Raw genomic sequence first — 72,089 nt, forward strand, 5'->3', positions numbered from 1 at the left:
TCCTAGAAACATAGCCAACAGCAAGGGAAGCAAGGGCAAAAATGAACTATTGGGACTTCATCAAGATAAAAAGCTTTTGCACAGAAAAAGAAACAGTCCACAAAACCAAAAGACAACCGACAGAATGGGAGAAGATATTTGCAAATGACATATCAGATAAAGGGCTAGTATCCAAAATCTATAAAGAACTTATCAAACTCAACACCCAAAGAACAAATGATCCAATCAAGAAATGGGCAGAAGACAGGAGCAGACATTTTTCCAAAGAAGACATCCAAATGGCCAACAGACACATGAAAAAGTGCTCAACATCGCTCGGCATCAGGGAAATCCAAATCAAAACCTCATGAGATACCACCTCACACCAGTCAGAATGGCTAAAATTAACAAGTCAGGAAACGACAGATGTTGGCGGGGATGTTCAGAAAGGCGGACCCTCCTACACTGTTGGTGGGAATGCAAGCTGTTGTAGCCACTCTGGAAAACCGTATGGAGGTTCTTCACAAAGTTGAAAATAGAGCTACCATACGATCCAGCATTTGCACTACTGGGTATTTACCCCAAGGATACAAATGTAGGGATCCAAAGGGGTACGTGCACCCCAATGTGTATAGCAGCAATGTCCACAATAGCCAAACTGTGGAAAGAGCCAAGATGTCCATCGACAGATGAATGGATAAAGAAGAAGTGGTATATATATATATACAATGGAATATTATGTAACCATCAGAAGGAATGGGATCTTGCGATTTGCAACGACGTGGATGGAACTGGAGGGTGTTATGCTGAGCGAAATAAGTCAATTAGAGAAAGACATGTATCATATGATCTCACTGATAGGAGGAATTCTTAATCTCAGGAAACAAACTGAGGGTTGCTGGAGTGGTGGGGGGTGGGAGGGACGGGGTGGCTGGGTGATAGACATTGGGGAGGGTATGTGCTATGGTGAGCGCTGTGAATTGTGCAAGACTGTTGAATCACAGACCTGTACCTCTGAAACAAATAATACATTATATGTTTATAAAAAAGAAGAAGAAAAGAAGATAGCAGGAAGGGAAAAATGAAGGGTAGTAAATCGGAGGGGGAGATGAACCATGAGAGACTATGGACTCTGAGAAACAAACTGAGGGTTCTAGAAGGGAGAGGGGTGGGGGGATGTGTTAGCCTGGTGATGGGTACTAAAGAGGGCACGTACTGCATGGAGCACTGGGTGTTATACACAAACAATGAATCATGGAACACTACATCAAAAACTAATGATATAATGTATGGTGATTAATAAAACAATAAAAAAAGAATCAACTTTTACAGATTTAATTTGCTAAAATATGCTTTAGTGTTTTTTGCATCTAGATTCATGAAAGATTGCTTTCTCTCTGTTTCTTCTCTTGTAATATCTTTGCCAGGTTTTTTGGTAGCTAACTGAGTTGGAAAGCATTCTTTTTAAAATCTTTTCTCTGAAAACATTTATTTCTAATTGGTATTATTTCCTCACTAAATGTGTGGGAGAACCAACCGGGGAAACCATTTAATGTCTGGCTTCCTCAGTGAGAAGTACCAAATGACGGATGCCAACTCTAACACATATACTGCTCCTCAGGCTTCCATTTCTTTTGCCAAACTTGGGGTATTTCCAGAAAATTTATTTTACTTAAGTTACCAAAATGTATTGATATAAAATTGTCCCTGACAGGCCTTTACTTTCTATGTGATGACTGTAAAGTCTGCAGTGATAACCAACACATCTTCTGTTCCTGACCTTCTGTCTTGCATTTTCATCCTGTCTTTCCTTTTCCATTCTTCATAAATCTTGGTAAGAGTTTATCATGCTACTAATTTTTTAAACATCCAAATTTTGGCGTGCTGGATTTAACTCCACTTTTGCTTTGTATTTTATTGAATTTTTCTCATAGTTTATTTTATTCTTTCTCTTTGGGCTAAATTTTATTTTTCTGCCTTCTTGAGATAATGCCTCGGAACTGATTCACAGTATTTCCCTCCTGACAGATGTGTCTGAAGCCTGCTGTGCATCCGCTGGGTCTGGCACCGTCTACATTCTCTGTAGGTCCTAATGTCTCCTGTGCTTTCATCTCTAATGTGTGGACTACACAGAAGTATTTGCATAACTTTCAAAATTGGGGGATTTCATAGTGGTTTTCTATTATTGGTGGCTATTTTAATTTCACTTTTTTTGAGAAAATGCATGATTTCACACTTTTATATTTTGTTGGGACGTGCTTTTTGAATCATAGGATAGCTTCTTTTGAGAAATGTTCCATGTACATCTGAAAATATAAGTCTGATTTTTTTAATTTATCTGTGTTAAAAAAAATCCCCAAACTAAGTGACTTAAAACAGCTGTTTATTCAGGGTGGCATTCTGTAGGCTGGCTGGTCTGGGTGCTTCTCCAGGAACTCTGGGCCTCTGGTCAGCTGCAGGACCATTCTGTGTTTATACATTGATTCATCATTTACTTGTTATACTGGAAATTCAATATGTACCCTTGGCTTATTAATGTCTGCCTTACATAAGTAGCTTACCATTTCCAGAAAAATGCAAGAATCTTAAAGTGGTTTGATTTCTTTTACCTTCTGTATGTTTATTTTGTTTTCCTTTCCTCTGAGGAAAGAGCCTAGAGCATAAGGAGCCTCAGGGGATAAACCTATGTTTTATGGAGACAGGTTGTCAGGAAAAGGGGCTGCCCAGGCCTGGGGGTGCCTCAGACCAGTTTTCCATTCTGGATGAGGACAGCCCTGGATGTGGACCAGCCTAGGGTCTGGCGGCTCTGTGGTCTGTGCTGTTTTCACGCCCAAAGGCCATCGCTGTGTGCTCTGAGGATAGAGAGCAGCTACTTACACACTTCCTTTCTCTGATACTGAGAGATTTGTTATCCATGCCCTGGATAACATAGCATCATCACTCGGGGAGAACTCCCAGGGCTCAAACACAACTGAGTGTTGCTGTTCAGTTGGAAACGAGCTTTGAGTCAGTTCCTTATGGGCCTGAAGTTCTGGCTGCATCTGGATGCCCTGGATGATTATTTCATGAACGGGGCGGGGCAGAGAGGGTTCACAGATCACACTCTAGAGATAGCAGGACATCCCTTGCATCACGAAAAACCAACACCTAAATACACATTTCAGTTTCACCAATGACAAGGAGACTCCATCTTGGAAATGGAGAGAAAGTTCCATTTACTGCAGAAACTGTTCGGAAATACTAGGTGACAATTATTTGATTACCAGGCAGTTTCCAGGAAAAGATGTGGCTGAGAAGCTCTGTCCCCAAACACAGGCCCCTTTCACCTTCCAGGAAGTGCAGGGAGAGCACCCTTGCTTGACAACAAACAAAACTTACAAAAAGGAAAACAATAGAGCACTCAGTTCAGAATGTACAAATAACAAGGAGAAATAAGAAGGGCATGGACCAGGAATCATCTGCTAGTCTGGAGGGTGCGCTCAACAAAGAGCTGTTTTTGTGTCCCCGTGTGAAACAGCTGGATGTCACCAAACAATGGACTGTTATTTCTCACAGTGGAGAGTCAGCAAGATGCTCTGCTGCCCCTTGGGCTCCCAGGAGATTCTCAGGGACTGGGCGGAGCTCAGCTGAGGTTGCTTTGGGGGTCAACCCACCACAACCGGGCCCAGCTCATTGTTTGGGGACCTTGGGCAGGGCTCGGCCACACACACCTCTGGCTGGACCTGGCACAGTGTCACTTCTGGAACAGTCCACAGACCCTGACTCCAGGGGAGGAAGAAGAGCCCACAGAGCAGGGTGCCTGGCAGGTGGGGAGCCCAGGACTCCCCTGCAGCATTCCAACTCAGGAGACCGAGGCCAGCCCTGCATGAGCTTTAGGGTCTCTGCTCACTACAAATATCAACAAATGGGAAATGTCCCCAAAGCTTTAAACCCCCATGTTGTTAGTGCTTCCACAGTGTTTGATCCCTTTGGGATTTATCTCACAGTGGTAATGGGAAAGTACAAAGGACCAGCCTTAATCTCCAAGGGGGCTGACCACTCAGGAAATCACTGCTGGGGGGGGGGGGCAGCCACCCCCTCCCAATGGGTCCTGAGCACATTTACACCCAAGTGCAGCAGCATGGTCCCCAGACAACCCCACGTGTGTTTTTCCTGTGATGTGTGGGCTTTCTGAGCCACTCCAAAGACTTGTGATGTGGGGGCTTTCTGAGCGACTCCAAGGAGCTCTTGTGGTGTTTCCTTCGGGATTTACTGATTCTACAAAGATTGACATCAAATGAGATTAAAAACAGAAAAATAAATTAAAATTTACTTTTACTTTTTTTTCTGTCTTTTAATAACTCTCAGAGGATTTTTGAAACCTTAGGTAGAAGAACAGAAAACTGAGCTAGTTCATGCAAAATGCATGTTATCAAAAATAGTTATGAATCTGAAAGAAGTAACTCAAAATAAATTAAGATAGTAAAAATAAGGGCCCTTGTGCTTTCTTTCCACCTTAGATGTTTCTAGTGTCTAGGCTAGGTTTTGGCATTATTTTTGTACACAGTGTTTTTCCATCAGACTAATATATGCATGTGTAAAATCTTCAATAGTATGGAAAATCCTGTAAGAAAACTCCCCCACCTTCCACAGTCCTGCTCCCTAAAGGCAATTAAGTCCATAATGTTACACAATATATTTACACAGATGTTTATGTTAACCAACCGCCTCTCAGTTTGATAGATGATTTTACCTTCTTATTATCAGATACCTTTCTCCCCTCCTTCTTCCTCTCATTTCTGAAGTTTTTATTTTTTAATTTTTTAAATTTTTCATCTTTCCTTCCATTTTCTTTGTTAAGAAATGTTAAATGTTAAGACTTTATTTCTTTTTCCATCAACTTTAGACCAGATCTTTCATTTCCTCACTGCTGCCTCTGTGGCTTCTTTGGAGGCCCCGCCCCAGGGGTACCTTGGGTTTCCCCACTTGTCCCCAGACAGAGCATTTGCACTTGGCTCAGTAACCACTGTGGAAACCCCAGTGTGTTGTTTGCAGGTGCATCAGAGACAAATGCTCCAAATGAGATCTCTCACCACACCTGGAAGCTGCGCCCGGGGTCTCGCTCCGGAATGGTGCAATGTGCGCAATGTGCACGTGATAACATCTGTCCTTTAATGTCCTCCCAGAGTTTCAGGTTTTCATGGCCCCCTCTTCCCCTTGTTTCTTAAAGAAAATACCAGAGTCACCAAGTACCGTAACATGTAAAAGTTGGAGACCAAACCAAGGCGAGAATCACACACAGAAGTGGAACAGACAACGGGTCTTTCCTGTGATTTCACTGCCCTCATGACAGGAATATCCAGGCTCCTCCTGTCACTGGTCTTGGACCATTTCCCACCGGACATTATCTTTCATCGATGGAGCTTGCCCAGATACGACACCAGGAGGTTTCCCTCCTGCTTTGCAATACTTTCCTGTTAACCTCGCTGTTTTCATCGGCTTTGGGGCCCATAGAGTGCTCTTCTGTTGAGCCTTCTCCCTCAGAGCTGCTGGGTCCCCACGCCTCTGTGCTGCCCGCCTGTCGGCCCCAATGAAAGGGACGGTTGAAACTGACTGCGGACTCTTGGCTGAGGCCTGTTTGGACTCCCCAGGGCACGGGGCGGGCTCAGCCTGGAGCAGAGTCGATTCAGACGACAAAGGGCAGATTAGAGAAAGCAGTTGGTGGGAACCTCAATTTGCTTTCTTGTTCTGTGTGATAACCCATTTATTTTGATTTGGCTCTCTTGTTATGTAATTGTGTCAGTTCAGAAATACATTTAACTATAAATTGCAAACAGTGCGAACCACATATTCTGAACATATCAGGTCAGAGGTAAGGTAACTGTGGAAAATGGGAAGAATGAACCAGGACCAATGGCAGACCTTCCCCAGCAGGGCTACCTCAGACAAATTCTCCTGTTTCCCCCAGCTTTGTTGAGGTATAACTAACTACCCTATACTGTGGTGTTGGTGTAAGATGCACAACATGAAGACTTGATACATGTATCTGTGGCAAAACGATCCCACAGTAGGGTTAGTTATAGTTACTATTTTATATTTTCATTTGTGGTGAGGACATTTAAGATTTACTCTCTTAACAACACTCAGTATATAACACAGTATTATACATAGTACACTATGTTGTACATTAGCTCCCAGAAATTATTAATTTTATAGCTGGAGGTTTGTACCCTTTGACCAACATCTCCCCACTCCCCTGACCCCCCAGCCTTGGGCAACCACCATTCTACTCTCTGTTTCTGTAATTTCAGCTTTTTTAGGTTTCACATATAAGTGGAATCATACGGAATTTGTCTTTCTTGGTCTGACTTATTTTACTTAGTGTGATGCCCTCAAAATACATTCATGCTGTCACAAATGGTAGGGTTTCCTTCTTTCTCGTGGCTGAGCAATGCTCCATTGTGTGCATACGCTACCTCTTTATCTATTCACCTGCCAATGGACACTGGGCTGCTTCCATAGTTTGGCAATTGTAAATAAGGTGCAATAAATGTAGAGGTGCATATATTTCTTCCAGTTGACATTTGTATTTTCTTTAGATAAATACCCAGAAGTGGGATTGCTGGATTATGATAGTTCCATTTTTTTTTTCATTTTTTGAGGAACTTCTATACTGTTTTCCACAGTGGCTTATCAATTTATATTCCCATCAACAGCACACGAAGGTTCCCCTTTCTCCACATCCTTGCCAGCAATGTTTTTCTTTTTGTCTTTTGGATTACAGCCAGTCTGACAGATGTAAGGTGATATCTCAGTATGGGAAGAACTTCCATCTTGTTTTCTTTAGTGACTGTACCACTTTACATTCCCATCAACAGTGCACAAGACTTCCATTTTCTCCCCAAGCTCCCCAACACTTGGTATTTCTTGTCTTAGATTTATTTGTGCAAAAATTTATTTGTGGTCTCCTTATTCTGCTCTATTGGTTTATGTGTCCATTTTTGTACCTGCACCATGATGTTTTTATTACTATAGCCCTGTAATATTGTTTGAAATCAGGAAGAGTGATGCCTCCAGTGTTGTTCTTCTATCTCAGGATTGCTTTGGCTATTTGGGATCTTTTGTGGTTCCATACAACTGCTTTGTCTGTTTGAGTTTGGGGATGTCCCCTTCTCTTTATTTTTTGAAAGAGTTTGAGGCAGAACGGTATTAACTATTCTTTAAGTGTTTGGTAGAATTTATCAGTGAAACCACCCAATCCTAGCTTTTCTTTTTTGGGGAGGATTTGATTACTAATTCAATACTTTACTCATTATTGGTCTGTTTGATTATCTAATTATTCATGATTCATTCTTAGTTGTATGTTTCTAGATTTTTTTTCCCATTTTTCTAAGCTATCCAATTTTTCATTTATAATTGTTCATGGAGTCTCTTATGATCCTTGTACTTCTGTATTATGATCTTAGTATTTGTATCAACTGTGATGTCTCCTCTTTCATTTCTGATTTTATTTGTGTGCTTTCTCTCTTTTTGTTTTCTTAGTCTAGCTAAATGTTTGTCACTTTTTTTCTTCTTAAAAAAAAAACAGCACTGAGCTGCATTGGTCTTTTCTATTGCTTTTTGGCCTCATTTATTTTGGATCTAATCTTTGTTTTTTTCCATCCTTCAGCTAATTTTGGGCTTAGTATGCTCTTATTTTTCTAGCTCCTCTAGATGTAAGTTTTTTTGAGAGCTTTCTTTTTTCTTAATGTAGGAATTTATCACTATAAACTTCTCTCTTAGAACTGTTTGCTGCATCATAAAAGTTTGTGTGTGTTGTGTATTCATTTTTGTTTCTTTCAAGGTTTATTTGAATTATCCTTTTGGTTTGATTTATTAAATTTGGTTTACTTGGTTTATTTGATTTATCCTTTGTTATTCAGGAGTGCATTGTTTAATTTCTATAACCTATGAATTTTCCAGTTTTCCTTCTGTTACTGAGTTCTAGTTTCATACTATTGTGGTGAAATACTCGAAATAATCTCAATCATCTTAAATTTCTTGACTTGTTTTGTGACTAGTTATATAATTTATACTAGAGAATGTTCTGTATGCACTTGAGAAGAATGTGTGTTCTGCTACTGTTGGATGAAATGTTCTGTGGGTGTCTATTAGATCCATTTGGTCTAAATTATGGCTCAAGTCCAAAGATTCCTTGTTGATTTTCTTTCTGGATGATCTATTCATTATTGGAAATGGCATATTGAAGTCCCCCACTGTTATTGTATTACTGTCTATTTATTCCTTTGTATCTGTTAGTATTTGCTTAATATATATGGGTGTCCTGATGTTGGCTGCACATATATTTATGATTATTATATACTCCTCAGGATTTGATCTCTTTATCATTATATATTTCTTTGTCTCATTACAGCCTTTGAGTTAAAGCCTGTTGGTCTGATATAAGTATAGCTACCTCTGCTCTCTCTTGGTTTCCTCTTGCATGAAATGTCTTTTTTCATCTCTTTGATTTGAGCCTGTGTGTGCCCTTGAATCAGAAGTGAGTCTCTTGTAGATAGTATATAATTGGGTCTTGTTTTGTTTGTTGGCTTTTTAATTCATTCAGCCACTCTATACTTTTTGATTGGAGAATTTTATACACTTACACTTAGAATAGTTATTGATTGGTAAGAACCTAATAAAGCCATCTTATTGGTTGTTTTTTGGTTGTTTTATAGTTCCCATGTTCTTTTCTTCCTCTCTCACTGTCTTTTGTGAATTGATAATTTTCCCTAGTGGTATGCTTTGATTCCTTTCTCTTTCTCTTTTGTGTATCTACTATAGGTTTTTACTCTGTGGTTAAAACATCTTGTAGATATAACAGTCTATTTCAAGCTGATAATAACTTAAATTTGATCACAAAGAAAAACTGTATCCATTTACTCCTTCCCAATATTTTTGATATCACAATTTACTCTTTGTATATTGTGTATTCATTAACAAATCATTGTAGCCATAATTATTTTTAATGCATTTGTCTTCCAAACCTTCCTACTAGAGTTAGGTGATTAACACACCACCATATTATAATACTAGAGTGCTCTGAATTTCACTCTATACCTACCAGTGTGTTATATATTTCCAAATATTTTCCTGTTACCTGGTGTCTTTTCATTTCAGCTTCAAGAACTCCTTTTAAGCATTTCTTGTAAGGCAGGACTAGCAGTGTTGAACTCCTTCAGATTTTCTTTGTTTAGCAAAGTCTTCATCTTTCTTTTATTTGTAAAAGACAACTTTGCTGCATTAACTATTCCTGTTTAACAATTTTTTTCAGCACTTTGAATGTATCATCCCACTCCCTCCTGACCTGTAAGGTTTCTACTGAAAAATCCTCTCTGATAGTCTTATGGGGATTCCCTTGTAAGGTGCAGATTTCTTTTCTCTTGCTGTTTTTAAGATTCTCTTTGTTTTTGGTTTTTGACAGTTTCATTATAATGTATCTTGGAGAAGATCTCTTGAGTTTGCTTGGGGACCTAATGTGCTCCAGGAAATTCGACATCCAAATTTCTCCCAGATTTTGGAAGTTTTCAGCCATTATTTCTTAAAATAAGCTTACTGTTCCCTTCTCCCTTCTTTTCTTCTTAGACTCCAATAATTCACAAATTGTTTCCATTGATGGTATCTATTGATTATGTAGTCTTCATTGTTTTTAGTTCTTTTTCCTTTGCTCTCCACTGACTGGATAATTTCAAATTCCCTGTCTTCTATCTCACAGATTCTTTCTTCTGTTTAATTCATTCTGCTATTAATGCTCTCATGGCATTTTTTCCCCACATCATTGTATTCTTCAGCTGCAGAGTTTCAGTGTGATCTTTTTGATAATTTCTATGTTTTTATTAAATTATAATTTTTTATTCATGTACTGTTTTCCTAACTTTGTTGACTTGTCTCCTTGTATTTTCTTGTAGTTCACTGATCTTCATTAAAACAGTTATTTTGAATTCTTTATTGGGTAAATCACAGATCTTCATGTCTTTGGATTGATTACTAGACTATTACTGTGATCCTTTGATGGTGTCAATTTTCCTTGACTTTTTTATGTTTACTGAAGACTTGTGCTGCTGTCTGCACATTTGAAAATGCAATTATCTGCTCTAATCTTTATTATCTTCTCCTGCTGGGTTTAGGCTTTATTTGCTCCTTTAGATATACAGTTAGGTTGTGTATTTGAGGCTTTTCTTGTTTCTTGAGAAAGGCCTTTTGCTATGTACTTCCCTCTTAGGACTGCCTTTGCTGCATCGCAGGGTTTGCTGTCCTGGCTGCCTTCTCCTGAGCATGCCTATAGGACACTTGAATGGAGAGCTCAATGGGAGTGGGGGTCCATGAAGACCCTCCACTCATGGTGCAGAAAAGGGAGTCTTGCAAACTGTGTCCATCTCCACATCACTCATGAGAGAAGTCTCCTCTGCATCCAGGCAAGTCACTCTGATAACATCCTCCACACTTTATTATCAAACCTTATCTGCTCATCATTTGGAATGTTAAGCATGTACATAACTGAATTAAAAAAAAAATTCCTGCAGAAATCCAAAGAGTTGCCAATCATAACCCCAGGGACCCAGATGGTTGAAGGGCCCCAGCCTGGCCTGGCTCCTTCCCCAGGGCCCCCACTCCCACCCTGACTGGGGCCACGAGGGGGAGACCCCTCCACCAAGCCTGGAGGTGGTCTTCCCGACACGCACTTTCATCTGAACCCTGATAAGGTGGGTAGAAAGTCACCACCCATACTGGTTTCTAATATAGCAATCTCCTATCACTCAAAGTCAATGAAAAATAAATAGCCTAAAACCTCTCAGAGACAAAAAGCACCTTCCCAAGGTTTAGCACTTGGACAGAAATGAACTTTGAAAGACACATGATCCTATGACACGGTGGACTTGGAGCCACCCTCTGGTTGGGCATCTCTTTGTACTTTTCTTCTGAGTTTACATGTCCCACCTCCCTCTTGGCTGGGGCTGCCTCCTGTTGGACCTGAGGTTGGGCATGGTGTGCAGCCTCGGCTGGTGATGACTCTGAGGCCACATACCTGACAGCACTCACATCTAAATTGCTTTTCCTGGAGAATGAGTTCATGCACGGGGTCAGAAAACAGCCACCCAAAATACCTCTCACCCTGTGTCTGGAGGACAGAGGCAGTCCCTGCTGGCCTCTGCACTGTGTGTATCCATCTGGCATCACTTCCTGCCAAGCTGGTCTGCTTTGCAGCTTTCTGTCTGGGGGTGCAGGGCAAATCAAGGAGTCAATTCTCAGGTTTTCCTGGGACTCACATTGAGCCAACAGCCCATTTTGCTGGCTTTTCTGTGGAGACACATTTTGGAGATGTTTTATTTTTCTTTAGAGCATAATTAGCTGAGGTGAGGTTCCCTCTGTACAGTTCTTCTCAGGGCCAGGCCCTGGTCTGCTCTATGATGGAGATGCTGGGTGACTGTTGGTCACAGGAGTCCCTGCAGCCACACGTGGCAGGACCACACTGCTCTTCCAGTTGAACTGTTAAAGAAAACGGACTTAGGACAGCACCAAAGCGAAAAAAAGGACTCCTCCCAAACATGGGCTGACTGGTCATCAGGAACATTTGGCCTTAAAATCCCAAATTAGAGAAAACAGTTTTAAAGGTTTATCTTTTGAATCAGTATTCAAAGGGGTACCTGCCCCCCAATGTTTATAGCAGCACTATCAACTATAGTCAAATTATGGAAAGAGCCCAAATGTCCATTGACAGGTGAATGGATAAAGAAGATGTGGCATATATACACACACACACACACACACACACACACACACACACACACACACAACGGAATATTACTCAGCCATCAAAAAGAATGAAATCTTGCCATTTGCAACAATGTGGATGGAACTGGAGGGTATTATGCTGAATGAAATAAGTCAGTCAGAGAAAGACAAATATCATATGATTTCACTCATATGTGAAATTTAAGAAACAAAACAGAGGAGCATAGAGGAAGGGAGGGAAAAATAAAACAAGATGAAATCAGAGAGGGAGACAAACTATAAGAGACTCTTAACCATAGGAAACAAACCCTATGGGTTGCTGGAGGGGAGGTGGGTGGGGGGATGGAGTAACTGGGTGATGGGCATTAAGGAGGGCATGTGATGGAATGAGCACTGGGTGTTACATAAGACTGATGAATCACTGAACTCTACCTCTGAAACTAATAATATATTATATGTTAATTAATTGAATTTAAATAAAATTAAATTAAATTAAGAAAATGCAGTTATCCCTGCTATCTTTAGTGACTGAATATGGGAAAGAAATACCTTCTATTGGCCATACTAGGGGTTCTACAATTTCTCAGACCTTCTATGGATATGCTTGCTCCACCCTTCTTGCTCCCTTTTATGGGAGAGTTCTTAAGCTTGTTTGCCTTCTCTAGGTCCTGCAACATACCAGGCTGGGTGCTGGCAGCCTCTCTTTGGCTTTCCCAAGTGTGATTTCTCATTAGCCCACAGATTTGGGCTAGCTTTCTGCACATACTCACTGGCCATCTGTGAAATCTCACTCTTGCCACTGTTGGGAGCACTTGTAAGGGGTCAGTCAGGGAGTGTGAATGTGGGTGAGCAGACGGAATGTTGATGGTATCCCTTGGTCAGCTAGGGATAGCTGCAGGTCAGGCATCGCCATTGGCTCCCAAGGGCCTCTTGATGGATTCCACAATGCAATTAGGAGGATCTGCTTCCCTTTAATGCCTTTTCCAAGTGTCCTATCTGCAGGTCTCCCACACTTTTCCTGCCTCCGGTTCTGCAGCTCACAACTCAATGCCCTCAGTGGGGTCAAGGAGAAATGGATGTCTTTGGCAGTGTCCTGCATAGCTACAGAAGCTGAACACTGTCACATGCTTTCATTTTTCCCTTGGGGACTCACAAGGGCTCAGTTGGCACTTTGTAGGACTACCTCGGGAGAGGGAAGATTCAGGCACAAACTTCCTCTTATCCTCTCCAATGTGTTTAACCATGATTGTTTGTTTATTTGCTCCAACAATGTGCTAGAACTTCTCCCCTGGACTCCTGGACTTCTACAAAAGATTTCTCATCCACTGGTGATTGTTTAAGTTAGAATTTTCAGTGAGGTCTTGGACTGTGGCCAAGAAGGGTTAGAGCTGGTTCATGGGTCACATTAAGGTCCATAGCTGGGATCAAGTTCTATATGTTTATTACCTGATGCATGGGTGGTAAGACTCCTCCCGGATCCGTTGGCATATAGTGCTGGTGACAGAACTAAAGCCAAATGCACCTGTAGCATTTGTAGCCCTGTCTTCAGGGCTATGGAGCTGTTTCTAGGTCTATAGCTGGGACCATAGTCAATAAGTCAGCCACCTGGGTGTGAGCTCACCTTCTCAAAATTGTTCTCCTTAGTCTTGAGCTGTACCAGTTTTATAGTCTCCTTCTTGGATCCCAGAGCTGAAGGCAGTTTTGTCTTTGGATGGATGCCAAACAGTTATTGTGAAAAGAAAGATATGACAAGGAACATCTTACTTGGTCATCTTGCTGAAACCACTCTCTTTCGAATCCTTTGTGTTTCAACGAGCAGTTCTGGGGGCCCTTTAGATTGATGTTTTTGGTTATATGAATATATGGCCTTCCAGCAGAGATGCAATTGGAAAAAAATGATACCTCTTCTAATAGGTGGGTCATGTAGAGAGACTACTGACCAATTTAACTGAGAACTGCTGTTAGAAGACCTTCCATGGGTGGGAATGGGGCTGTGGACATTGATGAGGGGATGGGATGGCTTCCTCCACTGTGGGGTGACAAGTCTCAAATGGGAGGTGGGGTCTCTGGGACTTACCACTTTTCTTGCCAGTCTGATACCAGACTCCCCCACCTTGGGCAGGTGCAGAGATCCCTCTGAGATGCTAGTATGTGGTGAATTATTTATACGGCCAAGAACAGCACAGCCAAAAAAAATAATAATAGTAGTAGTAATACATATCTTAAAAAAAATAAACCATCAGGGGTTTATCCCAGTTTTCACTGGTGGCAGTTAAATTAGAAAGAGGTGTGATGGGCTTTATAAGTGTGCATATACCAACTGATTCACCTTAGCATTTCTTCCTTAGTAGATTTCTGTAAGGTTCAGCCTCTCCATTAGTAACTTCAATTTTTGATATTTAAACCTTGATTGAAATTTTTAAATTTTGTAATTCAGCTTTGTTTTTCATTTTTCTCTTGTCCCTTATCACTTATAACCTCTATATTAAGGTCTATACTAGATTTTGTTGACTCTCTGTGATGAGGGGTAGGTCACACATAAATAAACCTCACTGGCAATAAATTTCAAGGCTCACAATGTGTTGAACGATTCAAGAGGTTAAAATGAAAAAGCAAAAGGAGTCCTGTCTTCCACAAACTTATAGGCCATTTAGGTCAATAAGACCACACCCCAAAAGATAATTGGAGAGTGACATGACACAGCAGTTGAAGGCCTGGGGAATAATACAGGCTGGAGTAGTCAGAACAGCTCCTGGAAGTTGTGGGCCTCATAGGTAGGTGATTTGGGTAGGTGAGAAAGAGGTGAAGAACCAGTCTAAGCAGGGGAATGGCAGCCATGAAGGCAGAGTAAAAAGGATCAGAGCTTGAAAATAAAAGTGTTAAGATATTGAGATGGATACATCAGACATGGAGAGTCTCAATAGCCTGACAAAAGTGTTCACAGTTGATGCAGCAAGAGATTGGAATTTCTCACTGATGGATCTGCACGGGAGAGTCACTGAGCATGAGGCAGATTCACATAGAATCTGTTTGGGGGACTGAAATTCTTGGTGGGGAGAGTTCCCTACTTGTCACCTGTTGGGATACATTTTTGATCCTGTGGTCAGTATTCAAGGAGAATAAACATGGGATAAGAAGTAGCCTTGGTGCAGGCCAGCCATGGTCACACTGGGGAATGGGCTATCTGAAAGGGAGATGTCACAGATGGTGTTAAGGGTAATATTTTCCAGATCCCAAATCTATGTATGCACTTTCCAGAGGTGGTCAGTCTATGTCAGGGCACCTTGATGGTCCCCTTTCCCTCTCTTCCTATAGTCCCCCTCCTCCCCCTCTACAAAGAAACTGCTCTACCTTCCCCTACACATATGGAGCTCTTCTTGGGATGTCAAAATTTTTGAGTACCAACAAAGGCACCACGCAACCGTGGAAGGACTTTGTTAATTTCCCTGGGTTATGCACATTTCTGTTAAAGGACTAGATGAAGTATGATATTGGAAGTGGGGTATTTGGTGTATGTTGGGTGGTCAGGATTCATTTATATTATAGAAGGGTCATCAAAGGGATGGCATATCTGAATTAGTGAGCATTCCTTTTCCATCCCCAGTTATGATAAAGGAATGCAGCAATGCATGCATTCTGGTGCATGAATAAAGCATAGAAGATAAGAAGGGATTAATAGGGGATATTACTAGGGATGCTTTATGTCACAGATACTGTGCCCTATTAACTCTATCACCTATCTATCTATCTATCTATCTACCTATCATCTATCTATCTATCTATCTATCTATCTATCTATCTATCTATCTATCATCTAGCATGAATTATCCACTTCCTACTAACTATATCTATCATCTATCTACCTGTTTAACATCTATCTATCTACCTGTCTATCATCTAGCATGAGTTATCAACTTATCATCTACCTGTCTTTATTTCCAATCTGTTATGTATCTATTCATTATATATATCTATCTTTATCTACCATTTACTGAATAAGTATTAACTATCAATCATCTACTTATTGATTACCTATTGTCTACCATCTATATATCTACCTACATCTGTTACCTATTAATCTAAGAATTAAGATTCAGAAGGGAAAAATGAGTATCACAGAGATACATATTAACAAGCTTATTTAAATTGAAAACTGAAATGCAATGTTTTATGACAAAAATCAAGTCTGATTTAGCTTATTGGTTTGGCAAAGAGAATTAGATTTTATGACAGACATTCTCCTTAAATCACATGTGCTAACTCTACATCATAAAGTCTTTGACAAAATTATATTTGAAGCATGTTGTTTTATCAAAACATGTTGAATTTTCAAGTGTATATTGAAATTAACTACATTAAAATTAATATTTCTCCAATACTTTGTGAATATATTGTATTAAATGTATGAGAAAAATGTACTATTTAAGGTCATTTTGATAAATTCCTCAGGTATTGAGAAATTGGATTATTCAAATGTTAAGCACTAAGTGAGTCCTTTTTCAAGTCAGGTGGTTTTCTATTCTTTTCTTTGAACAAGTTCAAACGAGGACCTAATTAGGTTGTCAGTTGAGAGATCACTGAAAATATTTTAATGATAAATATCTCTGAAGTGTTGGTAGGTAATTCAAGAGGATTTTAAATAATTTAATGTTATTGCTATATAACTCTATCCATTGCTGTCAAATTATTTTTTTGAGCAAAACTTCTTACCACATATAACTATTATTTTGCAAAACAGGGATAAAACTGACACTAAGGTTCATTTCATTCTACTCATTCATATACATATTAGTATAAAAGCCCATCCTCATAAAGGGATGCTGATGGGTATCTAATTTTTTCAGCACCATTTGTTGAAAAGATTACCCTTTCTCCATTAAATTGCCTAACACCTTTGTCAAAATTCTGTTATGATATATTTGTGGATCTATTTTCTAGACTCTGTTCTGTTCCATTGACCTATTTGCCTTTTTTACCCCAATGTCACACTGTCTTCATTATTGTAGCTTTATAATAAGTCTTGAAATCAGGTAATGTTATTCTTACAATTTATTTTTTCAAAGTTGTTTTTCTTCTTCTAGGTTCTTTGAAATTCCATATGATTCTTAGAATCAGTTTTCAGTATCTCTCCTCAGAAAGTCTGTTTGTATGTTGACTAGGATTGCCTTGGATTGATAGCTTAGTTTGAGGAGAACTAATTTCCCAGCAAGGTCGTCTTCCCATCCATGAATATGGAATATCTCTCCATTTACTTAGGTCTCTGATCTTTTCATCAGCATTTGTAGTCTTCAGTGTACAAAGTTTGTGCACTTTGTTCCTGTTGTAGTGCTATTATAAATGGTACTCAAAAATAATTTCCAATCGTTCATTGCTAACATAGAAAAATGATAAGGCTTGTATATTTGCCTTCTGTCTTGTGAAATGGATAAGCTCACTTACGAATGCAAGTAGCTTTGAGATTTCTACAGAGTCAAACAAGTCACCTATAAACACAGACAGTTTTACTTTTTTTTTCAATCCATATACTTTTATTTTATGTCCATGCTTTATTTCTTTGGTTCAGAACTCCAGCATTATGTTTTGTTTTGTTCTGTTTTGTTTTTAAAGATTTTATTCATTTATTTGTCAGCGAGCGAGAGAGAGAGCAAGAGGGCACACAAACAGGGGGAGTGGCAGGCAGAGGAAGAAGCAGGCTCCCTGCTAAGCAAGGAGCCAGACCCTAACATGGGACTCAATGCCTGGACCCTGGGACCATGACCTGAGCAGAAGGCAGAGGCTTAACCAACTGAGCCATCCAGGCATCCCTCCAGCATTATGTTGTATAGATGTGGTGAGAATGGATAATCTTGCCTTGTTCCTTATTTTAGGGGGAAAGCATTCAGTCTCTCACCATTACGTATGATGTTTTCTGCATGTTTTACGGTTGTTTGTTTTTGTTTGTTTGTTCTGCAGATGCCCTTTGGCAAGTTGAGAAATTTTTATTTTGTTTCTAATTATCTGAGTGTTCCTGTTAAATTTTGTCAGAAGTTTTTTTCTGCATCTAATGAGATAATCATGTAGCTTTCTTCTTCTTGTCAGATGGTATGGCGAATATATTGTTTGAATTTTGAAGGTTGAATCACGTGTATTCCCAAGAAAAAAACCCATTTTATTATGACATATGATCCCTTTCTAATATTGCTGGATTCAATTTGCTGGTATCTGTAGGGGATGATTGCATCTATGCCCATGGGGCACATTGGTCTGGTTTCTGTTGTTTTGTTGTCGTTTGTCTTGCAATTTCTTTGCTGGCATTTGGTGTAAGGTAAAGCTGACTCATGAAGTAGGCTGAGAGTGCCCCCATTCTTTCCTCTTTTGCAGAGAGTTTGTGCTGTTTTCTCTCCCTGAGGATGTTGAGATAACACTTGCACATGCAGTAACCACTGCAGGGATAGAAGGTGGAGCAGAGACCTGACAAGAAGGACCAGATCACAGGGGAGGAGCTTAAGGACTAAGAAGCATAGCAGTGGTTGTGTTGGCGGCCCACAGAAGAGGAGAAACATAAAGTTAAAAGGCACAGGCATGGGACTGGAGTTGGTATATGAGGTTACAAAAATCTTTGCATTCATGCAATTCATGCACAACCTATCTCACTGGATAGACCATTTGCTTTTATTATAAACATAAAAGATAAAACATGGGGGAAAAGAGGGATTGAGTAATACAGATGTAGCTATTCCAAGAGCAACAAGAACTGTTAAGTGAAATATGGGTGAAAAAAGGTACAAAAAAATCTTATAAATATCTAAACGGGTAATTCAGAAGCAAGCTTGCTTGGCCCCCTAGAATGTCAGTATCATTGTCATACACGAAGGCTTTGATTTTCAGTATAATCATTATAAATTAATGCTCATGGTGATTCTCACATGCCAAGAGAAGAATGGATTGTATTCATTATACTTCACTTGGGGGCTCAAAGAGTGTACATCACAGCATAAAATATAGAGCTGTTGGATCACTATGTGCGTCAACTGTTCTTCAATAAAAAATTAAAAAGACCCAGATTTATAAGTTCATAAATAAGTATCTCAGAAATTTTAAAAAAAGAGTGTACACCCATTTTTAAGAAAGATTTCTATACAAAATATTTAAAAATTTTTTTATGGATTTCAAAAGACAAGCTTCAGTTGGTAAAAGACAAAATCAAAAACAAACAAGCAGACTTGTGTAGTAGATGGCCTCGGTGCCAGGCACACCCAGCTGTTGAGATTACACTCCCACAGGCACACCTAGTGGCTGTGAGTGGTGGCTGCTAAGGGCTCTGAGCTTCACCCTGCTGAGAACATCAAGGGGACAGGCCCTAGACGAATACACCTGCAGGGCGGTGCCTCTCAGGGGTGGCTGGCACCAAGGACAGGCTGGGTGCTCCCAAGCTCCTTCAGGCAAGGCTATGGCTGGGCTTTGGCTGGGCTTGCACCTCACGCAGCTTCTCCTGCCCTGCCCTGCTTCCCTCCCCCGTCTCACCCAAGCTCCGCACCAGGGACACCACGCACATTACCACAGAAGGTGACGTGACGTGACTGTGTGTGACAGAGAAGCAGACTAGGAAAGAAAGAGAATGCGACAGGAGTAAGCAGCGAAATTATGAGCATTGTTTTCAAAGGTACCAATTACTGGTGATTACTCAGCAATGGAGTTGGATTGTTTTTTTGTTTGTTTTGTTTTGTTTGTTTCTTTGCTAATGCTTCTATCTAAAAGCCTATTTTCTAAGTCAGGGAATGCTTATTTTTAAAAGCTAAATAATGGTGTGGATGGAATTAGGGCCACTTCACTAAAATTCAAGGGGCATGTCAGGCAGAAAATACTAAAGTTGCTATGTTCTCAAGTTGGCTTCATAATTCAATCTAATTCAATTCAATTCTGTTTAGGTTTTGTTTTGTTTTGTTTTTGTTTTTAAGTCAAAGCCTAATCTCTGCACTGAAAATGAAATTGCTTCAATGAATTAATAATAATAAAAAATCCTTTTAAAAATTGTGTTAATGTATGTATCTTTAGGTTATTTTCTACCTGTGGAGAAAAAGTAGTTATTTAAGATGGAAGTTATGCTATATTCATATTTTTAAAGTAGCAGAGAAATCACCAATTTGGTAAGGAAATGTGTATGTATCGAAAGCAGACTCCCAGGTGAGAAAAGGTAACCCCCTGCCCTGGTAGACTCTCAGGTCTCTCTGCCGGACCAGGCCCCCTGCCCTGATAGACTCTTAGGTCAACCTCTGCCTCTGGCCCTGCTCTGAGTCAGTGAGTGGGATCTGTCTGCTTATGGCTTAGAGGAGCCTGCCCTCACATCACCTCAACCAGGGTCACCTGCCCATCCCTGCCCTTGGGCCTGAGGACAGGTCATGTCACTGTGACCTGGGCTACCCAGCCCTGCCTAAGAATGCTGAGTCCTCTAGCAGTACTCCCCTAAAGACCAGCAACCAAATGCTTTTGAAAGATATTTCTGGGTGAAGAACCACAGGAGAAACAGGATATAATGTTTTTATGTCCACAGAAATGACTGATACCATCTTCGGTTAATTTTTACACTTGTCTGCTTTCATATTAGGGGGTTGGTTTTTCTTCCATTGTTCTGGGTCTGTCACATTCCCAAATTGAGCCCTATGGTAATGCTTTTGTTTCCTGGGGCTTCTGTAACAAATCATTACAAACTTGGTAACTTGAAACAACAGAAAACTTGTCCCTCACATTGTAGAGGCCTGAAGCCTAAAATTGGCATCTGCAAGGCCACACTAGCTCAGGCTCTAAGGGTGAGTGTGTCCCTGACCTCCAGCTTCTGGCAACTCTGGCATCTCTGAGCTGTGGCCACATGCCCCTGGTCTCTGTCTCTATCTTTAGATGGTCTTCTCTGTGTTTTTATATTTTATAAGAACACTTGCTGTTCGTTTCAGGGCTTACCTGGATAATTCAGAATGATCTCATTTCAAGACCCTTAACTTATTACATCCGTAAAGACTTTTTTTCCATATACAGTAACATTCAAGGGGCCCTAGGTTTAGGATGTGGACATATCTTTTTGGGTACCACCATTCATGATGGTGGTACTATCAGGGAGTGTGTATGGGGAGGGCATAGGATTAAAAGAACATCAGAACCCAGAGAGAACACAAGAAATACGTGCCTGATGCCTGTTTATAAAAATTGAAAGAAGTATTTTAAAAAATTTTAGTATTTTAAAAAAATTTAGAAGAGACAATCTTTTCCATCTTTGCCTAAGTAACTATTTCTTAGAGTTTCTGAGTCTTCTCTGCAATTTTCTTCCTAATTAATGGAGTCTTGCTTATTGAGATACTATGTCTTCAGCATCAGCATCACTAATGTCTTTTCCTCTTCTGTTTTATGGCACTCCTTGTCCCTTCCCACTGAAAACTCTAATTGTCTTTCAACTCTATCCCCTCAAATGCTTACCCTGTATGCAAATGTTTTTCAAAACTCTAGCCCAACTCCTAAATTCAGTCAACCACCTCCCTCACATTCTCCCAGCTGACCCACACTGGTCTGGTTTGTTCTTGCTTCCTGTTCCCGCAGTGCCCATCTTCCTGTCTTCCTCAGGCCTGCTGTGTGCATGCTGTATGCATCCTATTAAGTCATAATGTGAAAGGAGACACTTGTTTTAGAAGCTCCCAATATTCTCCTTATACATATTATTGTTTAATAGATATATTAAATCAAAAGACAAAATTTAAATCTAAAAATTTAAATCTCCCAAAGGAGAAAATTTAATGGCCTATTTGGAAATTAAGCAATGTAGGGAAAACAATATTAATGGCTTTAATTTCAAGTCTAGTTAGGAAATAAAGGTTAAACTCACATAACTTTGCAAAATTAAATAGAGGTCAATTCTATTCAACTAACATTTCCTTTGTGACTATGAAATTAAAGAAAGTGTTAGAAAGTATTAGATAAACAATGGTGAACAACACAATTCCTATCCTCAAGCAATTAACCTTCTAGTAGAGAAAAGAAACATGGTAAATGGTAATAGTCATGCAAGGCAGTATGTGGAGAGAGTTATGAAAATAGGCAGACATTATGAGCCCTGGGGATCCTCCCTCATGGCAGTTCTCTTGTGTTTGCAATATTGGGAATTGTGTACTGAGGGATTCCCCTAGAGGCCCAGCATCGCCACGTGGGCATGAGCATAGCATCATGGCTAATACAACCTCAACCTTCTAGAGTCTCTCTTCGTTCTTCTTTGATACAGCTGTGTCAATCAGAGTTTTCCAGAGAAACAGAACCAACAGGGTGTGCATATATAAAGATATTCATTTTAAGGAATTGCCTTATGTAATTCTGAAGGCTGAGGGTTCCAAGATCTGCCACTGGCAAGCTGGAGACCAAGGAGAGACAATGGTGTAGTTCCAGTCCAAGTTCCAGTTTGAAGGCAGGAGAAAACTAATGTTTCAGCCTAAAGTCAGGCAGATAGAGAGCAAATTCTCCCTTCCTCAGCCTTTTTATTCTATTCAGGCCTCCAAAAGCCTGGATGAGGCCCACAGACATTGGGAAGGGCAATCTGCTCTCTTTAGTCTGACAACTCAAATGTTAATCTCATTCAGAAGCACCCTCATAGACACACCCAGACATAATGTTTAACCAAATATCTGGACACCCCATGACCCAGTCAAGCTGACACATGAAATTAGTCATCACAACTAGAATGGTCCTCAAGCACAGTTCCCTTGTCTGATATGTAGTCCACACCTTCCAAAGAGACTTTAGGACCTTGTTTTTCCACCCTGAACCTTGGCCAACACTTGACAAAAATTGTCTCTACATTTGGGGGGTTTCTAATTATAGAAGGTCTGCAAAGTAAGACACAACTGGGACCTGCCTACCTCATGCCTTTGGCCATGTGTCTGATTTGTAAATGTAGAGCATTAGAACATTGGATTCGAATATCAGAAATTCTTCTCTTACCATTTTTCACTCTGATTTTGTGCATTTCTTTCTTTTGAGACACACAGTGTCCAAGGGGGGGTGGGGGGGGGGGGGGGGGGGGGGGTGGGGGGGCCCACCCATGGCTACCCCAGCTCTGGCTCTTCGTGAAGTAACCACACACCTCAGACTGATGGGAGGTTTGGAACGGGTGTCCATGCTGGACTCCAGCATGAGCAATGTGTCGTCCATGAGTCTTCCCAAGAATATCGGTCACCTGACCCAACACCTGACACTTGGAAGTTGAGGTGAAGAAAGTTGTCAAAGTCTTTAAAGCTTTTTGAAAGATATTTAAATAAATTTGCATTAAAAAATAGAATCCCAGTCATATAGCATTATGGCTGGTTTATGAAAAAGAGTTCTCTGTAAATATTCATCATTAGTTTAATGCCAGAATTTTAGAAACCTTCATGAATAACCAACTTAGCAAAAATGTATATATATATATGCACTTAAGAATGTATAAATATATCCACATATTTGTATGCTTTAAATAGAACAGATATACATGAATTGATGAGGTGATTTTAAATTGTTTGCTTTCCTTCTAATTTTCAACTGAGAGCAATCAAGTGATTTTGTTATGAAAAGGAATCCAAGCAAAGAAATATCTGGCTTTTCAGATATCCATGTACGGCTGCATGGATGTCTTCACTCTACTTAGCTGTCCCCCTACCCCTCAGTTATCTTCCAAAGTGGCAGGATCACCCCTACAGTCTGGAGCATTTCAGCACATTCTTCATGTTTTAAAATCAGTTTTCGTGATTTTATAGACTTTGGGTGTGGGCCTGGAAATGACAATTAAGGAATAACTGCTATGAGAAGAATTTCCTGGAACTTTGGATTTTTCCAGCACATCCTAACCAGTTCATGTCATTCTGTGACAGTCCCAGGCTGAGCAGACTGGTCCCATAAGTCCCCAGACTGACCACATCTGTCTAATCTATTGGACACAGAAGCACCTCCAATACAAGTGGGGTCTTCAGCCAAGTCAGCTACCTTGGATTCCACAGGGGGTTGGGGCAACCCTGAGCTTATGATCTAATTGTTCTGGGGTGGAAGGAGGCAGGCCTCAGGTGATTCCAGAATGGGCACCCTAGATCCTGTGACTCAGAGGGCAGCCCAAGGACCAGTGGCAACTGCATAATCCTGAGGTCCTTATACTTGCAGATCAGCATCTGTATTTTATCAAGATCCCAAGGAAATTCCTTTGCAGATCATAGCTGAGAAGCTTCTGCTATGTGAGCTTTTCATTTGTTGACTTCATTTTGTGTTTTCATTTCCAATCCTTTGCAGGTCAGATTTTTGGTAAAAGGGAGTAAAAATGATTTCCTAGAAAATTTTTAAAATGACGTACAACATAAAACCTCAATTTTTAAATTAGTATCAGATTCAACAGACCCAAAAATACTCTGACAAATAGCTGTAACAATTTCTAAAGGCTTTTTGAATGTCTGTACCTGTCACCCTGTGAGCAGGGGCAGAGAGGAGTGAAGATCATGGACCAGCCTGGATCTGCAGACGCATTTGGACGCACAGCCCCAGCCCATGTGTGGACCTGCTGTCCTGCATGTTTGAAGTTACAGTAATGGTTTGTGGTGGGCTTGCACACAAGGGTGGAGATCTGCAGGTGCCTGTTTATTCCCACGTGTACAATGCTTCCCTTGCATAAAGTCTACCCATGATAAGGATGAGATCCTTAAACAAATAAAACACAAACAGTAGGCTGTATGACTTTATCCCCATGCACTTTATAAACATTTGATGTGGCATCCACTCCAGGATGAGAGTGGGCCCAGTGCTGGACATCTTCCTCATGAATCTGAGGTCTGTCCAGCTCTTCCTGAACGTAAGTCCTGAACTATTTTTTGTCCCCACTAAAGACCTAAAAAGATAGTTTTGGGGGAGTGGTGGCGGATATAACAAAGGACAGGTCCTGCCTGTCTTGTACCATAAACACCACACCTCATTCCTGGCCAAGGCATTCGGATGAATTTCTGAGCTTAGTGACAGTGCATCCTTACCGGGTCAGTAATCCTCCTGGGAGTTAGGTTCCCCAGCTGAACGCAGGTCCAGAGGATGTGATGGTTTGGTGCCTGCAGAGGTCCCCAGTCTGCCTCAATGCTGGAAATGGGGTTATGTCCTAGATGAGACCTCAGCCAGGGTGCACGGTGGTAGCTATTGATTCTTTCTCCCAGCATGCTATACAAACACAGTGAGGAGCCTATCCTGTGAATGAGGTTCTCGGTGGCCTCCATTACCCTTCCTTATAGTGAGATCCAACCTTCATTCTGTTCAAAGAAATAGAGAATGCCCAGGTGAGAGCAAGAAGGGTCAGCCACCGTCACTGCACTTGGCAGACACAAAGGCAGAGTTAAAGATCTTTGCTGTGAAGAAAACACAGATGTCAGCATCACTAGATTTTCTCTTTAGCTCAATTCTACAATAATAAAAAAAAATAGTGTCAGCATTGCTTAAAGAATAATCATTTAAAATAAGCCCCACCCACAAAGCTATTAATAGATCTCCGAATTATTTTGCAGTTCTTTGTACTGAGGAAAATAACAGTATAGTGTTCAGAAGTTATTTGGGTCATGTTTTCTCCCCTACTTCAGTGTTTCTGTGTTATTTGAAAAACACTATTTTGATTAAACTCTATTTGTAGTCTATCTTAGACCCCCTGTTGAAATAAACTGAGTGTATAAAATATTAAAATGGTTCAAAAACCAAAATTATAGAAAGAAGTGTATCTAGAGAGATGCTAATTCCTCCCCTCTGCCTTCTTCATATATTCCTATCCACCCTTTCTAGGTAAACCTCGTTAGTTCTGTTGATCCTGTGTGTGTGTGTGTGTGTGTGTGCGTGCGCGCATGTGCATGCATTTGCAAACATAAACAAATTTTCCTCTATTTCCAATGTTTTCTTATAGAAAAGATTTCATAACAAAGTTTTGCTAGTACACTTTGATTTTTTAACTTAAATATATATTCTGAAAATGTTTCTTTTAATGCTTTTAATTCTTGCCAATCTGATAGGTAAGAAATTGTATCACAGATTAATTTAAATTTGTATTTTGTTACAAATAAAACTTATTATATAAAAGATTTAAGAGTAATTTAAGTATATATGTTTTATTAAAGGTCTGCACATGTTATTTTGGGTATCTTTTTCCATTCAGTTTTTACCTTTTTTTCTCAATTTTTAAAAGTGCTTTTTATTTTAGGAATTTAGCCTTTTATCTGTGACATATGTTGCAAATATTGTATCTCTGTTTCCCATTTTAGAAAATAGTTGAACTGAACGATATTGAAGATAAAGAAAGCATAAAAGTCCATAGGATGCAACTAACACAGTGATTAGAGAATGTATAACTGAAAAGGATGTATTAGGGAAAAGAGATGATACTTTTCCACCTAAACAAGAAGGTGAAAGATGGAAAATGAAAGAAGTGAAGGGAGAGCATGAAAATAAATATCAGAGCAGAAATCTAGGACATGGAAAACATACATAAAATGGAGTCAGCATTACACACATTCTTTGAAAAGATTAATAATATCAGTGAAACTCCTAACAATTCAAATTTAGGGAAGCAGAAATAAAACATAAATCTCCACCAGAAATGAAAAAGAGGATGTCACTACAGACCCTAGAGACATTAAAAAGTTACAAGTGATTCCAAAGGGGGCGCCTGGGTGGCTCAGTTGGTTAAGCAACTGCCTTTGGCTCAGGTCATGATCCTGGAGTCCTGGGATCGAGTCCCACATTGGGCTCCCTGCTCAGCAGAGAGTCTGCTTCTCCCTCTGACCCTCCTCCCTCTCATGCTCTCTCTCTCTCTCTAATAAATAAAAAATTAAATTAAGTTAAAAAAATTAAAAAAACCAAAAAACGCTAAAAAAAGTTACAAGTGGACACTATGGGTACATTTCATCAGCAAATTTGACAATTTAAACTAAATGTACAAGTATCTTGAAAAACAACTTATATAAGTTACATAAGAAGAAAAAGAAAGTCTGTGTATATTGATGGAATTGAATCAGTTATTAAAATGCCTCTCACAAGGAGAAATACTTACCTAGATGATTTTATTGATCAATTATTCTAAACATATGTGAAGGAATGCCCGTCTTACACGAATTCTTCCAGAGCACAGATAAAGTTGGGACACTTCCCATATATAAGACCTATTTAACATTGATACTAAAATATGTCCAGGGCATTAGAAGAAAGAAAAACTACAGACATCTCTGTAGTGAATGTAGATGCAGAAATACTATATAAAATATTAGCAAATTTAATCCAATCACATATAAACTGTTATATATTATGACCAAATGGTGTGTATTCCAAGAATTCATAATTGACTTAACATTCAACAGCAATCTATTTAATTTAACTTTCAAATATAAATGCAACAAATTAGGTGATTATCTTAAAAAATGCACAAAGTGCATTTGATGAAATACAATGTCCACCACTGTGGACACAAACCTCTTAACAAAGTAGAAATCAAAGTAAATATTAAATCTGATAAAGATTATCTAATCAACCATCATACTTAATTTCTTTTAAAAAAAAGAGGTTTGCCTTAAGATTGGAAACAAGTTAAGGTTGTAGCTGCTGGAGTTACTAACCATTACATTAGGAAAGAAAATGAAATAACATACAAATTTTGGAAAGTTTGAAACAAAAGTCATTATTTGCAAAGAGCATGATTATGTATTTAGAAAATCCAATAGAATCTTCACACTAGTAGAAATGAATAAATTTGAGAACTTGTTCAAGGTCCATCTGCAAAATTCATTTTTTAATTAATGAAATTAATGAATTTTTGTTAATTAATGAAGTTACAGATTCATAGCAAAACTGAGCAGAAAGTATAGAGAACTCCCATATACCTCCATCCCCCAACATAAACAATCTCCACTACTGTGGACAGTGGTACACTTGTTACAGTTGATGAATATACATTGGCGATTCATTGTCACCCAAAGCCCATAGTTTACATTAGGGTTCCTTTTGGGTGTTGTACATTCTATGGTTTGACAAATGTATAAGGACTTGTATCCATCATTATAGTATCATACAAAATAGTTTCACTTTCCTAAAAATCTGCTTCACCAATGCATCCTGCTTCCCCCTCAACCCTGGTAACCACTGATCTTTTTACTGTCTCCATAGTTTTGCCTTATTCAGAAAATTATATAGTTGGAAACACACCGATTGACTTTGCAGATTGACTTTCTTTTTCAGTAATACATATTGAACTTGCCTATATACCTTTTCATGACTTGATAGCTCATTTCTTTTTAGTGCTAAAGAATATTTGATCGTCTGGATGTGTGACTGTTTATTTATCCATTCACCTACTGAAGAGCACCTTAGATGCTTCCAAATATTGTCAATTATGAATAAACTTTCTGTAAACATCTATGTGCAGATTTTCATGTAGACATAATTTTCAATTCATTTGGATAAATACTAAGAAGTGTGATGGCTGGATTGTATTATAAGTGTATTTTTAGTTTTGTAAGAAACTGTCAAACTGTCCATTAAAAGTATCTATACCATTTTGCATACCTACTGGTAATGAATAAAAGTTCCTTGCCAAAACATTTGTTATTGTCAGTGTTTTCAATCTGGGGCATTCCAATAGCCATTTAGTGTTATCTCATTGTTTTAATTTGCAATTCCCAAATTAGAAAAGAAATCTTTCCTTGTTCTTGGTCTTAGTGGGAAAGCTTCAAGATCTTCACCATTAAGCATGATGTCAGCTGTGGGATTTTGTAGATGTTCTTTAAGGAGTTGAGAAAATTCTCCTCTTTTCCTAGTGTGCCAAGAATTTTTAGCATGAATGGATGTTGGATTTTGCCAAGTGTTTTTTCTGCTTCTATTGATATGATCATGTGATTTTTTTTCTTCTTCAGCCTGTTGATGAGATAGGTTATATTAACTGATTTTTGAATGTTGAACCAGGTTGGCATACCTGGGATAAACCCCATTTGGGTGGTGTAAATTCTTTTTCTACATTGTTGGTTTGATTGCTAATATTTTGTTCAGTACTTTTGTATCTATGTTTATGGGAGATGTTGGTCTGTTTTCTTGTAATGCTTTTATCTGGTTTTTATATTAGGGTAATGCTAGCTCATAGAGTAAGTTAAAATATTTCCTGTTTTGATCTTCTCGAAGAGATTATAGATTAATTGGTATCATTTCTTCTTTAATTGTTTGATAGAATTTGCCAGTGAACCCATCTGGGCCTGAGGCTTTCTGTTTGGGAAGATCATTAATCATTGTTTCTATTTAATGATGTAAGTATATTTAATTATTTATTATTAATTATTATTTGTTAATTATTATTAAATATATTTAATTTTATAAATATATAACAATACTATATATTATCAAATATATAGGTTTGTGTAAATGATCCATGTCTTGTTTTTTTTTAATTTTTTAAAAAGATTTTATTTATTGATTTCAGAGAGAGAGCACGAGTAGTGTGGGGGAGGGGCAAAGGGAGAAGCAGGCTCCCCACTGAGCAGGGATCTAGACTCTAGGCTCAATCCCAGGACCCCAAGATCATGATCTTAGCTGAAGGCAGACACTTAACTGACTGAGCCACCCAAGTGTTCCTGATCTATGTCTTTTTTTTTTTTTAGTTCAAAAAGTACTTTATTGCTAAAAAATGCTAACCACCTCGAGCTTTTAGTGAATTGTAATCCCTTTGCTTATGGAGGGCCTTGTGTCAATGCTGATGGCTGCTTGACTGATGAGGGTGGTGGTTGCTGAACATTAGGGTGGTTGTGGCTATTTCTTAAAATAAGACAGCAGTGAAGTTTGCCACATTGAACAATTTCGTGAACAGTTTCTCTGTAGCATGTGATGCTGTTTGATAACATTATACCACAATAGAACTTCTTTCAAAATGGGAGTCAATTCTCTCAAACCCTTTGATTGCTTTATCAACTGAATTTATGTAGTATTCTAAATCCTTTGTTGTCATTTCAGCAGTTTTCACAGCATGTTCACCAGTAGATTCCATTTCAGGAAACTACTTTCTTTGCTCATCCATAAGGAGCAACTTTTCATTCATTAAAATTTTATTATGTTGCAACAGTTCAGTCACATCCTCAGGCTCCACTTCTAATTCTAATTCTCTTGATATTTCTACCACATCTGCACTTATTTCCCCCACTGAAGACTTGAACTCGTCACAGTCATCCATGAGTGTTAGAATCAACTTCTTCCAAACTCCTGTTCGTGTTGAGAGTTTGGCCTCTTCCCATTGTGTTCTTTTTTATTTTCAGCTACCTCTTTTTAAAAATTTTTTATTGTTATGTTAATCACCATACATTACATCATTAGTTTTTGATGTAGTGTTCCATGATTCACTGTTTGTGCATAACACCCAGTGCTCCACGCAGAATGTGCCCTCTTTAGTACCCATCACCAGGCTAACCCATCCCCCCACCTCCTCCCCTCTAGAACCCTCAGTTTGTTTTTCAGAGTCCATCATCTCTCATGGTTCGTCTCCCCCTCTGACTTACTCCCCTTCATTCTTCCCCTCCTGCTATCTTCTTCTTTTTCTTTTTTCTTATCATATGTTGCATTATTTGTTTCAGAAGTACAGATCTGTGATTCAGCAGTCTTGCACAATTCACAGCACTCACCATAACACATACCCTCCCCAATGTCTATCACCCAGCCACCCCATCCCTCCCACCCCCCACCACTCCAGCAACCCTCGGTTTGTTTCCTGAGATTAAGAAATCCTCATATCAGTGAGGTCATATGATACATGTCTTTCTCTGATTGACTTATTTCACTCAGCATAACACCCTCCAGTTCCATCCACGTCATTGCAAATGGCAAGATCTCATTCCTTTTGATGGCTGCATAATATTCCATTGTGTATATATACCACTTCTTCTTTATCCATACATCTGTCGATGGACATCTTGGCTCTTTCCACAGTTTGGCTATTGTGCACATTGCTGCTATAAACATTGGGGTGCACGTACCCCTTCAGATCCCTACATTTGTATCTTTGTGGTAAATACCCAGGAGTGCAATTGCTGGATTGTATGGTAGCTCTATTTTCAACTGTTTGTTTACATTCCCACGAACAATGTAGGAGGGTTCCCCTTTCTCCACATCCCCGCCAACATCTGTCGTTTCCTGACTTGTTAATTTTAGCCATTCTGACGGGTATGAGGTGGTATCTCATTGAGGTTTTGATTTGGATTTCCCTGATGCTGAGCGATGTTGAGCACTTTTTCATGTGTCTGTTGGCCATTTGGATGTCTTCTTTGGAAAATGTCTGCTCATGTCTTCTGCCCATTTCTTGATTGGATCATTTGTTCTTTGGGTGTTGAGTTTGATAAGTTCTTTATAGATTTTGGATACTAGCCCTTCATCTGATATGTCATTTGCAAATATTTTCTCCCATTCTGTCAGTTGTCTTTTGGTTTTGTGGACTGTTTCTTTTTCTGTGCAAAAGCTTTTTATCTTGATGAAGTCCCAATAGTTCATTTTTGCCCTTGCTTCCCTTGCCTTTGGCGATGTTTCTAAGAAGAAGTTGCTGTGGCTGAGGTTGAAGAGGTAGCTACCTCTGTTCTCCTTTAGGATTTTGATGGACTCCTGTCTCACGTTTAGGTCTTTCAACCATTTGGAGTCTATTTTTGTGTGTGGTGTAAGGAAATGGTCCAGTTTCATTCTTCTGCATGTGGCTCTCCAAATATCCCAACACCATTTGTTGAAGAGACTGTCTTTTTGCCATTGGACATTCTTTCCAGCTTTGTCAGAGATGAGTTGACCATAGAGTTGAGGGTCCATTCCTGGGCTCTCGATTCTGTTGCATTGATATATGTGTCTGTTTTTGTGCCAGTACCATACTGTCTTGATGATGACAGCTTTATAATAGAGCTGGAAGTCCGGAATTGGGATGCTTTGCTTTTCTTTTTCAATAGTCCTCTGGCTATTCGGGGTCTCTTCTGGTTCCATACAAATTTTAGGATTATTTGTTCCATTTCCTTGAAAAAGGTGGATGGTATTTTGATGAGGATTGCATTGAATGTGTAGATTGCTCTAGGTAGCACTGACATCTTCACAATGTTTGTTCTTCCAATCCATGAGCATGGAACGGTTTTCCATTTCTTTGTGTTTTCTTCAATTTCTTTCATGAGTATTTTATAGTTTTCTGAGTACAGATCCTTTGCCTCTTTGGTTAAATTTATTCCTAGGTATCTTATGGTTTTGGGTGCAATTGTAAATGGGATCGACTCCTTGATTTGTCTCTCTTCTGTCTTGTTGTTGGTGTATAGGAATGCCACTGATTTCTGTGCATGGATTTTATATCCTGCTCCTTACTGAATTCCTGTATGAGTTCTAGCAGTTTTGGGGTGGAGTCTTTTGGGTTTTCCACATACAGTATCATATCATCTGCAAAGAGTGAGAGTTTGACTTCCTCTTTGCCGATTCGGATGCCTTTGATTTCTTTTTGTTGTCTGATTGCTGTGTCTAGGACTTCTAATACTATGTTGCATAGCAGTGGTGAGAGTGGACATCCCTGCCACGTTCCTGACCTTAAGGGAAAACCTCTCAGCCTTTCCCCATTGAGAATGATATTCGCTGTAGGTTTTTCATAGATGGCTTTTATGATATTGAGGTAGGTACCCTCTATCCCTATACTCTGAAGAGTTTTGATCAAGAATGGATGCTGTACTTTGTCAAATGCTTTTTCTGCATCTAGTGAGAGGATCATATGATTCTTGTTCTTTCTTTTGTTAATGTATTGTATCACGTTCATTGATTTGTGGATGTTGAACCAGCCTTGCAGCCCAGGGATAAATGCCACTTGGTTGTGGTGAATAATCCTTTTAATGTACTGTTGGATCCTATTGGCTAATATTTTGGTGAGAATTTTTGCATCCACGTTCATCAAGGATATGGGTCTGTAATTCTCCTTTTTGGCAGGGTCTTTGTCTGGTTTGGGGATCAAGGTAATGGTGGCCTCATAAAATGAATTTGGAAGTTTTCCTTCCATTTCTATTTTTTGGGAAAGTATCAGGAGAATAGGTATTAATTCTTCTTTAAATGTCTGATAGAATTCCCCTGGGAAGCCATCTGGCCCTGGGCTTTTGTTTCTTGGGAGATTTTGGATGACTGCTTCAATTTCCTTAGTGGCTATAGGTCTGTTTAGGTTTTCTATGTCTTCCTGGTTCAATTTTGGTAGTTGATACATCTCTAGGAATGCACCCATTTCTTCCAGGTTATCTAATTTGCTGGCATAGAGTTGCTCATAATATGTTCTTATAATTGTTTGTATTTCTTTGGTGTTGGTTGTGATCTCTCCTCTTTCATTCATGATTTTGTTGATTTGGTTCATTTCTCTTTTCTTTTTGATAAGTCTGGCCAGGGGTTTATCAATCTTGTTAATTCTTTCAAAGAACCAACTCCTAGTTTCGTTGATCTGTTCTACTGTTCTTTTGGTTTCTAGTTCATTGATTTCTGCTCTGATCTTTATTATTTCTCTTCTCCTGCTGGGTTTAGGCTTTATTTGCTGTTCTTTCTCCAGCTCATTTAAGGTGTAGGATTAGGTTGTATATTTGAGACCTTTCTTGTTTCTTGAGAACGGCTTGTATATACTTTCCTCTCAGGACTGCCTTTGCCGTATCCCAAAGATTTTGAACAGTTGTGTTTTCATTTTCATTGGTTTCCATGAATTTTTTAATTCTTCTTTAATTTCCTGGTTGACCCATTCATTCTTTAGTAGGATGCTCTTTAGCCTGCATGTATTTGAGTTCTTTCCGACTTTCCTCTTGTGATTGAGTTCTAGTTTCAAAGCACTGTGGTCTGAAAATATGCAGGGAATGATCCCAATCTTTTGGTTCTGGTTGAGACCTGATTTGTGACCTAGGATGTGATCAATTCTGGAGAATGTTCCATGGGCATTAGAGAAGAATGTGTATTCTGTTGCTTTGGGATGGAATATTCTGAATATTTCTGTGAAGTCCATTTGGTCCAGTGTTTCATTTAAAGTCTTTATTTCCTTGTTGATCCTTGGCTTAGATGATCTGTCCATTTCAGTGAGGGGGTGTTAAAGTCCCCCACTATTATTGTATTGTTGTCAATGTGTTTCTTTGCTTTTGTTATTAATTGTCTTATATAATTGGCTGCTCCCATGTTAGGGGCATAGATATTTACAATTGTTAGATCTTCTTGGTGGATAGACCCTTTAAAGGATATAGTGTCCTTCTTCATCTCTTATTACAGTCTTTGTTTTAAAATCTAATTTGTCTGATATAAAGATTGCCACCCCAGCTTTCTTTTGGTGTCCATTAGCATGGTAAATGGTTTTCCATCCCCTCACTTTCAATCTGGGGGTGTCTTTGGGGCTAAAAGGAGTCTCTTGCAGACAGCATATGGATGGGTCTTGTTTTTTAATCCAATCTGATAGCCTGTGTCTTTTGATTAGGGCATTTACATCCAGGGTAACTATTGAAAAGTATGAATTTAGTGCCATTTTATTGCCTGTAAGGTGACTGTTACTGTATATTGTCTGTGTTCCTTTCTGATCTATGCTGCTTTTAGGCTCTCTCTTTGTTTAGAGGACCCCTTTCAATATTTCTTGGAGGGCTGGTTTGGTGTTTGCAAATTCCTTTAGTTTTTGTTTGTCCTGGAAGGTTTTGATCTCTCCTTCTATTTTCAATGACAGCCTAGCTGGATATAGTATTCTTGGCTGCATATTTTTCTCATTTGGTGCTCTGAATATATCATGCCAGTCCTTTCTGGCCTCCCAGGTCTCTGTGGATAGGTCTGTTGCAAATCTAATATTTCTACCATTGTAGGTTACATATCTCTTCTCCCGAGCTGCTTTCAGGATTTTCTCTGTCTCTGAGACTCGTACCTTTTACTATTAGATGTCAGGGTGTTGACGTATTATTATTGATTTTGAGAGGGGTTCTCTGTGCCTCCTGGATTTGATGCCTGTTTCCCTCCTCACAATAGGGAAGTTCTCTGCTATTATTTGCTCCAATATACCTTCTGCCCCTCTCTCTCTTTCTTCTTCTTCTGGGATCCCAATTATTCTAATGTTGTTTCGTCTTATCGTATCACTTATCTCTCAAATTCTGCCCTCGTGATCCTGTAGTTGGTTATCTCTCTTTTTCCCAGCCTCTTTATTTCCCATCATTTGGTCTTCTATATCACTGATTCTCTCTTCTGCCTCATTTATCCCAGCAGTTAGTGCCCCCATTTTTGATTGCAGCTCATTAATAGCCTTTTTGATTTCAACTTGGTTAGATTTTAGTTCTTTTATTTCTCCAGAGAGCATTTCTCTAATAACTTCCATGCTTTTTTCAAGTCCAGCTAGTATCTTTAAAGTCATGATTCTGAACTCTAGGTCCAACATCGAACTAATGTCCATATTGAGTAGATCCCTGGCTGACGGTACTCCCTCTTGTTCTTTTTGCTGAGGTGATTTTTTTCGTCTTGTCATTTTGTCCAGAAGAGAATAGATGAATGAGAGAACAAAATGCTAACAGGTTAACAACGTCCCCAGCAAATATACTGTATACAAATCAGAAAAGACCTGAAAGCAGGGGAAAAGAAAGGGAAGGAAAGAAAAAAGAAAGAGAAAAAAAAGAGAAAAACAAAAACAGAACAATACATAAAAAGCAGAATATGATCAAATATGGTCAGGCTAGTGCATAGATCAGTGCCACACACTAGATTTTGGGTGTATTTTGGTCTGTTAGAAAAAAGTGCCTCCTAAAATTTTAAAGGAAGAAAGACATATATGTACAAAATAAGGGTTGATACAATGAAGGGATGGAAGATGACTGTAAAGATGAAAATTATAAAAGATTTTATAAAAGGAATTGATAAGTTGTTTGAAAAAAGAAAGATTGAAAAAAGGGAGAGAATGTGATCAGGCAGGTGACTAGAACAAAGCCATACACTAGTGATTTAGGGTATATTTTGATCTGTTAGAAGAAACTGTATCTCAAAATTTTAAATGAGAACAACTTATATATATATGCCAAAAATAAGGGTAACTACTATGAAGGGATAAAATATGACTCTAAAAATGAAAAATAAAAAATGTTTTTTTTAAAAAAGGGATTGATAAGATGTTGGTTGAAAAAGGGAAAAAGAAAAATTTAAAAAAAAGTTAAAAAATTAACTTTGATGAACTAATGAATCATGGTAAAAAAAAAGCCATGAATTCTATGTGCAGTTTCCCCTAGCGCTGGAGTTCTCCCGTTCTCCTTGATCGGTAAACTTGGTCTTGGCTTGCTGGCTGTTCGTGCTGATCTTCTGGGGGAGGGGCCTGTTGCCGTGGTTTCCAAATATCTTTGCCGGAGGTGGAATTGCCCCGCCCTTGTCGGTCCGGGCTAAGCAAGCTGCTCGGGTTTGCTCTCAGGAGCTTTTGTTCCCTGCAAGCTCTCGGTACAGCTTTGAAGGACCAGGGCAAAAATGGTGGCCTCCCAATCTCCGCCCGGAGGAGCTGAGAACTCGGGGCCCCGCTCCTCAGTGCGCCCCCAGAGAAAAGCAGTCACTCCCGTCCTGGTCTCCGGCCGCACTCCGTGCTCACCCGGCCTGTGACCGAGCGTTTCTATGTCTGGCTCCCGACCCCGTGTGGAGTCTCCAAACCCAGGAGATCCCTGTGGTGCGCTCCTGCGCTGCTCCTCCCAGGGGAGGAAGGGGAGTCTCCCCGGCTCTGCCGCTTGTTGGGTCCCTGCTGGAGGAGTAGTGGCCGGACTTCCAGTAAGTGGTCGCTTCTCTTTTCAGAGAGTTGTTGCTACTCTCCTCTTCGATCTCCTGTTGAGTTCGTAGGTGTTCAGAATGTTTTGATCCCTATTCAACTGAATTCCTGAGACCAGAGGAAATCTAGGTCTCCTACTCCTCCGCCATCTTGCTCCGCCTCCCCTGATCTATGTCTTTTTGTATGAGTTTTGACAGATTGTGTTTTTCAAGGAATTGTGCTACTGCTTCTGGGTTATGAAATCTGCAGACATAGAATTGTTTGTAATATTCCTTTATTATTTTTTTTAGTATCCATGGAATCTGCAGTGATGACCTTTCATTTCTAATATTAGTAACTTCTGTCTTCTCTTATTTTCTTAGTCAGACTGACTAGAAGCTTATTGATTTTGTTGGTTTTCCCAAAGAACTGTTTTTAGTTTTGTTTTTGTTTATTTTCTCTGTTGATTTCTTGTTTTCAATTTATTGATTTCTGCTCTAATTTTTATTATTTTTCCCTGCTTACTTTGGATTTTATTTGCTCATATTTTCCTCATTTACTCAAGTGGAAGGTTAGATGATTGATTTCAGATCTTTTTTCTTCTCTAATGTCTGCATTAGGTGCTATAATTTCCCCCTAAGCACTTTTTTGCTGCATCTCACACATTTTGTTTTGTTTTCATTTTCATTTAGGTCAAAATGTATAATAATTTCTCTTGAGATTTCTTTCTTGACTCGTGTTATTTAGAAATGTTTTTCAAAATTCCTTTTTTATGTACCAGCAAAATAAAATAGAAAATTAAAGTTATTGATCAAAGATATATATTTTATAGGGTATAATTTTCTTTTATTCTGTAGAAGTTCAAGAGATGCATGATTAAGTTGTAGAGTTTTGTACATTGTGGATGGTCAGTGGGATTCATTAAGAGCTAGTGGGACTTCGATATCTTTAAACCACAATGTGTAGAGAACTACTTTCTTTCTGTGCATGCTTTGCACTGTGAAAATATATGATGTGTCACTTTGTCTTGACAGATGAGAATGCCTTTTTAAATATTTTTCCATTATGATGAACATAAGACAATTAATTACTGACCTACCAGGGAATCTTAAGATGTTTTGTAAGGTCTAATATATTTATCCAGATGTTATAATTAGGCTTTTAAAAATTGGTGCCTCATCTACAAGAACCAGAAGAATATCATAAAATATCTGAAAGGGATATGAAACCATGTATTTACATCACTAAAAAGAGCTGTAAAAATAGCTGTGATTATATACAGTAATTATAAGACAAGGTGGAAAAGATTAAGGAAAACCTTCCTTTCTCTGCTGAAAACTTTATTTTTTAGAGATTGTGTTTATTTATTTGAGAGAGAGAGAGAGACAGCAGAGCAGGAGGGAGGGGCAGAGAGAGAAGCAGACTCCCCGCTGAGCAGGGAGCCCGATGCAGGGCTCTATCATGACCTGAGCCGAAGGCAGACGCTTAACCACCTGAGCCACCCAGATGCCCCTCTCTGCTGAAAATTTTAATCCAGTTTCCATTTTATCCTCCCACATCTCAGCCACAGGTGTCCCGGGCATTCCCTCTTCCCTGCTCCACCAGTGTGGCTGCAGGCCCTCACCTCTCCTCCTTCCCAGAGGACCCAGCCAGGACTCAGCCCTAGCCTTCCTCGTTTACCTGGGAATGTAGCCCTACTTCTTGCTTCTGTAACTTGGAGGATCGCACCCAACCCATGTTGCTTACCATGACCAGAAGCAAAAGTTCTTAAATTTCACACATTTCTTGGACATTTATATATATGAACTGTAGGTAAAATAGGACTCCCAACTGCAGATCCAGGTCAATGATCAGGTTATGTTCTGATCATTCCTAAAATCTGTAATTTCACGTGAGCTTCTTGGCCTTTGGACAGCACAGAAGAGCTTGTTCTGTTGGGTTTTGGGAAGGAGGTGAGACTCCCTGCCAAGGGAGGAGGGTGTCAGCCTGTGATGTGGAGAAAGCACCACCGTGCTTTGGGTTGAGGACAGTGCTGGCACGCAGTCACAGGCAGGCAGGCAGGCGGCCAGCCCACCAAGAAAGGGCGAGGACGTGGTGTGTGGAGCAGGCTTCACAAGGTTCGCCACGAGATGTGGAGCACACTTCACCAGGGCAGCTTGGGCCGTGTTGAAGGAAAGATTGCAAGATGGGGGTCTGTGGGAGGTGAGAAAGGCCAAGCACAAATTTTGCCCTCATCGTGATTTACCATTGTGTCCATGATGCAGCCTATCCTGTTTTTCTGCTCTTTTCTTCCCTGGAAGCCGAGGGTGTCATAAACGCAGCTGATGGAGAGCTCTTTGTGGACACATATCAGTGCAAAGTCTGTGAGCTCCTCCAGCTCAGCACCTGCGTCTTCTGCAGGGGGAGGCCGGGAACTGGGGCCTGTTGCTGAGTCGCCGTAGTGCCAGGGCATGAGGACCCACACCGGGCTCTGCTGTTCACTGGAGCACTCAGAACTTCCCTTTGAGTTAAAGGGAAAAAAAGACAGAAAACCTCATGTACATTATCAAACTCGATGGGATGTGGATGCTGCCTGGTTATGAGTCTTCAAAGGCTACTTTCAATGTTTTTATAGGTATTTTTTTAAGAATATACCTGAATAGTTCCCAGAAAGGTTGTTACATGATGGAGGCCTGTGTTTCTCCGGCCAGTAAGAAATGTGCCTTGGCCTTGTACTGAAAGATGAAAATTCAGAGCTTCCAGGGATGCCTGGGTGGCTCAGTCAGTGAGGTGTCTGCCTTTGTCTCAGGTCATGATCTCGGGGTCCTGGGATGAGTCCCCCATGGGCCTCCCTGCTGAGCAGGGAGTCAGCTTCTCCATGCCCTTCCTGTGCTCCTGCTCTCTCTCTCTCTCTCTCTCTCAAATAAACAAATAAAATCTTTAAAAAAGAAAAAGGAAGAAAGAAAATTCAGAGCTTCTAAGTTAAAGAAATCCTTGGCTGTTTGAATTTTGACTTGAGAGACAATTTTGTTCTCTCCTCCCAAATGTCAGGTGTACTGGCTCATCCATATCTATACCGCATCAATAATGATCAACAATGGATGAGCCAACAGACACAGGAAGTTTTACTTTTAAAGTTGGGACAGGGAGGGACTTAGAGCTTTCCTGTTTGCATCTCTTGAAAGACACTGGGGCAGTGTGGCCACACTGCCAGGGCGGGCCTTGCTGTGCTCACTGCTCTGCACTCCACCTGGAGACTCTTGAGTCACAGATAAGGCCCTTGTGACCAACGCTCAGGTCCAGGTGCCTCCCTGCAGAGTTTTGGGATTCCAGCTAAAAGTCTTGCTGGCAGAATGTGGTCATTCTTGAGCATAGGTATCTAGGAAGTGCTGAAATGATTTTTAAAAATAAAGTTTTCAGGGGCATCTGGGTGGCTCAGTCAGTTAAGCATCCAACTCTTGATCTCAGCTCAGGTCTTAATCTCAGGGTCATGAGTTCAGGCCCGGTGCTGGGACCCACACTGGGTGTGTAGCCTACTTACTGCTACTACTACTACTACTACTACTACTATTACTACTACTACTGCTACTACTACTAATAGAGTTAAGAAAATAAATCAATAAAGTTTTCATTGGATTGTGGGAACGTTAAGTCTCTTGTAGCTGTTGGATGTGAGAGGTGCTATCTACTATGCTGTTGACATTACAACATAGCAGATGATGAAAGGGAAATAGGGTTGTGTTGGCTCTTTGGGAATTGCAACTGCAGAGCTTCACCTTGGCTTTGCTGGAGGCATTTAGGAAAGCTAACCTTGTGAGCTGGAGGGACCTCTTGTCAGTTCAGTCACTTGGGAGTTGACTTTTGGAGAGACACATATAACAAGACACGTATGTTCATTTTTTCATCCTAAATCAGGGTTCTGACAATTAAAAGTGTCCTGTGGCTAAAAAGCTACACAAATATCTGGCAGAAGTCTAGTCTGGTTTGTTCAGAAAAATACACATGCAATTTCTAGAGGATTTTGAATTGGATCACATATTTACATCCAATGGGCAGAGTGAGCCTGAACAGGACAAGAAGTAGATTAAGGCTGATACTGACTTTGTGTTTGAATTACAATTATAGATCAGTTTTTAGGTGAAGATTGAATTTAGGGAATTATTCTTGCAACATTTTCTCACAAGAGAGGCTACTTAAAGCATAAAAACAGTTATAAAGTAGGTGTAAGAAACTATGTTAAAGTGAGCAATATCCTTATGTACTGATCCATGCTGGGCTGAGAACAGAGCGGTCATTCAACTAAAACCTCAGTGAAAAAGAAAACTGTCGCTAATCGTGGTAAATAGTAGGAGATACTTTCATGAATCTTTGCCACTCCACATTGAATCTGTTAGGGTAGAATCTGCTGAACAATATCTCCATTGTTGACATCCACCCAAATAAACTAGCAGGGTAAACTCTTGGGGGTTATACACGTTCATGTTTCTGTTGTTCAACCTTTACCTTCTCCTGTGGGTGAGCTGGGTATAGATGACATACCAACAGATGCACAAGCAACATACATCTATTTGCTGATGGCATGTCGTTTTTCAGAACTCCATTCAATAAAATATTTTTTTAAAGATTTTATTTATGTGTTTGAGAGAGAGCGAGCGAGCGCAAGAGAGAACACAAGCAGGGGGAGCAGCAGAGGGAGAGGGAGAAACAGGCTCCCCACTGAGCAGGGAGCTGAATGCGGCTGGAACCCTGGGGCTCTGGGGTCATGACCTGAGCCGAAGGCAGATGCTTCACCAACTGAATCACCCAGACGCCCCTCCACTGAATAAAATATTAAATAATTAAAATTTGCCCAGACTTGTCCGCATATAGACACGGAGGTGGATATATTTCATTCACTTTCCTAGAGAACTCAAAGCTAACAAATGGACGTGATATACGCAAGCCTGACACAGCTTTGGAACTACATGTGCAAATTCGGCCAATTTAGGAAATTACTAATGTATATTTCTGATGTGACAACTGGTGTGATGTATTCAGCCTTTCTTTTATTTCTGCTATGAGGCTTTTGTCTCAAATCTATAACGGTGAGCACCGCAGCCATGAGCCTCTAGCTCCGAAGAAATCCTGACTCATGGCTGGGCCAATTCTGCTTCCTCTCTCAGCATGTAGATTTAGAAAAGCAATGTTCTCTCAGTGAAATCAACTCCACCAATATCTTCACGTGCATGGGAATGAGGGAACATGTCACATGTACTCAGGTTGCACCAGCCTGGAGTTGGGATTGCTAATATAATTCCTTACTAGTATATTTCAGACTTCCACTTACAGTGATTTGGTGGGAAAAAATCCATTTACAGGGAAGCACCTAGAACCCGAATAAATTAAAGCACATATGTACATTAATGCACATATAGATTTCCAATAATGGTAGATTCCCAGGAACCAAAACATTTTGGAAAAGATTGATTGATTTGAGGGAGAAAAAGAGCATGCACATGTGAGCAGAGCGAGGGCAGAGGGAGAGAGAAAGAATCTCGAGCAGACTCCCCACTAAGCATGGAGCCTGATGCGGGGCTGGATCCCAGGACCCTGAGTCAAGTCAGACACTTAACTGATTAAGCTTCCCAGGTACCCCAGGAACCCAAACATTTTTGAGAGTGACATCAGCAAGATGATGAACTAGGAATGCCAGGCCCTCCTTCCTCTATTTAAAAAACATTAAAACAAACAAAAACCCCCAAAGAAATAAGTGGAGACTTGCCAAAATACTTAAGGGAGTTCTGGAAAACAGCCAAAGGTTTACAGCAATGAAGTAAACACCTGATCAAGAAAAGGCCACATTCAAAACAGGAGAAACGTCATGACAGTTTACTGGATGGTTCCACAAGCTCATCCTGCCCTGAAGGAACTGGGGGCCCTGTCCCGAGTTCCTCCTTCTAGAGGCATCCTGGGGCTTCCTGCCGGCCGGTCTCTGTTCTGTCTGACCTGGACATCAAAGGGAGAAGCAAGAGCCCCAGGCCACGGCTGGGTGTGGCACCTGCATTTTCGCCCTCACCTCCTTCCGGTGAAGCCCTGTGGACTGCCCCACCCTCAGCCTCCGACACTGCAGAAGTGTGTCTGCAACTAGCAGCTGGGAAGCCGAACAGCAGCCTGGGATTTGAGAACACCAGATAGGACGCTGGAGAAACAGTCTCCTTTGAACAGCACATCCTCTGCCTTGAATTGTCAAAATCTCCCCTAGTGCATCAACTTTAACCAAACATGCATATCAGTGTCATGAGCAATGTGCTGATAGAATTAATACTTTCCCCTATGCTCATGGATGATGTCTGCATGGCTTTCAGGGGTTTCTGAAGGAGAAATTCAATTAGTGTGTTGTGGGAGGTGCATTGGCACATTTCATGGACTCCCATTCTGGCTTTGGAGCTAATTAGCTGCATCATTCAGGGAAGGTAATCGCCAGTGGGAGCTCCGTCCTTCAGCATAAATAGAATCACAATTCACGGCAGGATAGTTACCAAGCACTAAGGAGATCGTGCTTTCTAAGTGTCCATTGAATGGCTAAGTATTATAGTAACAATAAAAATAAATGAAAATATTAAAAATATGACAATATTACCACTACAGACTGAACATGCAATATTTTCAGGTTGTTGCTAATTTCAAACCAACATCATAATATATTTACCATTTCAAGTTAAAATCAAAGTGTTTAAACAGAATTTGATTTACATAACAGGGATTTAAATGGGACAAGGTATAAAATTCAATTCAAACTAAAACCATTGAGGTCTCAAAGTTCAGTTAATAAGGCAGCTTAATTTCTTTGCTAGAAGCATTGCTGCACATTTCCTTCATTTCAATTGTTTCCTTTTTCATAGAATGAAATTAGAATAATTGCATTCTTTATGATAATCCAGCTGCTTAGCAATTATCTATATTATATTATTGCTGCAGATCTTCATGCTGATGGTGAGCAAGTTTCTAATGTAAGCTAACTATACAATAAAGTGCACACATGTGCATGCATACGCAGACACACAAGCCCTACATACGTGAGCATGCACACGTGTGGACACATATGCTTACGCGCCTGCATGGATTTTCATGCATAGCAAACACACATGCATGTACGTGGGTGTGTTTGTATACAAATAGATGGTTGTATGTCTTATATGATTCTAATCTTTTAAATCTGGGTGGTACCCCTCAGTTGTCTTCACATCTTGAAGGTTTATGTAAGCAGAGGACAGCCCAAAACCCCAACCACCTGGCATGGGTTCTCCAGGTTAAAGAACTGCAGGTCATGCCACAAGTTGATATCTTAACCTTGACTGCTAAACTCTTTGCTTTTTATGCTCCGTTCAAGGAAAGTCTATGGATGTTTGCCAGAACGTTAGGGGCCACTTCATGGCTCATGCTCAGGTCCCACCCTCACAGTGGAGCCCACAGGGGGAGCACTGGTCAAGGGCACTGCTGTCCCAGGGTACTCCACAGGGGCCAGCAAAGATAAAGCAGCTTAGTGGGGCCTGGCTGGCTCAGTTGGTAGAGCATGTGACTCATGATCTCAGGGTTGTGAGTTCAAGCCCCATGTTGGGGTAGAAAAAAAGATAAAGCAGCTTAAATAACCCCAAAGGGGTGTCAGAAGGAAGGGGTCTCTACAGATTCCTGTGTGAAAGCATACAGGGGTTTGTCGGTCATTTCTTCTGACTGACAAGACTGAATATTGCCAGACTTTCCCAGTATGTGATGAGAGCAAACTTGGTTTTCAGATGAAGACCCTGGAGGGTGAGGGACCAGCTTCTTACTTCTTCCTTTATGTAGCTGCTGAATATTCAACAGCACGTTCAACCCTTTGCCTGACCTTCTCCTGCTGGGAGTAGGGTCTCAGGGAGTCTGTGCCCTGGGCACTGAGATAGTGGCTGTGGTAAACATCAAGTACGTGTGCTTTTACACACAGAGGCTTTGATTTTCCTGTGATAGGCTCCAGAATGTGTGCTGCTCAGGGCGTCTGAATGAAACAAATTTGCAAAAGGGCTACAATCCACAGTAACAGATCTGCAAAAATCTGCTTTCTTCCCATATTCTGAGAGTGCTAGATGTTACCACTGCAAAACTTCTACAAACTGGGAAGGGACAAGTTGCCTCTCATTGGGGTGCACTTTCCTGACTTTCTCATTTTCTATGGCTTGCTTGTTTGTACCCTTTGCCATGTTTTTCTCAGGTTGTTGGTTCCTTCTTATCCATTATAAGATCTATTTTTATTGGGGATGTTTTCCATTGTTTAGTGTGAGCTCTGAGTGCTTTCTCCAGCCCCAGGATGTTTATCAGGTTTTCCTCTCGTTGTAGTTGTTGTTTGGTAAAGAATGCCCTGAAGTATAGCGTAATACACAAGATGTGTGAAGCTGCAGGGGGGTACCTGGGGGGATGATTTCTGAGGAGCACACCTGATCCCAGCATGGCAGCCGACCCCTCACGGCAACATGTTCTCGCTTTGAAAACATGGGCCACTTTGTTGAAGTTTTTATAGCCGTAACAGATTTTGTACTGCTTTGCATCTGGTTTCTTTGAGACGGTGTCTCCTGTGCCAGATTCATCTGGACTTTGGGCTGGGGCACGCTGTCCGCTGTCCTGGTGCCTCTTCCTCGGCATCTCCTTCAGGTAAACACATGGCAGAGACGGGGAGCGTGAGGGTGGAGACAAATGGGTGCGTGACCATGTCTGCCCCCTGCTTTCTCTCTGCCCACCACCCTCGCAGCTCTGAATCTGACCCACTGCAGTTCCTCCTTCTCAGGACACACCCTGGCCAGCACCAGATGGGCACCGGCAGCACCAGCACACTCAGGCCTGGGCAGTGACCCTCGCCCAGAAGGCTCTGCACTGGCGAGTTCTTTGCTAAGTGCCCCTAGTGACTCATTTGCGGACTGAATTCCAGGTGATGAGGGAACAGAAGGCTGGCTGACCCTGCAACCTCCCCCCACCCCCCACTCCTGGGTGGGACATGTGTGACCTTCCAGGAAGGTCAACTATCTTAATATTACCGCCTTGCTAGAGGGGAAAACAACCTTAACTTGACAATGGCAAGGCCTGTGAGTCTTCTTTAGCATATGAAAGTTCTTTCGGAAACCTCCCTTTTTCCTTACCTCCCCCAACCCCATAATTTGTAATCAGCTGCCCCTCACAACCCCCCGGGCAGCAGCTCTTTCTGCCCACGGGCCCTGTCCCCGGGCTTTGATAAACCACCATTTTGCACCAAAGACGTCTCAAGAACTCTTTCTTAGTCGTCGGCTCCGGACTCCACCCCACTGACCCTACCTATACTCCAAAACCCCAGGAGTCACAGGAAAACGCACAGGCTTGCGCTCCCTCAGCCCTCTGTCAGGCTCTCCTCCCACGGCCTTGAGAGCACCTGCCCTCCCACCGTCCAGGCACCATGCCAGCATTTCGTGCTCCAGATGGCTATTCATAAGACGGAGAGCCACCTGCCCTGAGGTGGAGTGATCAGGGGCCCCCTGCTTTGAAACTGTCCTGGAGACCCGGGCTGAGGTTCCTAGGGGTCAATCTGACCTCAGCACGGACTTTCGGGGCTCCAAGGCCTGGGCCAGCTCCTGTGTGGGGGCTCTTGAAACAGTAAGTTTGGAGGGTTTGGAGGCCTTGGGACCTACTACAACCAGCAGGGCCTAAGAGCTGATTTAACTTTGACATAGAGGCCACATCGGAGACTTTTTCTAAGCGCCCCTGTGGTCCAAATAAATACTAAGTCAAGAGGCTGGGAAGCTGCACACCATGGTTCCTCAGTTCTGCAGGCCGTGGCCTGGACAGTATTCCAACTGTCCGGAGTAGGGAGATCACCCAGATTTAAAATGAAGCAGGCGTCTGTACTCCTCCTTCCCCACCTAACCCCCCACACTTTGTTTTCAATACTGTTGGGGAAAAAGAACTAGAAACAAGATCTCCCAACCCAGAAAACCTCCCCACAAAGGGAGAAGAGAAAGAAAACACTAATTATCACCTCAGCATTAAACCAGAAGCGGACTCGAGCCCCAGGCAGCCCAGCCAGAATTACAAGGACAGAGAGAAAAAGCCAGCAGCTGCACCCACCGCACACGGGCCCCCAGGCCACCAGCCAACAACTAGTCAGGTTGGGGACCAGCACCGTGTGTCACTCGAGTGCACCCTAAATCCACCTGCTGAGTGGATGGCCACCTGTGCTGGCCAACTGGCTTCATCCAGAGGAGAAACCAAGGTCTCCGGTCTACATCAGGAGGTGGGTTTGCCGCTGGGAGAGACAGGCCCGAGGTGAGCACCAGACTCAGGCTCCTGCCCTCCCAGGAAACTGAGAACTGGGGGCTGCCTTCCTGGAGGCTCCCAGGTCCTGCAGAAAACATCCCTGGGACTTAGAGCAGACAAGAGGCTACTTAGCTTTCAAAAAGAGTTAATATACATCACAAAGAGACAGGAAGAATTTATAATCACAAGTTTTCTAAAGTAAATGTTCTGAGGAAGGGGAGGGTGTGGAAAGTCTCTTCCCTTATTTTCAGGAGAATTAAGCCTCTTATTTTTAATCTGCATTGTGCTTACAATAGTCAGTTAGTATTTACCCCCACAAAGCACGGGATTCAGTTACGGGACTGTGTCTTCTGCAGGAGCTGGGGCGATGCTGCTCCCAACAGCAACCCATCATCAAGGGCTGAAACGGGCACAGTGGGCTTGGGTGTTGTGTGCAGCAGAAGGCAACCCCACAGAACCTGAGTGCAGAGCCAAAGCCATAGCTGGCTCCTCAAGGACAGTCCTGAGAACAGTTTCCATGGTGGGAGGCGGCTCCCTGAGGCTCCGAGGGCAAACTGTGGTTTTGAGGCCTCGGGGCCGGCGCTTTCATCCCTGGGGCTGGAGCAGCACCGAGGCCCCAGGCATGCGGGGACCCCGTGTGTGTCTTTCTGGGTGGGTCCTGTGAGTGTGACCACGCAGGGCAGCACCATCCGAGGGCCCAGCCCTGGCAGCCCTGGTCCCCCAAGGGTGACCTGCGGCTATGAGCTTGGGTGACCCCTGGGAGGAAGGAGAAGGGAGGGGGTGATGGCCCCATTCCTCTGCCACCTCATCTCCTAAGTGGGAGGTCTAAGGGGTCCCAGAGTGTGAACCATGCCGGTGAGCATGGAGCGTGTGGGATGTTTCCCTGCCAATGTCCCAACATCGATCTCTCAGGCCAACAGGCCTGATCACTAAGACCTCCCTCTGTGAGGGAGCGGCTACTCACCAGGACAGCCCAGCCCCCAGGTGGACCTCCCAGAACACCAGATGTAAGTAGGTGTGTGAGGCCACCTGGGGCCAGGCCAACCTCAGGATACAGGCTCACATCCCATTACCTAGCCCAGGCTGGGAAGGTGGTGGCCTGCTTCCCAAGCCTAGGCCTCCATCTGTTATTCAATCAGCAAACAAGTCCCCCCAAAGGCACCCTCTCTCTGTAGGACTGCCTTACCCTCCAGACCACAACCCCAAACTTGGCTGTACACTCTAGGTGACAGGAAGATCCCCTCCACACAGGCTAAGGTTGGCACCAACACGAGTGTCCAGGGACCCCCATGTCCCCTGAGCAGGAACAGGCAGTCTCAGTGTGAGGGTCCAGGGACCATGTTTCCCCTGAGCAGGAACGGGCAGTCTTAGTGGGAGGGTGCAGGGACCCTGCAGGACACTCAGACACAGAATCTGACTCAAGTGACAAAAGGATTTCCCAAAGTTTTTCAGATTCAACTCTGATGTTACTTTGATTTCAAGGTCAGTTCAAAAACTGCATTGAAAAGCACTAACCACAGATGGCCACCATTTTATTTACGGGAAGTTCATAAGACTTACACAAAAATATTTGTTCTTGTTTTGCACATGGGGTATTTTGTGGCTTCAGTCACACCATATGGATTTGCTGTGTCTTCTTTTCCTTCCCTATTTTTGCATTGGATTTTTGCAGCAGCACCAGAATGGTTTTCAAAAGTTAGAGCTTCCTTATACTTACCACAGGTTATGCTAACAGCGTCCTATTAATAGGCTGAGAGAAATTGTTTTTCCCCTGTTGATAATGAAAAATGAAAGTCTATTAACACTGATTATTTCCAGGACTCCAGTTCATTACTTCTCTTGATAATCAAATCAAAATTCATCATTTGAAATGACTTTTCTTTTTCTTGTGGCAATGATCCGTTTTTCTTTCTAATTATTCTTTTACTACTTCTAAGTTGTGCTCCAAACTATTTAAATATATTTAAGAAAAATTTCTTGACACAGGTTTTAAGACAGGGAACGTGCTCCTTTGTAAGGATTTAGTTCCACCTTTTTTTTTTTTTAAAGATTTTTATTTATTTATTTGAGAGAGAGAGCAAGCAGGGAGAAGGGCAGAAGGAGAGAGAGAATCCCAAGCAGACTCCATACTGAGTGCAGAGCCCGATGCAGGGCTCTATCCCAGGACCCCGAGATCATGACCTGAGCCAAAATCAAGAGTCAGATGCTCAATTGCTTAACTGACTGAGCCACCCAAGAATTTAGTGCCACCTTGATGAGGACAAGAAGCTCATCCTAACATTTAAAATCCCTGATCAAACTGTTCCCCTGAACCATACATAAGCTGGCCCCAGCAGGAAGCCCATCGGCCTGGGTCCAGACCAGCCATCAGCCTCAGCGTACCAGTGAATGAATTATGTAGTGTTTTCATTACAGATTTTCCTTCTTTTATGGCAGTCTAGCCGTTTACCCACTCTCCTGGGAGATAAGCTTGTGTCCAGCGCCCCCCTGTCCGTGGAGGTCTTATGGGCAGCTCATTACAGACCAGGCCAGACAGAATCGGTGGCCTCTTGGGTCCCCAAGGCTTGGATGACCCGGCAAAGCTGGGAGAGGAGAGGGCACGCTGGAAGGCAGAGTCGCACCTGCAGTGCAAGGGGCTGACCACTGTTCTCTAGTGTACTCACAACCCAATGAGTAACATGAATTCAAGGGTATCAAAACATATATGCATACTTGTAATGTAAAATTATTAGATAATGAGCATGCTAGCAAATTCTCACCCTCTTTTTTTTTCATATTTTCCAAGAGTAAACTTACCTGTAGAGCTATTTTTCACAGTTGCTAATAAATGGCTCCAGAGATTTCGGAGGGCACCAGGTTTTAAAGGGATGCTGATCCTGTTTTGTGCACAGATGATTTGTGGGGCATGCAGCTGCTGTCACAAGGGTAGAATTTTTTTTTTGACTTTTTTTTAAAGATTTTATTTATTTATTTCAGAGAGAGAGAGAACAGGAGGGAGAGGGAGAGAGAATCCAAAGCAGACTCCAAGCCAAGCTCAAATCCTGACACGGGGCTGGATCCCACGACCACGAAATCACGACCCAAGCTGAAACCAAGAGTCAGATGCTCAACTGAATGAGCCATCCAAGTGCCCCTAGATGTGACATTTTGATAAGAATTTTGTTGTCACTAATAATTCTTACCTAAATAATTATTTAATAATAATAGCTAACATCTACTGAGTACTTTCTCTATGCCATTGTTCTACACCTTACATAATTAACTCACATCAACTCTATTACATTGCTACTGTTATTCCCATTTTCCACATGAGGAAACCAAACCAAGTAGTTAAATAATTTTCCCAAGATAATAAGTGTATATTTAATTTGTAGAATGTAATGTTCCTCATTATGGTTCCTCATTAGTTACAGGGGTAGAAATTTTAAAATGTTTTGGGGTCATCATAGAACTAGAATTTCCATAGAATTAGTTCCAGTTTGCAGTGTATAAGCAGATTACATTTTCCAAGAGAATTCTTACAGGTTGCAAGGATATAGTCCCATGTGACCCTGGGCTTGGTGGTTTGGGAGTTTCCCACATTCTTCCTATGGGAAAAGGCTGTGTCAGAGCCTGGGCAGGTGGTGGAGAAATCTGGGGTCTGTCCTAGACCTGGTGGGTCAGAATCACAGCGCCAGACACCTGAGCTCGGCCAGTCTTTGTTGTCACAGGCGCCAAGCTCAGGCCTGGGAGGTGGTCCTGCAAGACAGAGGGCCCCTGGAACAGAGGCCCTGGGACAGGTGGGCAGCAGGAGCACATGATAGGGAGGGGTGGGACTCTAGGGGGTCAGAGCCCCAGGGTGTCTCTTACCCACCACCCAGGGTGTGAGCCATGGGGGTTTGGAGCTCGGGAAATCACAGGTGTCTGCATGCCAGGAAGAGACTGGAGGGTCTGTGACAGGCAGTCACTCTGTATCAAGCAGGTGGGTTTGGAAGGGGGAGATGCTCTTAACATCTCTCCAGGTACATTTGGTTGTGCTCTGTTGGCTTCAAGGGGGCAGAGAGCACTTTGGGGACATTTCCAAAGAGGTTGTTTGTCCCATGTTGGGGTGGTGGGCATCTGTGGCTGCCCATCTGGACAGGCAGGGGTCCCTGGAGTGAAAGTGTCATAGGGCATAGAAGGTAGCATTTTGTGTGAAGCTGAGGTTTGGAGCAGGAGCAGTTCTTTTATTCCGGGTGAAGAAAGAGAGGCATGCATAGGCACCTGCCCAGCACCCATGAGCCCTGCCTCTTCTGAGACAGAAGGTCTGGTATGTCAGAATCTCCTCCTCTTTCCTACATGTCTTATCGATGCAGATTTTAAGGTAGAAGACGTTCCGTTATAACGGTGATATCCCCTAAGGTACTTTGAAAATTATTTCAGTGTTTTCAGTCTGCAGTTTATTGTTAGGCAGAAAAGTGTTCTTCTGTGGGAAGTCTACAGCAAAATTGAGCAGCAAGTACAGAGTACATATATCCCTGCCTCCACACTTTCTTCCCACTAGACAGTGCATTTATAACAATTAGTGGACCAACATAGATGCATCATTATTCCCCAATGTCCGTAGTTTACACTGGGCTTGGTGTTGCGTGTTCTGTGGGTTTGACAGATGTGTAATGACATGTATCCACCATTATAGTACCACACAGAATATTTTCACTGCCCCAACTATCATCTTTGCACCAACTGTTCATCCCTCCCTCCCAACCCTTGGCAACCACTGATCCTTTACTGTCTCTGTAGTCCTGCCATTTCCAGAACCATCATATAGCTGGAACCATGCATCGTGTAACTTTTTAAGATTGGCTTCTTTCACTTAATAATATGCACTAAGGTTCATCCAAGTCTTTTCATAGGTTGGTAGCAAATTTCTTTTTTAGTGCCGAGTAATATTCAATTGTCTGGAGGGACCACTGTCTGTTTAACCATTCACCTACGGAAGGATATCTTGGTTGCTTCCAAGTTTTGGCAATTATGAATAAAGCTGATATAAGCACCTGTATGTAAGTTTTTGTGTGAATAAAAGTTTTCAGCTCCTTTGGGTAAATAGCAGGGAACACTCTTGCTGGATCCTATGGCAAAGTATATTTTGTTTTGTAAGAAAACACCAAAATCTCTGCCCAAGTGGCTGCCCCATTCTGTACTCCCAGCAGCAGTGACCAAGAGCTCCTGATGCTCCACATCCTAGCCAGAATTCCATGTTGTCAGTGCTCCAGATTCTGGCCATACTCGTAGGTGTGTACTCTTGTTTTAATTTGCATGTCCTGGATGACATAGGATGGAGAGCATCTTTTCATGTTTATTTGCCATCTGTGTATTTTCTTTGGTGAGGTGTCTGCTAACATGTTTCCATCCATTTTTTAATTGGATTGTTTGTTTTCCTATTGAGATTTAAGAGTTGCTTGTCTATTTTGGATAATAGTCCTTTATATATGTTTTGCAAATACTTTCTCCCGGTCTGTGGCTTGTCTTCTCATTTCCCTCATAGAGTATTTTGAAGAGCAAAAGTTTTTAGTTTTTTTAAAGATTTTATTAATTTATTTGAGAGAGAGAGAAAGAACACGAGCAGGGGAGGGGCAGAAGGAGAAGCAGACTCCCCACTGAGCAGGGAGCCCGATGCTGGACTCGATCCTGGGACCCTGGGATCATGACCTGAGCCAAAAGCAGACCCTTAACGACTGAGCCACCCAAGCGCCCCAAAAGTTTTTAATATTTAATGAAGTCTTCTTAGCCATAAGTTTGTCTTGTCAATTTTTTCTTTCATGACTGTGCTTTGATATTGTATCTGAAGTTATTGCCATTTCTAAGGTCATCTAGATTTTTTTCCTGTATCTTTTAGGAGTTTCTTTTTAATGTTTTATTTATTTACTAATGAGAGTCAGAGAGAGAGAGAGAGAGAGAGAGAGAGGCAGAGGGAGAAGCAGGCTCCCCACCAAGCAGGGAGCCCTATGCGGGACTCGATCCCAGGACCCTGGGATCATGATCTGAGCTGGAGGCAGAAGCTTAACCATCTGAGCCACCCAGGCGCCCCTTTTAGGAGTTTTATACTGTTGCATTTTACATTAAGGTCTATGATCAATTTTGAGTTAATTTTTGCAAAAAGTGTAGGGTCAGTTTCTAGATTCATTTATTTGGTGTGTGGACGGCCAGTTCTAGCACCATTTGTTGAAAAGATTATCTTTTCTTCATTGCATTGCTTTTGCTCCTTTACCAAAGATAACTTGGCTGTACTTATGTGGGTCTATTTCTGGACTCTATTCTGTTTGTCACTTTGACTTTTAATTCTCTTTGTCCCCCATTTTATCCTGTGAAGTAGAGATACAATTTCACTTCTTTTCCTTCTACACCTATTTAATTAACTCATCCATCAAATCACATTTTCTTTCTTCTTTCTTTCTTTCTTTCTTTCTTTCTTTCTTTCTTTCTTTTCTCTTTCTTTTCTTTTCTTTGGTGAGAACATTTAAGTTCTGTCAGAGCAGATCTCAACTATACAATACAGTTTACCAACTATAGTCCTTATTTCATATTAGATCCTCAGACCTTAATCATCTTATATCCTAAAGTTTATGACCTTTTACCAACTTCTATTTCTCCAGCCTCCAACAACCACTTTTCTATTCTTTTTTTTTATAAATTTTACTTTTAAATTTTTTATTTTATTTGTTTATTTTTAAGATTCACATATAAGTGATACTATGAAGTTTTGTCTTTTTCTGTCTGGCTTGTTTCACTTAGAATGATGCCCTCAGTAGTGCATTCATGTCAGAAATAGCAGGATGTGGCTGAATAAAATCTCATTGTATGTACACACCACATCTTCTTTATCCATTCATCTGTGGACAGACACGTAAGTTGTTTCCTTGTCTTGGCTATTGTGGATAAAACTGCAATGAATGTGGTGCTGAAAATATCTCCCGGTGATACTGATTTTATTTCCTTTCGATATATACTCAGAAGTGGGATTGCTGGATCATATGGTAGCTCCATTTTTAACTTTTTGAGAAACGTCCATACTATTTTCCATAGTGGCTGCTCAATTTACATCCCCAGTGACAGTGCACAGGGTTTCCTTTTCTCCACATCCTATCCAACACATGTTATCACCTGTCTTTTTGATAATAGCCATTCTAACAAGAGTGAGGTGATATCTCATTATGGCTTGATTTGCATTTCCCTAATGATGAGCGATGTTGAGCATCTTTTCAAATACTTGCTATTTGTATGTCTTCTTTGGAAAAATGTCTATTCAGGTCCTTTGCCCACTTTTTAATTGTTTGGTTCTTTGCTATTGAGTTGTATGAATTCTTTATATATTTTGGATATTAACTTACTACTAGATATATGATTTGCAAATATTTTCTCTCTTTCTGTAGGTTCCCTTTTTATTTTGTTGATAGTTTCCTATGCTGTGCAGAAGCTTTCTAGTTTGATGTAGTCCCATTTGGTTATTTTTGTTTTTGTTGCTTTTGCTTCTGGAGTCAAATAAAAAAATGTTGCCAAGACTAAGGTCAAAGAAGTTTCCCCTTTGTCATCTTCTAGGAATTTCATGATTTCAGGTCTTATGTTCAAGTATTTAATCCATTTTAGGTTGATTTTTGTGCAAGGTTTAAGATTAGGATCCACTTTCATTCTTTTGCATGTGACAATCTAGTTCTCTCAACACCACACATTGAAGAGACTATTCTTTCCCTGTTGTATATTCTTGGTGCATTTTTCATAAATTAATTGACATATAAACTCATATACACATGGGTTTATTTCTGGCTTCTCTATTATGTTCCATTGATCTTTGTGTCTGTTTTTATGCCAATACCATACTGTTTTTTAAATTGTAATATAGTTGATATATAATATTATATTAGTTTCAGGTATACAACATGGTGATTCCAAAATTATATACATTATGAAATGCTCACGATAATAAGTATAATTATCATATCACCATACAAATTTATTACAATATTATTGACCATATTTCCTATACTAGCTTCTTTATTCTCATAACTTATTTATATTATAAATGCAAGTTTGTACTTCTTAACCCCCATTCACTTTATTTTGCCTATCCCCATCCCCTCCCCTCTGGAAACTACTAGTTTGTTCTCTATATTTATGAGTCTGTTTCTTTTTGTTTGTTCCATTTTTGGGTTTTGGGTTTTTTTTTTTTAGATTCCACATAAAAGTAAAATCATATGGTATCTGTCTTTCTCTGTTTGACTTATTTCATTTAGTGTAATAGCCTTTAGGTCCGTCAGTGTTTTCCTGAATGACAAGAGTTCATTCTTTTTTTTATGCTGAGTAATAGTCCGTTGTATAGACACCACAACTTTATCCATTCATCTATCAGTGGACACTTAGGTTGCTTCCTTATTTTGGCTGATATAAAAAATGCTGTGATAAACATACGAGTGTATATGTATATAAATATATATATTTATTTATTTTCAAATTAGTGTTTTCATTTTCTTTGGTTAAATACCCTAAAGTGGAATACTGTTTTCCAGAGTGACTATACCAATTTAGATTCCTGCCAACAGTGCATGAGGGTTCTCTTTTTTCCACATTCTCACCAGCATTTGTTATTTCTTGTCGTTTCAACATTAGTCATTCCGACTGTTACAACGCCATGCTGTTTCTATGACTATAGCTTTGTACTGTAGTTTGAAATCAGGAAGTATGTTGCCTCCAGCTTTGTTCTTTTTCAAGATTGTTTTGGTCGTTTGGAGTCTTATGTGGTTCTATGTAAATTTTAGGATTTTTTTCTGTGAAAAATGCTACTGGATATTGGATAGAGATTACATTGAATCTGTAGATTTCTTTGGGTAGTATGTTCATTTTAACAATATTAATTTTTCTAATCCAGAAGGACAAAATATTTTCCCATGTAATTGTGTCTTTTGAAATTTCTTTTATTAATGTATTATAGTTTTCAATCTTACAGAAATTTCATCTCTTTGGTTAAATTTATTCATAGATATTTTATTATTTTTGATGCTGTTGTAAATAGGACTAATTTATTAATTTCCCTTTCTGATAGTTTGGGATTTTTTTTGTTTTTAATTTTTTGTATATTGAATTTGTGTCTTATGACATTACTGTATTTGTTTATTCTGGGTTTTGTTTTTGTTTTTGGTGGGGTCTTTAGGATTTTCTTTTTTTAAGATTTATTTATTTGAGAGAGAGAAAGAGAGAGCGCATGGGGGAGGGGCAGAGGGAGAGAATTTCAAGCAGACTCCCTGCTGAGTGTGGAGCCTGACACAAGGTAGATATCACAAAGCATGAGATCTTGACCTGAGCCAAAACCAAGAGTTAGATGCTTAACTGACTGAGCCACCCAGACACCCCTAGTTTTCTATATGTAATATCATGTCATTGGCAAATAGGGATATTTCTACTTCTCTCTTTCCCATTTATAGTCCTTATTTATTTTTCTTGCTTAATTACTCTGGTAGGATTTTCAGTACTATGTTGAATAGAAGTTTTATATCTTCTAAATTTGTGATGACTTGTTTATGCTCAGCATATAATCTTATGCATCTGTAAAGAATGTCTCAGCAGTTGGTGGGTGTAGTAATCTGTAAGTTTCAATTTGGTGAATGATATTTATACTTGTTATGGACTACTTGTTCTTTCAATTAAGGAGACAGGATGGGAAAATACCAACTATAATTATATTTTATGTCTTCCTTTAGTTCCATCGATTTTTGATTTATTTATTTCAGAACTTTTTTCTAAACACACACATATATTTTGTATGATTATGTCATCTTGGCCTTTTATCCCATTAGTCTCTAGTCATATTCTTGTTTTTGTATCTTTTTCTTTTTTTCTTTTAGGATTTCACTTACTTATTTAACTGCGAGAGCGCACAAGCAGGGGGAGCAGCAGAGGAAGGAGAAGCAGGCTCCCCACGGAGCAGGGAAGCCCATGTGGGGCCCAATCCAGGGCCCTGGCACCATGACCTGAGCCGAGGGCAGGCCCCTTGGTATCGTCTTCTGATACTAAAATGAACACACTGTTTTCTTATGTTTGGTACCCATGTGATACCTGTTTTTTTTTTAATCTTTCTACTTATTTCTTAGACTTCACTGTTTTATTTTAACCAATTTTATTAAGATATAGATGGCATATAATATCGTATGTTTAAGGTGTACAATATATGATTTGACACCTGTATATATTGTGAAATAATTACCACAATAAGATTCATTAACATCCATCACTTCACATTGCTATAATTTTGTCTGTATGTTGAGAACTTTTAATATGTATTTTCTTAGTAATTTTTAACCTATTTGTTCTTATTTGTGATCTAAAGCAGAAGCTGACAAACATTTTCTGGAAAAGACTAGATATTAAATACTTTAGGCTTTGTGGACCCTTTGGTTTTTGTTGCTGTTCAAGTCTGTAGATGTAGTGAGAAAGCAGCTGTACACAGTACAAAAAATAATTGCCATAAATAAATTTAAATAAAATTTTATTTACAAAACCATTTAACAGACTGCACTTGCCTTGAAGATATAATTTGCTGACCTGAGAGCTAACCAGTCAATTAACGTTTAATTCATTTTTCATTTTTAAATAATCATAGATTTACAAAAGAGTTCCAAAGACAATACAAGGAGTCCCCTTATACCTCTCACACAGCTTCTCCTAAACTTAACATCATTCTTAATTAACCATAGGACATAGTGTTTACCAACACTAAAACATTAAGAGTAGCTCACTAGTACTAATTCAACTAATGATTTTATTCACAATTTGTAAATTTTTCTAGTAATGTCTTTGCTTTTCTGGGATTTAACCAAATCTTTTCAAGATGTCTTATAAGTGGAATTGTGTTATATGTAGTCCTTGGGGATCTGGCTTCTTTCATTTAGCAAAATGAATTTAAGACCTTTCCATAATATGTCATGGATTCATACTTAATTGGTAAGTAGTATGCTGTTGTAAAAATATACCACATTTTGTTCATCAATTTACTTATTCAAAAACACCTAGATTGTTTCTAGTTTTTGGCAAGTAGGGATAAGACTGCTATTAACATTGAATTCATATATTTTGTATAAATATAAGTCTTCATTTGGATGAATACCTATGAGTGGTATTCTGGGTTGTATGGTGAGAATATGTTTAACTTGGTAAAAATCTACTAACTTGTTTCGTATAGTGGAGGCACCATTTTGCTTTCTCACCAGCAATGCATGAGAGTTCTTTTTCTTTTTTATTATGTTATGTTAATCACCATACATTACGTCATTAGTTTTTGATGCAGTGTTCCATGATTCATTGTTTACATACACCCAGTGCTCCATGCAGTACATGCCCTCTTTAATACCCATCACCAGGCTAACACATCCCCCCACCCCCTCCCCTCTAGAACCCTCAGTTCCTCAGAGTCCATAGTCTCTCATGGTTCATCTCCCCCTACGATTTCCCCCATTTCATTTTTCCCCTCCTGCTATCTTCTTCTTCTTCTTCTTCTTTTTTTAACATATAATGTATTATTTGTTTCAGACGTACAGGTCTGTAATTCAACAATCTTACACAATTCACAGCGCTCACCATAGCACATACCCTCCCCAGTGTCTATCACGCAGCCACCCCATCCCTCCCACCCCCCCACCACTCCAGCAACCCTCAGTTTGTTTCCTGAGATTAAGAATTCCTTATATCAGTGAGATCATATGATACATGTCTTTCTCTGACTGACTTATTTCGCTCAGCATAATAACCTCCAGTTCAATCCATGTCATTGTAAATGGAAAGATTTCATTCCTTTTGATGGCTGCATAATATTCCATTGTGTATATGTACCACATCTTCTTTATCCATTCATCTGTCGATGGACATCTTGGCTCTTTCCGTAGTTCGGCTATTATGGACATTGTTGCCATACACATCGGGGTGCACGTACCCCTTCAGATCCCTACATTTGTAACTTTGGGATAAATACCCAGTAGTGCAATTGCTGGGTAATACAGTAGCTCTATTTTTAACTTTTTGAGGAACCTCCATACTGTTTTCCAGAGTGGTTGCACCAGCTTGCATTCCCACCAACAGTGTAGGAGGGTTCCCCTTTCTCCACATCCTCGCCAACATCTGTCGTTTCCTGACTTGTTAATTTTAGCCATTCTGACGGGTGTGAGGTGGTATCTCATTGAGGTTTTGATTTGGATTTCCCTGATGCCGAGCGATGTTGAGCACTTTTTCATGTGTCTGTTGGCCATTTGGATGTCTTCTTTGGAAAAATGACTGTTCATGTCCCCTGCCCATTTCTTGATTGCATCATTTATTCTTTGGGTGTTGAGTTTGATAAGTTCTTTATAGATTTGGGGTACTAGCCCTTTATCTGATATGTCATTTGCAAATATCTTCTCCCACTCTGTCCGTTGTCTTTTGGTTTTGTAGACTGTTTCTTTTTCTGTGCAAAAGCTTTTTATCTTGATGAAATCCCAATAGTTCATTTTGCTCTTGCTTCCCTTGCCTTTCATGATGTTTCTAGGAAGAAGTTGCTGCAGCTGAGGTCGAAGAGGTTGCTGCCTGTGTTCTCCTTTAGGATTTTGATGGACGCCTGTCTCACATTTAGGTCTTTCAACCATTTTGGGTCTATTTTTGTGTGTGGTGTAAGGAAGTGGTCCAGTGTCATTCTTCTGCAAGTGGCTGTCCAATTTTCCCAACACCATTTGTTGAAGAGACTGTCTTTTTTCCATTGGACATTCTTTCTGGTTTGTCAAAGATGAGTTGACCATAGAGTTGAAGGTCCATTTCTGGGCTCTCTATTCTGTTCCATTGATCTGTGTGTCTGTTTTTGTGCCAGTACCATACTGTCTTGATGATGACAGCTTTGTAATAGAGCTGGAAGTCCAGAATTGTGATGCCACCAGCTTTGCTTTTCTTTTTCAACATTCCTCTGGCTATTCGGGGTCTCTTCTGGTTCCATACCAATTTTAGGGTTATTTGTTCCATTTCCTTGAAAAAAGTTGATGGTATTTTGATAGGGATTGTATTAAATGTGTAGATTGCTCTAGGTAGCTTTGACATCTTCACAATATTTTTCTTCTAATCCATGACGATGGAAATTTTTTCCACTTCTTTCTGTCTTCCTCAATTTCTTTCATGAGTATTTTATAGTTTTCTGAGTACAGATCCTTTGCCTCTTTGGTTAGATTTATTCCTAGGTATCTTATGTTTTTGTAAATGGGATCGACTCCTTAATTTATCTTTCTTCTGTCTTGTTGTTGGTATATAGAAATGCCACTGATTTCTGTGCATTGATTTTATATCCTGCCACTTTACTGAATTCCTGTATGAATTCTAGAAGTTTTTGGGTGGAGTCTTTTAGGATTTCCACATACAGTATCATATCATCTGCAAAGAATGAGAGTTTGACTTCTTCTTTGCCGATTTGGATGTCTTTTATTTCTTTTTGTTCTCTGATTGCTGCAGCTAAGACTTCTAATACTATGTTGAATAGCAGTGGTGAGAGGAGACATCCCTGCCATGTTCCTGAGCTTGGGGGGAAAGCTCTCAGTTTTTCCCCATTGAGAATGATGTTCTCTGTAGGTTTTTCATAGATGGCTTTTATGATATTGAGGTATGTACCCACTATCCCTATACTCTGAAGAATTTTGATCAAGAAAGGATGTTGTACTTTGTCAAATGCTTTTTCTGCATCTATTGAGAGGATCATATGGTTCTTGTTCTTTCTTTTATTAGTGTATTGTATCACATTGCTTGATTTGCAGATGCTGAACCAACCTTACAGCCCAGGGATAAATCTCACTTGGTCAGGGTGAATAATCTTTCTAATATACTGTTGGATCCTATTGGCTAATATTTTGGTGAGAATTTTTGCATCCATGTTCATCAAGGATATTGGTCTGTAATTCTCCTTTTGGATGGGGTCTTTGTCTGGTTTGGCGATCAAAGTAATGGTGGCCTCATAAAACGAGTTTGGAGGGTTTCCTTCCATTTCTATTTTATGGAAGAGTTTCAGAAGAATAGGTATTAATTCTTCTTTAAATATCTGGTAGATTTCCCCTGGGAAGCCATCTGGCCCCGGGCTTTTGTTTCTTGGGAGATTTTGGATGACTGCTTCAATTTCCTTAGTGGTTATAGGTCTCTTCAGATTTTCTATGTCTTCCTGATTTAGTTTTGGTAGTTGATACATCTCTAGGAATGCACCCATTTCTTCCAGGTTATCTAATTTGCTGGCATACAGTTGCTCATAATACGTTCTTCTAATTGTTTGTATTTCTTTGGTGTTCGTTGTGATCTCTCCTCTTTCATTCATGATTTTGTTGATTTGGGTCATTTCTCTTTTCTTTTTGATAAGTCTGGCCAGGGGTTTATAAATCTTGTTAATTCTTTCAAAGAACCGGCTCCTAGTTTCGTTCATCTGTTCTACTGTTCTTTTGGTTTCTATTTCAATGATTTCTGTTCTGATCTTTATTATTTCTCTTCTCCTGCTGGGTTTAGATTTTATTTGCTCTTCTTTCTCTAGCTCCTTTAGGTGTAGGGTTAAGTTGTGTATTTGAGACCTTTCTTGTTTCTTGAGAAAGGCTTCTATTGCTATATACTTTCCTCTCAGGACTGCCTTTGCCGTATCCCAAAGATTTTGAACAGTTGTGTTTTCATTTTCATTGGTTTCCATGAATTTTTTTAATTCTTCTTTAATTTCCTGGTTGACCCATTCATTCTTTAGTAGGATGCTCTTTAGCCTGCATGTATTTGAGTTCTTTCTGACTTTCCTCTTGTGATTGAGTTCTAGTTTGAAAGCATTGTCATCTGAAAATATGCAGTGAATGATCCCAATCTTTTGTTACCAGCTGAGACCTGATTTGTGACCTAGGATGTGATCTCTTCTGGAGGATGTTCCATGGGCACTAGAGAAGAATGTGTATTCTGTTGTTTTGGGATGGAATATTCTGAATATTTCTGTGAAGTCCTTTTGATCCAGTGTGTCATTTAAAGTCTTTATTTCCTTGTTGATCTTTTGCTTAGATGATCTGTCCATTTCAGTGAGGGGGTGTTAAAGTCCCCCACTATTATTGTATTGCTGTCAATGTGTTCTTTGCTTTTGTTATTAATTGGCTTATATAATTGGCTGCTCCCATGTTAGGGGCATAGATATTTACAGTTGTTAGATCTTATTGTTGGATAGACCCTTTAAGTAGGATATAGTGTCCTTCCTCATCTCTTATTATAGTCTTTGGTTTAAAATCTAATTTGTCTGATATAAGGATTGCCACCCCAGCTTTCTTTTGGTGTCCATTAGCATGGTAAATGGTTTTCCATCCCCTCATTTTCAATCTGGGGGTGTCTTTGGGTCTAAAATGAGTCTCTTGCAGACAGCATATCGATGGGACTTGTTTTTTTTATCCAATCTGATAGCCTGTGTCTTTTGATTGGGGCATTTAGCCCATTTCAATTCAGAGTAACTATGGAAAGATACGAATTTAGTGCCATTGTATTGCCTGTAAGGTGACTGTTACTGTATATTGTCTGTGTTCCTTTCTGGTCTATGTTACTTTTAGGCTCTCTCTTTGCTTAGAGGACCCCTTTCAATATTTCTTGGAGGACTGGTTACATGTTTGCAAATTCCTTTAGTTTTTGTTTGTCCTGGAAGCTTTTTAGCTCTCCTTCTATTTTCAATGACAGCCTCGCTGGATACACTATTCTTGACTGCATATTTTTTCTCATTTAGTGCTCTGAATATATCATGCCAGTCCTTTCTGGCCTGCCAGGTCTCTGTGGATAGGTCTGTTGTCAATCTAACGTTTCTACCATTGGAGGTCACAGATCTCTTCTCCCGAGCTGCTTTCAGGATTTTCTCTTTGTCTCTGAGACTCGTAAGTTTTACTATTAGATGTCGGGGTGTTGACCTACTTTTATTGATTTTGAGAGGGGTTCTCTGTGTCTCCTGGATTTTGATGCCTGTTTCCTTCCCCAAATTAGGGAAGTTCTCTGCTATAATTTGCTCCAATATACCTTCTGCCCCCTCTCTCTTTCTTCTTCTTCTGGGATCCCTATTATTTTAATATTGTTTCATCTTATGGTTTCATGTATCTCTCGAATTCTGCCCTCAAGGTCCAGTCGTTGTTTATCTCCCTTTTTCTCAGCTTCCTCTTTCCATCATTTGGTCTTCTATATCACTAATTCTGTCTTCTGCCTCATTTATCCTAGCAGTTAGAGCCTCCATTTTTGAATGCACCTCATTAATAACGTTTTTGTTTTTTACTTGGTTAGATTTTAGTTCTTTTATTTCTCCAGAAAGGTTTCTCTAATATCCTCCATGCTTTTTTCAAGCCCAGCTACTATCTTTAAAATCATCATTCTGAACTTTAGATCCAACATCTTACTCATGTTCATATTGATTAGGTCCCTGGCAGTTGGTACTGCTCTTGTTCTTTTGTTTTTTGATGTGATTTTTTTCTGTCGTCATTTTGTCCAGAGGAGAATAGATGAATGAGAGAAAAAATGCTAACAGGGTAACAATGACCCCAGAAAAATGTACACTAAACAAATCAGAAGAGACCTGAAACCGGGGGAAAAGAAAGGGAAAGAAAGAAAAAAGATAAAGATAAAGATTAAAAAAAATAACAGAATATGATCAAATATGATCAGGCTGGTGCATAGATCAGTGCCACACACTAGATTTTGGGTGTATTGTGGTCTGTTAGAAGAAAGTGCCTCCTAAAATTTTAAAGAAAGAAAAACTTATATATGTACAAAAATAAGGGTAAATACGATGAAGGGATGGAATATGACTGTGTAGATGAAAATATAAAAGATTTTATAAAAAGAATTGATAAGATAAGAAGTTGGTTGATAAAAGAAAGAAGAGGATTTTTTAAAAAAGGGAGTGAATGTGATCAGGTAGGAGACTGGAACAAAGCCATACACCAGAGATTTAGGGTATATTTTGGTCTGTTAGAAGAAACTGTATTCCAAAATTTTAAAGACAGAACAACCTATATATATATATATCAAAAATAAGGTTAACTACTATGAAGGGATAGAATATGATTCTAAAAATGAAAAATAGAAAAGATTTTTTAAGAAAGGGATGATAAGATGTTGGTTGTAAAAGGAAAAAGAAAAATTAAAAAAAAAAAGAAAGTTAAAAAAATTATCTTTGAAAGACTAAAGAGTCATGGTAAAAAAGCCATGAATTCTATGTGCAGTATTCCCCTAGTGCTGGAGTTCTGCCGTTCTCATTGATGGGTAAACTTGGTCTTGACTGGCTGTTCTTGCTGATATTCTGGGGGAGGGGCCTGTTGCTGTGGTTCCCAAATGTCTTTGCCGGAGGTGGAATTGCCCTGCCCTTGCCGTCCGGGCTAAGTAATCTGCTCGGTTTTGCTCTCGGGAGCTTTTGTTCCCTGCAAGCTTTCTGTACAGCTTTGGAGTAAGAGAGTGAAAATGGCGGCCTCCCAATCTCTGCCCCAGAGGAGCCAAGTACTCAGGGCCCCACCCCTCAGTGCGCCCCCAGAGAAAAGCAGTCAATCACTCCTGTCTCCCTGGTCTCTGGCCGCACTTTGTGCTCACCTGCCGGTGACCGAACGTTTCTATCTCTGGCACCCAACTGGGTGTAGATTCTCCAAACCCAGCAGATCCCAGCTGTACGCTCCCATGCCGCTCCTCCTGGGGGAGGAAGGGGAGTCTCACAGGATCTGCCGCTTGTTGGGTCCCTGCTGGAGGAGCAGTGGCCTGACTGTGCCGCAGATCATGGTTTATGGCAACCCTGAGCTGAAAGCCCATGCCTTGGCTCCATCTCTGCAGCCAGCTTTCCCGCTCCAATACCTGGGAGCTCTGCCGCACTCAGGCACCCCTGTTGTTTCTGTGACCGCGAGGGTCCTGAGACCACACTGTCCCAGCGAGGGTTCCACCCCCCGCTTAGCCACTGGAGTGATGTCCCTCAGCGGAACCGACTTCTAAAAGTTCTGATTTTGTGCTCCTTTGCTCCATCACTTGCCAGAAGTGGCCAACAGAGGTCCCCTCCCCCGCCGTCTATCCCCCCAAATATTGCCTGGGATTCACTTCTCCGCACGTCCTACCTTCTAGAAAGTGATCGCTTTTCTGTTCAGAGAGTTGCTCTTCTTTTCTTCGATCTCCTGTTGAGTTCGTAGGTGTTCAGAATGGTTTGATCCGTATCCAGCTGAATTCCTGGGACCAGATGAAATCCAGGTCTCCTACTCCTCTGCCACCTTGCTCCTCCCTCCTGCATGAGAGTTCTAATTGCTCTGTGTCTTCACTAGTACTTGGTATTTTCATTTAAAAATTTTTTTGGCCATTCTAATAGATATATCTTACCATGCTTTTAATTTATATGTTCCACATGACTAATGATGTTACGCATCCTCTAATGTGCTCATTTGTCATCTACCTACTTTCTCGAGTAAAATGTCTGTCCAAACATTTTGCCCACTTTTATTGGTGGAATGTTTTCTTATTCCTAACTTTTGAGACCATTCTGAAATACTGGTCACAAGTAATTTTTTAAAAATATGATTCTAAATTATTTTCTCCTAGTCTTTATGTTGCTTTTTCATTATTCTTAATCGTGTATTTTATCAACAAAAGTTTTTAAATTTGATAATGTCAATTTATAAATTTTACCTTTTATGGCCATGCATACCCAATATTACACAGATTTTTCTCCCTTTTCCAAAAGTTTGATGTTTAGTTTTATTATTCACCTTGAGTTAATCTCCTGTAAGTTGGAGGTTATGTATCAAGCTGACATTTTTGTTAGTTTGTATATGGTTCTCTAAAATTTCCATTATCGTTTGTTGAAAAGACTATTTTTTCTCCACTGTATTGCCTTGCACCTTTATCAACAAATTTTTGGCTATATTTTTGTAGGTCTATTGCTGGGATCACTATGTTGCTGCATTTATCTATGTGTTCATCTTTTTTACTAATATCCACAATCTTTATTACCACTGCTTATAGTAGGCTCAAAATTGGGTAATGTGTATACTCTTGGTGCTACTGAAAATGAATTTTAAAAGGTCAAACTCCAACTGGGAATTGTGTATATATTTCATAGGCTACCAATATAAAATTTCTATTGGGATGGATTTATATTAATATTCCAGCTTTTTCTCTGCTAATATTGCTCCAATTTCTTTATTGCAATCTTTATTTTGATGCCACAATAATGGCAACACATAGTGTTTTTGATACATTTCTTTAAGTTAACTTGTAGATATTTTTGATACATTTCTTTAAGTTAACTTGTTGTAGATATTCCTAGTATTTTTTATTATGTTCAATTAGCCAACATATAGTATTATTTTTTTAAACTCTGTTCAAATTTTGAATTCAGAGATATTTTCATCAACAAGTCTCTGCTAAATTAATTTACCATATGTGGATGAAGAGAAACTATTTCCTTGATAAAGTAGAATTTCATACTCTATAATTGCAAACACAAACCTTAAATAAGAGTGTTTCTCCAAAGACCTCAACCACACCTTTTGGAAGTTGGTAATTTAAACCATTTTTCATTATTCCTCCAATTATTAATAACCTATAAGAAGACTGCCCTGGGTTAATGCAGCTTTTCATCTGTGATGACAGTATTTCTCTTTTCAAGTTTCCAGGGTTTCAAACATTCACTGAATCTTTTACTGCTGTTTGGCCAATTCTATCTCCACATTATGGTCATGGCATGTATGAAGGTGACATCTTCCCTTTCAGGTTTACAGAAGGCATGTTGGACTCTCATGTCAACCCAGTATCTGTGCCTGTGGGTATGTCCAAAAGAGACATTATTGTTGACATCCAAGTTAAAATAGTCTACTATCTCAGTTTTCAATAGATGAAGGAAAAGCATGCCAGATGTTACCTTGCTATAAGCTACTTTCCAATGAAGAGCTCCACTTTTAAGCTCTTGGGAACTGAGCTTTAACCTCATGGTGACATGAAGGTTGGGAGGCTGTGTAGATTCATCTGCAGAATTTTTCCTATATGTTAAGTGTATTTTTAAAGAAGATAAACAGAACTACTATATTCAAATTTTATTGATTTTTCCCAAATCAATAAATAAGAACTCTATGCTTCTAAAAAAAAAAAAAAAGCCACCCATTGCATTCTTGGCTATAATATCTCTACTAGTTTTAAAAAGAGACTTTAGAATGTAGCAGCAATTTGTCATAACTGACTATATGAATGCTGTTATTGTATTCTTAGGAGATGATTATATTTTTGGACACTTTCTCTCAGATGTTCCCTTGATGAAATTTGGAAAGAAACTAACATGTAGTTGTGTTAGGAACTTAATAATGCAGAAAGCCAAACTCTCAGTCACTGGTCGGCCTAGTGACACTACTCTGCATCTGACATAAGCACAAACATGTAATGCTCATCCCATGTAGCATCTTTGAGTGGTGTGTCAAGGACTGCACTTTTAAGTATCCAGCCTGAATGTACACAGACTGCACCTGTTCAGTTGAGATAACTCTCACATGAAGGACATATTTTGCCAGTAGCTGCACAGGGACAATTAGGATCACTCCCCCAGTGCAAAGCCCACATCCTGGGAGTTCCCAGAAGTCTCAGCTGAGTTATATCCCCAGGCTTTCTCCCTTGTTACTCTGGAGCACAGATGCTGTATGTTGCTGTCAGGGGCACAGTGGGGGCTGCTGAAAGCTAGCAGCTCACAGGTGGCTCCTGAAGTGCTGATGCTCTTCTCCTGAGTACCACAGACCCTGTGGGAGCTGAGAGCTGTTCTGAGATTCCAGACATGGGCTGAAGAACCCCACTCAGTCTCAGATTTCTGGTGGACTTCATTTGCAGGGGTCTGGTGGATATGATACTAGCCCTTTGGGAAGAATGCTGGTCTGGCTCCAGGTTCATGTTCTACAGCATGTGGCCACAGCCGTGAGGAAGCAGGTCCTGGAACATGCACTCCAGTGTATGTATACTTATTTGTAGATTATATGCTTGTCATGGTAGGCTACATGATTATGTGCATATAAAGCATGAACAAAAGCACAACTTTTCAAAAGATGAGATGAAAATAAAAATGCATACAAGTTTTAATATTTTTTCCCACCCACTTGGTCCCCAGTGGGTCATTATGTTCTATCCTCATGGTTGTGGCCTCTGTTCTTTGGGGCCACCCAAACCATTTTATCAAAAATGTTAAGTATTTTAATTTTTTTACTTTATTTTTATTTTATTTTATTTAATTGGGAGGGAGGAGTGATTTTTCTGAGATGGTCCTGCATACCACCCCCTGGTAAAGTGTGAATTGTGGGTGATGGAGGGGTCAGTAGTTCAGGATCAGGTTCAGCAGTGGGGACTAGGGGGGCTGGGGAGGAGCAGAGGGGCTGTGAAAGATGCCTAGCCTCAGCCTCGCTTGATGGGCAGGATGGGAACAGTCTCTTTTAATTACGGCTTCTTGTTTTTCTGTTTCCTGATACCTAAATCACCAGAACGAAGGAAGAGATGCTGAAGGAGAAGCAGCAGTTGAAGGACAACACACAGCTTGAGAGAGGCAGGTCCCTGCGGCCCCCTGGGATTCTCAGCCCTGGGCAAGGGTGCTGATTCTGGGCTCTCAGCCCCATGCGTGCTCGAGGCCCTGGCCGTGATGATGATTCCAAGCTTTCTGCCCTTCGTGTTCCATGGTGCAGCCCTGGGCAGGTGTCGCATCCCCCAGCTTCACGTCAAGGTTGGTCCCCACCTGAAGTGCCTTCCTTTCCTTTACCAGGAAAAGTTCCAATAAACTTAACAGCCTTTCTCCAGGTCAAGTGAGTATGGTTATAAATTAACCCACAAGCTATATTCACATACATGACTTCTGTAGAAATAAAAGATCTTTGCCAATGAATCCAACTGAAATAGCAATTGAATGTTAAAAGTTTCTATTTTTTAAGGAGCAGTAAACAACACAGTCAAAGCTGTGCAAGGGTGCTTGTGGGGTGCCGGTCACCCTCCTTCCTGTATGTCTGTGTGTTCCCCTTGAGGATCTGAGTAGGGTCCAGTGGTTACTGCCCACAACAGGCAGAAACAGGGTGGGAGAAGACTTTCAAAAGTAGACCCGTCTGTCAGTAAGTGGTTGCAATCACACATGGATTTTACATTTCACAGCTACATTGGAAAAGTAAGTATGGCAGCTACATTTAATGCTGATTTTTATCAACCATTTAATTTTTGCTATTTCATATCAAACTGAGTAAGATTTGCAAAGGAAGAAAAACACAGAAACAGACAGATCTATATATGTGAAAGTATTTTCATAGATAAAAGGAGAACACAGTCTTTTTTAAACAAATGCATTGATGTTCAAATCCATGAATGCATCTGCCAAGGTGACATTAATAGGCACAGATTCTGTCACAAGCCCTTCACAGTAAAACAGAAATCTTCTTTGGTGACTCTTCTAATCAAGTTGGGTCTGATAAAACTCTCTCTCTCTTTTTGTATTATCTTCAGTAAGCTTCCCCCCAAATAGCTCTTCACTTCCTATAGGACATTTGAATAAATATTTGTGGTAAATTCTCCTCCTTTGAGGTCCAGTTCCTTGTTTTTATTCCCAATGATTCATTTTTGCCATCTCTTGGTGTTTCTTCTGTGGATGCTGGCTATTACTACATGATGGGTTACTTTTCATCTCACAATCTTCCATGAACAAGTGACCCAAGCTCTGTAGTGCTCTCTGTGTGGAAGTGCACATTAACAGTAGGTTGCTGCTGCCACCATTCCTATACCTGGAGGGGCCAGCATCTCAACACCACCTGGTCACATCTGAGGAGCTTTGGTTACTATATGAAGCTCTTGCAGAAACCGCTGAGTGCCCACAAAATGAACAAATAGGGGTGTATTTACTGGCCAAGGGCACAGTGTTTGTGCTGGGAGGTCTCTGCCCTCACCATCTATTCTCTGCCCAGTCTGGGCTCTGGTGGCTGACTCCATGGCTGAAGTAGCCTGGCACTTTATCATAGTCACTTCGCACCTTCCATTGTGTGGGCCTTCTCTCTCCTACCCTGACACTTCTTCTGGGTGTGCTGCTCCTCTGCAATCATCATTGGCACCCTCTAAGTCACAGGTGTAGATTTCTTTTCTGTCTTCACAGTATTCAGGTATGATTGTGAAAAGTTTATACTTCAAGGTATAGTCATATAGGTCATAAAAGTGATCTTCAATTTAGACTCATTTATTCCACAGACATTTATTGACTACCTGTTATGTGAGCCATTTAAATGGATGTAAGGGTAGGGAACACATCATCTTTTTCCATCAGAAGTGAAGATCTCTTCTGCAGATAAACACACACACCAGGGGAGAGGAGTAGCCTGGTGGTTCCTACCAGCCTGGCCATTCAGTTGTTATGCCCTGGGGCATGTTCTCAGAGTCTTTGGTGTCTAGCCATGCCTCCCAGTCACCACCTGCTTCCCCAAGACCCCCATCCTCCAGCCCCTGCTGCAGCCCCATAGTCGGTATATGCCCACAGCCCCTGGGTCAGTGGTCAGTGCTCTCCCAGCTTTGTCTGAGCCAAGCTCTGGTGAGTTCACCTTCAGGTTAACCTCTTGGCCTCCAAGATGTCCCAGGTCTCATGTTAGTTAATGTGAGTGACTCAGAGATAATGTCCATAGAATGGATATCAACAAAAAAGAACAGAACTCAGAGGCAATTTAGAAACCATATGTTAGGGCAGTTTCCTGACTGAAAAAAAAAATTCAATTACATTCACACCTGGTGCCTATCTTACTTTTGGAGCTGTCACTGCAATGCTACCCATTGTAATAATATCAGAAATGACCAAATTTGAAAATAAATCATTTAAATAAACATCCATTGAACTTATCATTATGAATCAGTGACTTATCCCCCTAAAACTAAACAACACTCCACAAATATCTAGAAAAGGCCTTTTTGTGTTGGCTTAGCCTGGAAATGCTGTTGAGTAAACTTTGTTGTATTTTTGTACTGCACTAATGGCAGTTAGGAGGGTTTTATTGCTAATGAAGACTCATAGGACCCAGATACCCATGTGACAAACCTCTGGTCTGGTGCAAGAAAACGACAGAACACAGCAATAGCATTGAAGTAAGGATATGGGTCAGATAAGGATATGCATAGGAAAGGATGTGTATCAGGTAAGAATGTTCATTAGATAAGGATATACAGATTAGGTATGAATATGGATCAGGGGGCGCCTGGGTGGCTCAGTCGGTTGGGTGTCTGCCTTTGGCTCAGTTCATGGTCCTGGGGTCCTGGGATCGAGCCCTGTGTCAGGCTCCCTGCTCAGCAGGGAGTCTGCTCCTGCCTCTCCCTCTGCCTCCCCGTTCATGGTTTCTCTCTTGTGCTCTCTCTCTCAAATAAATAAAAATCTAAAAAAAAAAATATGGATCAGATGCAAATGTACATCAGGTGACAATATGGATCAGGTAAAGATGCACCAGGTAATGATATGGATCAGGTAAGAATACCTCGGGTAATAATATGGATCAGGGAAGGATAGGCATCAGGTAAAAATATGGGCCGGGTGGGGTGTGCAGCAGGCAAAAATATAGATCAGATGAGGGTGTACATCAGGTAAAGATACGGATTAGGTGAGGGTTTACATCAGGTAAGGATATGGGTCAGGTGAGGATGTACATGAGGTAAAGGTGCAAGTCCTAGGCAAAAGGCTGCCTTGGAGAGGTTCATAGGTGAGCCTGAGCTTTGGCTGTCCTCCCTCTGCAAGCTATATGGGAAATGTCCTCCCCTGCAGATCAGGATCTACAAGCTTGTGCACAAACACCTCAGGACCAGGCAGCCCAAGACAGGCTTTAGCCACCCTGCTGGTCATGTAAGCATAGTCCCAATATCAGCCCTTTCATAGCCCCCCACTGGGACGCAAACCATAGATCTCAGCACCCAAGATCTGCCTTGACCCAGCACTGTGCCGAGCACTTCAGCAAAATAGGTCAGGTTAATTTCAGGCCTCTGTCAAGGATTAACCCTTGCAGTAAGCTCCCTGTGTTGTCAAGGTGAGGAGGAGAACCAGAGCATCCTAAGAAGCTGATACTCAGACATTCAAGAAAGCCACAGTCATCTCACCCTTGCACCCTAGGGCTCCAGGAATGCTGTGAAAGGCAAGGGATAGAAGGAAAATGACATGACTTTAATTTGAAAAGACAGCTGAGAAGCAATGGAGGGTCTGTGCAGCTCTGAGTTTGCAAATGGCCTGTGGCAGAGCAAGGACTGGAAGAAAAGGCAAGTCCCCTGTCTGATTCTCCATGTGCAGGGCTAGACTGCACCATATGGTGACACAGTTGAGTTTCTTTCCAACAACTGTTTACTCTTGGACTTTGCCAGCAAAGGCAGCATATTTATTAAATCCCCAACTCAATTACAT

General features: G+C 40.6%; 1 long non-coding RNA gene and 1 other non-coding gene across 2 annotated transcripts; both read left to right on the forward strand.

Annotated features, from left to right (window-relative positions):
- The first annotated feature begins 19,305 nt into the window (after window positions 1-19,305).
- Window positions 19,306-45,570, forward strand: LOC141371763 (uncharacterized). The gene is made up of 3 exons (XR_012376976.1): window positions 19,306-19,372; window positions 28,934-29,009; window positions 45,222-45,570. It is a non-coding gene; the product is annotated as an uncharacterized lncRNA (long non-coding RNA).
- TRNAM-CAU (transfer RNA methionine (anticodon CAU)) lies at window positions 43,955-44,028 on the forward strand. Its single transcript has one exon. It is a non-coding gene; the product is annotated as a tRNA-Met (tRNA).
- Window positions 45,571-72,089: the final 26,519 nt, after the last annotated feature.

Source organism: Callorhinus ursinus, unplaced genomic scaffold (genome assembly GCF_003265705.2).
Source record: "Callorhinus ursinus isolate GAN/ISIS: 27379988/994484 unplaced genomic scaffold, GSC_fseal_2.0 scaffold96, whole genome shotgun sequence".
Taxonomy (NCBI): Eukaryota; Metazoa; Chordata; class Mammalia; order Carnivora; family Otariidae; genus Callorhinus; species Callorhinus ursinus.